Source organism: Hesperophylax consimilis, unplaced genomic scaffold, assembly GCF_061612785.1.
Source record: "Hesperophylax consimilis isolate HC1 unplaced genomic scaffold, BYU_Hcon_1.0 scaffold_39, whole genome shotgun sequence".
In the NCBI taxonomy this organism is placed as follows: Eukaryota; Metazoa; Arthropoda; class Insecta; order Trichoptera; family Limnephilidae; genus Hesperophylax; species Hesperophylax consimilis.
In genome coordinates this window covers 381640-453728 of record NW_028301269.1, presented here as the reverse complement: position 1 = coordinate 453728, position 72089 = coordinate 381640, and the positions used below count along the sequence as shown (strand labels likewise).

At 35.2% G+C, this 72089-nt stretch overlaps 2 protein-coding genes and 2 long non-coding RNA genes across 5 annotated transcripts; 2 read left to right on the top strand and 2 right to left on the bottom strand.

Annotated features, from left to right (window-relative positions):
• The first annotated feature begins 71 nt into the window (after nucleotides 1–71).
• On the top strand, nucleotides 72–3834 carry LOC149408997 (uncharacterized). Its single transcript, XR_016305314.1, has 4 exons — nucleotides 72–545; nucleotides 1288–1485; nucleotides 2616–2768; nucleotides 2858–3834. It is a non-coding gene; the product is annotated as an uncharacterized LOC149408997 (long non-coding RNA).
• Nucleotides 3835–8828: 4994 nt separating this feature from the next.
• Nucleotides 8829–11779, top strand: LOC149408996 (uncharacterized). Its single transcript, XR_016305315.1, has 3 exons — nucleotides 8829–8969; nucleotides 10649–10801; nucleotides 10890–11779. It is a non-coding gene; the product is annotated as an uncharacterized LOC149408996 (long non-coding RNA).
• Nucleotides 11780–13225: 1446 nt separating this feature from the next.
• Nucleotides 13226–22028, bottom strand: LOC149408995 (putative serine protease 42). Its single transcript, XM_089650238.1, has 4 exons — nucleotides 21854–22028; nucleotides 21076–21175; nucleotides 20139–20258; nucleotides 13226–15632 (listed from the first exon to the last, which is right to left on the bottom strand). Exons 1-4 carry the CDS (start codon nucleotides 22003–22005, stop codon nucleotides 15456–15458), a joined length of 549 nt encoding a protein of 182 aa, XP_089506364.1. The 5' UTR covers nucleotides 22006–22028; the 3' UTR covers nucleotides 13226–15455.
• Nucleotides 22029–24659: 2631 nt separating this feature from the next.
• On the bottom strand, nucleotides 24660–69058 carry LOC149408994 (chymotrypsinogen B-like). 2 transcript variants are annotated; one of them, XM_089650255.1, is made up of 10 exons: nucleotides 68969–69058; nucleotides 54150–54320; nucleotides 53487–53608; nucleotides 44914–45093; nucleotides 38088–38244; nucleotides 37704–37919; nucleotides 36028–36122; nucleotides 31942–32107; nucleotides 30056–30210; nucleotides 24660–24795 (listed from the first exon to the last, which is right to left on the bottom strand). In XM_089650255.1, the coding sequence occupies exons 1-10, from the start codon at nucleotides 69033–69035 to the stop codon at nucleotides 24700–24702; spliced, it is 1425 nt and encodes a 474-aa protein (XP_089506381.1). In that variant the 5' UTR covers nucleotides 69036–69058; the 3' UTR covers nucleotides 24660–24699. The 2 variants fall into 2 exon arrangements, with proteins under 2 accessions (XP_089506381.1, XP_089506380.1); XM_089650254.1 differs by lacking the exon at nucleotides 68969–69058 and adding an exon at nucleotides 57145–57256.
• Between the last annotated feature and the right edge of the window lie 3031 nt (nucleotides 69059–72089).

Below are 72089 nucleotides of genomic sequence, written 5' to 3'. Positions count from 1 at the left end.
ATTGGCTGTTGTCTATGGATATGTCAATTTACGACGTCTTCTTTTCTTTCATTCTCTTACCGCGAAAATAATTGTTCCGAAGCCTTCTGTAAAGGATCATCTTAAAAACTAAACAGATTTTGTCAAATGTGTATGACCTGAGGTTATTTTAATAACAATTACACTTTTATACTAAAGTTTTTATTATTCACGTATTCAAGCATTTCTAATTTTCTAGTGACGTTTCTTCAACACTACGGAATTACAAAACTCTAATCTACAAGTAACACCTTAACTCCTTAGTTGGGCATTATTTATTGTAATTATAAAGTATATAAATATTGACGATAACAGTAGATTTTTCAGTTTTAGAGCATCCGCGATATACAAACTGTGCTAACTAACACCAACCAGGTGACAGGCAAGATTATCTGAGTTTGTTCCTTGTTTATTTAGTCAATGTACAGAAAAATAGGACACGGTTAATACACATTAAAAATAAATATAACACATCGTATCAATTAGAGGTTAGATAACAAGGCAAATATACCGAAAATAAGAACACGGTAAATACGTACTTTTAATAGAAAACCATTGTGTATTATTTAGATAAGTAAGTATTTCAGTTTCCGAAAATGGAAAATAATGCATTTTGTGTGGCTATTTCGTAAAAAACTAAATGACCGGAATTTAAAAACTGTGTATTCCAATAGTTATTTCATTAAAATTAAAATCTATTGTTCAGTTATCGGATTTTGTGGTTGATGTTAAATTTTTAAGGTTAGTGCAGAAAACACAACAGTTTTTTTTTACAAAGTAGCTGTCAAAATGCATTATTTTCTATTTTCAGTTACTGAAATAGTTGTTTTTCATTGTTGATTTACAATATAATGTGACTATTCCATCTACCATTTTTGTACATTACAACGATGTTAGTGTGTATTTTATTAGTAATTTTCGAGACTACCCGTTCAATTCACGCAAAACTACATGTACGTTAAATTGATGATTCTGCCTTAAGTGTGGCAAATTAAGAGAATGTAGTAGTAGTAGTAGTAAGCAACTGGTAGTGTACCGTCGAACGATAATTAATAAAAATAAAACATGTATTTGCTATGCAAACATTACGATTTTTCTGTCAAATTCTTAACTGAGCGGTCGCGCTTATGTCATTTTAATGGTTAACGTGCCTTTTATTGCAGAATGGTACAGTATGTTAATAATAAAATGATAATTTCTATGTCTACTATGTTTGTACCTCCTCTATAACGGCTCAGATTGGACTAATTGCTTAATGTTTTGTTACAGTTCTACTTTAGTTGAGCTGAGATCAATTGTAGTTACATAACAGGACGCTTACCATGGATCTTGCCAACCCAGAGAGTGTTTCCATCAAGACTGAGCCAAGGTCCGAGGAAGAGGAAATGCCGTATATAGATGTGGAAGTCTACCTCCCGGCTGTAAAGAAAGAATGTTTGCAGTACGAAGAGATTGTTCAGCCAACTAGTAAGTTACATTGCGTACATTTCGAAGGTGTTTCAGATGCGCGAAGTAAGGACAGCTGTTAGTTTTACTGCCTTTTGTAGTATTTGTTTTACCTTTATAATATTGCTTTACAGCAGGGGCGGGAACCTTTTTACCTTCGCGACCCATTTGTATGTTTGTAGTATCACCTACGGGTTTTCTGGCGGAGAGAGGTGGAGTTTGAGTCGAAATCATCGATATTTTATTAACTAGCATTACGATAACGGGGTGTAATATAGTTGTGAATGATGAATACTTGGAGCAGGTGGATGCGGTTGTGTTTTTATGTTAACGAGAGATGGGAAGGCTGATAAAGATATTGAATGAAGAGTAAATGCAGGTAACTCCATTAATGGAGGGCGGTTTGCGTTAAAAAAAAATTGTCCAAAGAAGCGAAGTTAGCATTCCACAAAAAAATACCGATATGCTTTATGGCAGAGAGTCATGGAACTGGCATAGAAAATATGAAAATAGACTGAATGCTGTAGAAATGAGGTTCCTGAGTCATATGTGTGGTAAAACCATGTATGATCATGTGAGAAATGTAGAGATCCGTAAAGAATGCAAGGCTGATGTAAGCGTAATGAGTAAGATTAAGAAAGAAACGCTCCGATGTTTTAGGCATGGAGGGGGAATGCACGAAGTAAGAAATTTAAGGAGAATATATAACGCAAATGTGAAATGTAGAAGAAGTTGGGGAGGCCCGAGGAAGACATGGCACGACCAAGTGAACCAGACACTTGAGTCGGTCCACGTCAAGAGTTAAAATAATAGAAGAATATTTATGAGACGATGTATGAATATTAATGTGTGTGTGCCAAGACCGAGGTATTTGAAACGGCATGATGGTTAGTTTGTTAGTTTTAGTTTTTGCTTCTTGGTAGTTAAATTGCTTGCATGTTCTGACTATAAACCCAAGAAGTTTGTAGTATGACTGAGTTATCTGCGATATATTGTCAAAGACGACACTGAGATCCTTCATGGATTTTACATGTGATCATATTTTACATTGTAAACTTTGTGCTTATTGAGTCGTGTATTCGCAACATACCGATACTAAAGTAAAAGTAAAGCTACGATCACTTAAAGCAATTTTTGTTTTGTTATTCCAGATCGCATTATTGTAGAGACTGAAGGAATGATCAAGGAAGAAACAGGACCCCAAGGAGATGAAGGGCAAATACCTTCTAAGCAAGTTGACATACATCTACCGGTTGTTAAAAATAAATGCTTAAAGCGCTCTGAAAATATTACCCAGACAGCAGGTAAAATAGATTTTTATTTGAATGAATTCATTTTTTGTTCTTTCGTTTTCATTTTAGATATATGCTTATTAAGTTTTTATGTTTTTCAGACTTAATAACGGATCTGAAGACGCATCCTGAAGATAAACCCTATTCATGTTCCCTTTGTAACTACTCTTGCCCATTCAAGTCAACGTTAGCACTGCACTTGCGCATCCATTCTGGAGATAAACCTTATTCATGTTCCGACTGCAACTATTCATGTTCTCAAAGGGGAACTTTAAATCGTCACGTGCTTAACCATATTGGAAAAAAATATTTTTCATGTTCCAACTGCAACTATTCATGTTCCCGAAAGGGAACTTTAAAAATTCACATGCTTACTCATACTGGAGAAAAACCTTTTTCATGTTCCTACTGCAAGTATTCATGTTCTCAAAGTGGAACATTAAATCGTCACATGCTTAACCATATTGGAGATAAATCTTATTCATGTTTCGACTGCAACTATTCATGTTCTCGAAAAGCAACTTTAAAACTTCACTTGCTTACCCATACTGGAGAAAAACCTTATTCATGTTCCGAATGCGAATATTCATGTTCTCGAAAGGGAAATCTAAAAGTTCACATGTTTACCCATACTGGGGAAAAACCTTACTCATGTTCCGAATGCAGTTATTCATGTTCTCAGAAGGGAAATCTAAAAGATCACATGTTTACCCATACTGGAGAAAAACCTTATTCATGTTCCTACTGCAGCTATTTATCATCTATGAAGGGATCTTTAAAACGTCACATGCTTACCCATACTGCAGAAAAACCGTTTTCCTGTTCTGAATGTACCTATACATGTTCACGAAAGCCATATTTAAAACGTCACGTGCGGACTCATAAAACTAAATAACAATTTATGTGATGCTAAACTCTTTTTTTGAACGTATGAATTTACAACGCAACTATCTCCTCTGCCACTCTAGTTTGTTCTACGTTGGTCCCGCGCGTCTCAGTACCTTCTCACATTACGACTGAGTTCTCGCAGAGGACAGTAGCTCGGTCACATTTAATTTACGAGTTTTATATTGTTTATTTTCTTATTGTAATCTAGTATGTCTGTGAAAAGTCCTCAATTAAATAAACTTGATTTGTTTACCTTGTATGTAATGAATTGTAATGTAATTATTTAACGAATTATAGCTAGTCCAAATAAATAAAAAATGTATATGTGTTTCCGAGACATTATCTAGGTTACAAAACAAGTTTATTAGAAACTTTGTGATCATTAATTCTGATTTTGAAAAATGATATCGAAAAATATTACGTTTAATAACTAAGTCTCAATGGTCGAGTAGTTAAAATGCTGTCTAGGTAAGACAAAAGATTCTGGATTCAATTCCTAGCTGACCCGTTATTTTCTTTTTCTTATCTAATGTGTCTTGTTCTGTTTCATGTTTCGTGTAGATTTATTAGTATTATCTTCTTCTTCAATCATTATTATAATATTGTATATTTTTTTATCACTTAATACGTAATTTAAACAACTGCATTGTATAGAGGACTCTAAATGTATTATAGAAAAGATAAGTAGGAATAATGTGCGTTTTAAATAAATGTTATGTTTACTGTTTGCGATGCTATGGCTCATTCCATCTGAAAAGGTAGAGAAACAATAGCGCGTGTTGCTTTTACATCAAACAGATGGTGCTGTTATAAAAACATGCTTTTACCTGTCTCACGTGACATCTATGTGATAAAGGTATTAAAAAATACACGCGAATTCGAATGCAATGTTGTGTTAAAATTTCAAAACAATGTTGAAGAACTTTCGGAGTTTTAAAATTATGAAGAAATGAAAATTTACATTTTAATTTGTGTCAGCTGTACTCCGCCACGCGTTGCTGTGGCTCAGTATGTCCGTGCACATAGATAAACAATAGCGCGTGTTGCGTTTATGTCCAACAGATGACGGTGTTTTAATAAAAAACATGTATGTCCGATGGCGCTGTTTAAAAAACATGTTTTTATCTGTCACAGGTGACATCTATGTCTTATATGTATATAAAAACCCACCCGTATTCGAATTCAACGTTGTATCAAAATTTCAAAGCAATCGATGAAGAACTTTCAGAGATTTAAGATTTAACATTTTAAATAGATGAAAGATTCACAAATAAATATGTGCATAATATAAGTTTCTATACAAACTAATTTATACATATTAAATAAATCAATAAAAGTTTAAAAAAAATATTAATCTGTTTTATTTTTGTAAAATATTACAATCCAGTAATGTTGTCCTCACTGGGTGGCTTACCCGTGCTTAGGCCTCCAGTTTTCATCGTGACGGATACAGCTGATGTTGACTTCGGGAGAATGGGTCGTGTCTTCGACTCGTTTGTGTAAGTTGGTTTGTATGTGGAATGAGCTACCGGCATCCCTTCCTGCTCACCGCCTCACAATGATGCCCAACTGGTTGGCGACATAGTTCCCTTCTCTTGTGAGATTGAAAAACGTCGGTGAGCTAAATGGTAAATGTCAATTAGTCCAAATGAATTTCTACTCTACGGCAGTGGAAAACATATAAATGTCAATCAAATTCTAAATATTTATGAAAAATCTGCTTGAAAAACAGTGCACATGTTTGTGCACTGTTTTCAGAAATCAGATTAAATAGAAACTGACCGGTGCTTACTTTCTTTGTTACAATATTTTTTAATTGTCTATGGATATGTCAATTTTCAGTGTCTCTCGAGTAGTTTATGTATTGGCGTCTCGTAACCTTAATAATTCTCTCGGCATTCACTGATGCCCCTCCGCGATTCTAAAGGATTATCGTGTTGACCAAGCAATAACTGTGTTAAATTTATAATATTTGAGATTATTTCTATAATTGCATATTTGTATATCAGTTTTTAAAATTCAAGCGTTTCTACTTTTATGGTGACGTTTATTCAACAGTTTGGAATTGACAGCTGCGCTTCGCCTTGCGCGTACATGATAAGTGGGTTCGTGCTATATTGACTATTCGGTGATGGTGCTTGTTTATTTAATAATTGTAACGTACTTTATTTTTGCAGGTGAAAAGAATGATAATCCCGTTCAAAGGGATTGTGGGGAAGTAAATTCATGAATAAGAAAATTACGCACTTGCTCTCAAACAATACAACCTGGGTATTTAATTAATTTACTATTCATGAGTATAATTGACAAATTTGTAACTACAACAAGAGAGAGAGTGCAAATCATTTCGAAAGAATTTTATGTTAACATACGCAAGTTATGACGGAAGTGTTGCGATCATATTCTTGAACCTCCTTGTCTCAATTCTCAGCTTTCTCCGCGTCATTTCCAAAAAACTAACTTGCTGCGTCATTTCCAAGGTCAATAGCGTAGTCCATGTTTCTCAATAAGATGTGAACACAAAAAGGATTAGAATTAAAATTCATTTTTAGATAGTATCTTGATTCATGTCTTCCCCGAGTCACGTCGACTGTCCAGTTCATGAACTGTCTCCTTTTATGGATTCAAGATCAATGATCCTTCGGCCTCGATCCCGAAGGATCTTCCCCGTGTTGCATTTCTCAGTACGCTCGCCTTTTAAAGAACTTTCCTGGATCACTTGGTTCGCTCGTGACAAAATAATATGTAACCTTGCGTTTGTACGTTTGCACGCCTTCGGCAAACTCCGGCTACTGTTGGTATTGCTTTTGTAGGGATCTGCCGTTGTGTGTCGATTGAGTATTAACACACACGTTACAGAGTATATCGCTTAACACTTGATTGATCATTTTTTACAGCATTCGCGATATACATGTAGAGCTACTCAACACCAACACGTGGTTGACGAGAGCACATTAGTTTGTTCATTGTTGATTTACGTTCGCTGTCACTGGTAAAAACCAAGCGAACCTTGCAAGTTCAATTAATCTTTAACCTGAGCGAAAGAGTTAACCCGAAACTTTTTAATAAATATCCCTATTGCAACATATTCTTTCTTGTATTTAGATTTAATGTCAATCACCAATTTGTTTATTTTAAGTACATGTTTACCACGTTAACATGTACCTCAAACGTAATACGTGAAAAAGTTATTTCGTTTCACGCTAAATTACATAAATTTACAGTTCTCTTCTTATTGTAGCACAACTCTAGAAGTGTGTAGCGTTTAAAGATAATTTCTGTTATTTCATTGGTAAAAACGCTCGTTTATTGCAGAGTGATACAGTAATATACTATCAGCAAGGCAAAAAATGTCTGATCACCTTTTAATGTATAAAATTATTAATTCAAAGTTTGACTGCCCTGACGCTAGAAGTTGTCACATGTACCTCTCAAACATTCTAGATGGAAAACTTTATTTTCCAACAATAACTTCGTATTTAATTATATTGTGGGGATGCTACATAGGCAGGGCAATGAGTTTACGGATGTCGCTGATATTTTCGTTCTTATACATTCTTACACATTCAAATCCCAATTAGTTCAGAACTTTTTAGTTCTCGTAAATAACCACTAAGCAATCATATTTTCGACATAATATGCATAATTAACTATTCATAATATTTTTAATTTAAAATTTTCAGAGTTTTTCTTTAAGTTAGTGTTATGTTCAATTTACAAGTTTATTGTATTTTGTGCTTTTTTAAATTTATGTTGGACTGTTGCTTTTAATTTATTTTATGATCTTTATGTACAAGCCTAGTAGGGCGTTGAAGAATAAATATTAAATTAAAACCAAGCGAACCTATTAAGTTCAATTAATCTTTAAACTGAGCGATAGAGTCTAATCGATTCCATTTAATAAATATCATCATTATAATATCTCTTGTCTTATCTATGCTTCCCGCCTTGAGTTCGCAGAATTTTCAAAAGAAAATATAACAAACAAAAATTCGTGTTACTAAGTTAAAAGAAAATGTCAATGAATGTCATGGCTAGGTCAGTAATAATAAAAATTACAACAAAATTATTTCGTTGGCATGTGATATAATTTAACAACAGGACGTTTAAAATATCCAAATCTAGTTTTTGTTTTCACAACACGAACGTTTTTTCAGTTCCGGCATACAAATAGACATTTTGAGAATGTTGCCCTCTCCGACGAGCAAGCGTAATACGGAGGGGACCTTTAAGTATTAACAAATGCATTTGCTTCTACAATGCGATATGAAGGTAAATCTGCCATCTTTGGAGTAGGATGTGACGGATTTGAGCCGAAGCAGCAATTACATTTCCGCACTCTAGCCGAGTTGACCGCCGCGCTGCCTTGAACGTACATAATATCTAGGTTCTTAACGCCTAAGCTCTTTAATGTTGTTGCTTGTTTATTGTTAGAATGTATCGCTTAACGCTTGATTAATCAGTTTTTACGGCATTCGCGATATACAAAACTGAGCTACCCATACATACGACACACGAGAGTACATGAGTTTGTTCATTGGTAATTTATGGCCCCTATGTCTAGTTAAAACCAAGCAAACTTACTAAGTTCAATTATTTTTTTACCTAAACTAAGGAAATAAAACCCGATTTCATTTAATAAATATCGTTAATACAACTTCTTTTGTCTTGCATTTACACTCAATGTCAATAATAGTCGTCAACAATTGTGTTTATTTTTTCGTGTTAAATTCAAAGAATAATATTGTTAATTTTAAGTACATATTTACAGTGTTAATATGTTCTTAGTTCGTTGTATATGAGACAACTGTACCGACCCACGCAAAACTACACACGCCGAATTGACTGGAAATGTGTACCGTTTGAAAGTGTAGTCATCGTTGCGCCCCGACAAATTGAGTATTGTGAAATAAATAAAGTAAATTATGAAATACTAATATTATTCGTTTTTTTTAATATTTCGGGGCGTACCGATGAATAAACATTTACACAGTTTAACGATAATTTGTCTGAAACCGCTAGTTTATTGCAGAATGGTACAGTATGTTAATAATAAATTGAAGCCAAGCATTCTTTTTTCCATTCGTCCAAACATTCGAATTGGACTAATTATCTAATGAATTGTTACTGTTCTATTTTATTTGAGCTGTGACCAATTTTCGGTTTTTTCAGGACGCTATCACAGCAGTTCCATGGAGCTTACCAACCCAGAGAGTGTTTCCATCAAGACGGAGCCAGGGTCCCAGGAAGAAGGTGCTGGTGAAATGCCACATACGGATGTGAAGAAGGAATGTTTGCAGTGTGCCGAAAGTGTTCAGTCAACTAGTAAGTTGCATTGCTTACATTGTAAAGGTTTTTCAGATGTTTGAAGTTTGGTTGTTTTCTACTTTGTCCTCTTCTTGTCCATCGGTACTTTGATTTTATCCTTCAAATATTGCTTAACTGGAAACTGTCAAACTAAAAATCATTATAATAAAAACACATAAATTTGTTTTTGACCACGATAGTTTTATTTTCACTCTACCGGTTTCGGAAGATCCCTTCCTTCGTCAGGAGAATATTTAAAACTGATTATGAAAAATCATTATGCCATCAAACACTTCCTATTTCATCAAGCTGTTGCCGCACCGTATTATTATTGTATCACTTAAATAAAAACATCTCACTTTCTCTGCTCTAAAAATTGTTGTGGATTATATGATAATACATAATATACCTAGATTTTCGTAATTATCGTTCCGATGCTAATCACCAAGAGTCAGCCGCGCTCTTTAATGTTTTTTTGCAAACATTTCTAGCTCTCACCCTTGAAAGGTGTTATAGGCTATATTTTCAGTTAAGGGAGAGACGGAAGGAGAATTTATAAACCTATTAATTTTATTGAAATGGGAAAATTTCACGGTTAGTGTCAAGTTCAGAATTAGAAGAGACGAGATCTTGAACGGAGGGGGAGCAATTTTAGATAAGGCTTGATAGAAGACAGGTTATTTGTTTAGAGAAGAACAAACAAAGTGATCTTAAGTTCCCACTGCCATTGTAAGATTGGAGTATCTAAGCTGATGTACTCTTTCTACATCAAATTCCTCGGTCCACAGTAGATTGCCCGGAACTCTTATATCATATTTATCTCTGCTAACGAACAATCGCTTGTCTCGTACCTTCCATATTTAATAACATGCCAATGGATGTCAAAAGTTAATCAACCTGCACAACTGAACTAAAGAAAAAGCAAAACAAATATTAATATTGATATTGTTTATAAATACATTAGTATCCATTGATTCCCTGCATGTAATTGTATTCATATGCCTATGAGTGTGTAAGTATGTTGTGTGCCTTTGAGTACCTACCTTTATTGTGTTATATCTATCTATATGTTTTATCCCTTTTTCATAGTCACTAGAAATGTTATTCTTCTTCATCTATTTTCTATATTGTGGCTTCACGTTATCTGTGCGCTTTAGTGTTATGATTAAAATTAACCTGCTGATATACTACTCTGGCAGTTTAGCGGGTGCTTGTGATGAATAGTAAACAACTACAAGACGACATTATTTGAAATATCCTTCTGTCTTCTTTTTTTAAATTGAACATTCGTTTTCATGCGACTAGTTCTGTTCTTTTTAGAGAGTTTTCGAGCTTTTCGCCAACAATTATGGAGCACCCTACAATAATGATTTGTAACCGCTAAGGCTAACTTACTAGCCAGTAGTTTGTCAGCAGAAGCTTGTTAAAATATGTTTTTCACCGCATTCCACGCTGCTCATACCGCCGAATTTTGAGTGGTGATTATGCACAACAAACTCGTGCTACTTTCATTAGTGCCAACATCAATTTTGAATTTGCACTCTTTTTTTTGTTTTTCTCTTAGACGATTATTGGAACAAGTTTCCAAGTAAAAAAACACTGTTACTAGGCACGTAGCTAACGTTTGACGGATGGTGTCTATCTCTTAAAAGTAAAGCTACGATCACTTAAGACACTTTTTGGTTTTGTTATTCCAGATCGAATTATTGTAGAGACTGTTCCCTTCAAGTCAGAACCAGGATCACGAAAGGACGATGGTGGGGAAATTCCTTATTCGATAATACCCATAGACCTGATGGATGTTAAAAAGGAATGCTTAGAGAGCTCTGAAAGTATTTCCCAGACTGCAGGTAAATTAGATATTTATTACTCTGAAATCGTTGTTCGGTTATCATTTTAAATATATGCATTTTAAACTTAACCCGCCATCTTTTTCAGACTTAATAACGGATCTGAAGACGCTACAAGGAGAAAACTCGTTTTCATGTTCCTACTGCAGCTATTCATCTTCTCTTAAAGGACATCTAACAGATCACATGTTTATCCATACTGGAGATAAACCTTATTCATGTTCATACTGCTGCTATTCAAGTTCTCAAAAGGGATCTTTAAAACTTCACATGCATATCCATAATAGAGAAAAACCTTATTATTGTTCTGATTGCGGATACTCATGTTCTCAAAAGGGACATCTAAAAGATCACATGTTTACACATACTGTAGAAAAACCTTATTCTTGTTCCGAATGCAGATATTCATGTTCTCAGAAGAGTCATTTAAAAAGTCATATTCGTATCCATACCGGAGAAAAACCTTATTCATGTTCCTACTGCAACTATTCATTTTCTCAACAAGGATCTTTAAAAATTCACTTGCTTACCCATACTGGAGAAAAACCTTATTCATGTTTGGACTGCAACTATTCATGTTCTCAAAAGGGAAATTTAAAACTTCATATGCTCACCCATACCGGAGAAAAACCATATTCATGTTCTAAATGCGATTATTCATGTTCTCGAAAAGGACATTTAAAATTTCACATGTTTACCCATACTGGAGAAAAACCTTATGCATGTTCCTACTGCAGTTTTTCCTGTAATATTAACGGAAATTTAAAACGTCACATGCTTTCCCATACTAGACAAAAACCCTTCTCGTGTTCCGAATGCGGGTATTCATGTTCTCAAAAAGGACACCTAAAATATCACATGTTGACCCATACTGGAGAAAAACCTTATTCATGTTCCAAATGCGGATATTGTTTTTCTCAAAAGGGTTCTTTAAAACTTCATATGCTTACCCATTCTCGAGAAAAATCTTTTTCCTGTTCCTACTGCAGCTATTCATGTTCTCAAAAGGGAAATTTAAAACGGCACACACGAAGGCATACTAAAGATAAACCTTCATGTTTTGACTGAAACTATTCATGTTCTCAAAACAGAACTTTCAAATTTAACATGCTTACCCATATAGGAGAAAAACTTTATTCTTCTTCCCATTTAAGATACTCATGTTCTTAAAGGGGACAGCTTAAAGTCATAATTTTATAAGTTTATTAGGGGTTATAAAAATATTTTATTAATCACATAATTTTACCAAATACCGATTTTTTTATCCTAAATAATGTAGTGTGAAACTAGAATTTAAAGTCCACTCGGAACATGTAAACGGTTTCCGAAATTAACCCGTAACTGGAATTTTAACACATCAAGATTGATTTTTTGTGCGAGTACATGAAAATGGTTTCCTCCGATTTTCGCAGTACACAGTCTGCATCTTGTATTTAGTAATCCACAAATGGAATTTTATCGTTACATTCTGAACACAAAACTGGTTTTGAACTTAAAATTTAATCCTTGTGTCAGTTCCCAATTTTAATTGAAACTACACCCGGAATACGAAAATGATTTCCTCCTATTTTTTCTGCACATAATCTTCAACTAGAATTTTATAACTGCATTTCAAACGCGAGAATGGTTTTCTTCGAAATGCGTCTGCAAATGGAACCACAGCTGTAAGTTTATTTGTAAGCAAAACACAAAAATTGTTTTTCTCAGAGTTTTGCCTTACATAACCTCCTGAGAGCCGAGGCTTAACCAAACACCAGATTTTTTGTTGTTGTTCTTTATAAGTGTAAAAGATTTTTGTTTTTCATAAATAGTTTATTGATTATTGAAGGTACACTGAAGTGCACTTCAGGTGTGACCTGAAGTAGGAAAAAAAATATTGTTTTCCCAGTAAGCAATTCCATATAAAAAAATGTAAAATTACAATTAAAAAAAAAAATTAACTAATATTAGGCATTTAAGACATTTAAAAAAAACATATTATAAAATAATAAAAAAGGTAACTTAAAAAAACTTGTGACAAAATTAGTGAAAATCTTATAATCTAACAGTATGTTACATTTCAAAAAAGTTACTTACATAAAAACATATTACATTTCATACAAATATATTTATATTTAGATTTACATCCAGAAATCTACATTTTGAGGCATTCGCTTCATCTTGAAAACGTGGAAGATGTCCTACGTTATCAAGACGTACCTGGAGTTACAAATAGATTTACATCCAGAAATCTACATTTTGAGGCATTCGCTTCATCTTGAAAACGTGGAAGATGTCCTACGTTATCAAGACGTACCTGGAGTTACAAATAGATTTATATCCAGAAATCTACATTTTGAGGCATTCGCTTCATCTTGAAAACGTGGAAGATGTCCTACGTTATCAAGACGTACCTGGAGTTACAAATAGAAATAAAACTACAAATAAATAAAATAAATTTATTTTATAATATGTCGGAAACACTGAAATGTGAATCAAAAATAGAAACACTATAAATGAACTTTACAAAATATACATCCTCCCATAGTAGTAACTTTACAAAATAAAGTGTGCAAAGATGAAATTATCTACCATAAGAGGAAATCCGTATTTAACATACAAAAGATATAATTATCTACCAACAGGGGAAACACGGTATTTAACATACAAACAAACAAAAGATTTTCCCGAAGACACTAACAATATTATATATTTATACGAACAACTCGCACAACAATTTAAACATCTGTAATACACCTGGCGAAATCGTCAGGGCTTGGCTACAACTTCTAAATGCTGGGCTGAAATAAAGGATCACAAAACCACCCAGCATCTATGAACTTCAAATCACAACAGAGACATCTTAAAATATCAAGTATAACGCTAGAAGTCTTATAAAAACAACACAAAAAATATATGTACAAATGAAATTACACTCTCTGATATTCCAGTACTCTGTTTTAGTACAGTTTTACTCTGGATATTTCAGGCGAGTAATTATTGCTTATAATAATTTGGGTAACCGGATAAATCATCACAATGATAATTCATCACATCTTTAAAAAGTTATATAAAGTCATGGAAAATGATGAAAAAAAAACTTTATTAACTGGGTTATTTAGGTTAGGTTAGGTTAAAAAAAAGTTTTCATCGTTTCTAATGACTATATATCACTTTTTAAAAGTGTGTTGAATTGTCACTGTGTTGAGTTATCATGGAACCAATAATTTGTTATCCTTTGTGCCATGCATAAAAAATCTTGTCTTATAAATATTAGTTTATCATTTAAAAATAACACAATAATAGTTAAAAAAATATACAATTGCAGTAAATTATAATCACTTCTTTTCAAATAGGTAGAAGGTTCCACGATAACTCCTCAAAACTCCTTTAAAAGTGATGAAATGAATAGTTACATATGTAATCAAGTTTTTGTTTCATCACTTTTTATAACTTCATAACTCCTTTTATAAGTGGGTCGAATTGTCATTTTGATGAGTTATCCGGAGGTACTGGATTCATCAAGTATAAATGAAAATAATGCTTGCACAGAAATACATCCTTGCAATTAATTCAAATAACGATTCAATTAAATCTGTAGAGTAATTAATAAAATTGAAAAACTCAGTAAAATCATCTAATTCTATAGTGAAACTGATGATCTGTCTTGTAATACATTAAAAATATAAAACAGGATCTCTTAATTCCTCTGCAACATATGTTTAATAAATTCCTTAAGGTGAACCTCTGTACACCTTTCAGGACAATTTAAAAACTCCACAAAAATACCAATTTATAGATCTGATGAAATACGTAAAATAGACCAATTTTGCTTGTTTCAAATCCATCTAAAATATTTGAAAAATGCATACAAAATAGAGTTATTGAACATTAAGAAAAATATAAAATCTTTTCGTATAATCAATATGTTTTTCGAAAAGAAATCAGCAATGTATGTAGATGCAATAACATATGAATTGACAAAACTTATATACACATCTATCGATAAGAAAAAGGTACGACTAGAGGCTGTACTTAGATTTTAAAAAAGCTTTACATACCATAAATCATAATTTACTCATTAAAAAAATAACTCAACTAGGTTTCAAAAAAGTTACACTTAAAATACTCACCAACTATCTCAAAGACAGAATACCAAAAATAAAAAAAAAAGTTTAAATTTTTAATATAGAAGCAAATATAAAACAAGGAGTACCACAGGGAACTGAGTTTGGTCGATTTTATATTTAATATATATGAATAATTTATAAAATTTTGAAATCCCGGGACAAATTGTTTCTTACTCCGACGACACGGCAAACAGTCAATGGAAATTCTTGGTGCGGGTTAAATGAACTCAAATTTATTTAGAATTTTTAGTTTCTTATTCATTCTACTTCAACAGTTAAACAAGATTAAAATGCAACTATACAGTTTTTTAAAATTGGGACTGATTGACTTATAATTTAAAAGAAATATTTTGATTATTGTCAAGAATTCAGATATCCCGTGATTGTTCACGGGTGTACGCTAGCACATAACTAAATATGATGAAATTTATGGTTATTAAAAAAATAAAACAGTTCTGACTCTAATTAATATTAATGTGATGAAAATAGATAAATACATAAAAAAAGAAAAGGAACATTTCGAAGGATGTTTTTTGAGAGGATGGTTACTGAACCTGTGGCCACACTACACTCTCCACCCAGGAGACATAGGGGGCTACGAGGAGGTACAGTTGCTGGCAGGTGTCGCGCTCTAGCTCGCTGTCCAAGGAGAGCCCCACCAGCAGTTGGGTGCAAGCCACCCTGTCACCATTCCTGGCTGTGAGGTGGTCCGCATAGAATTCCTGCAATGCGCACATTCGAGTCAGTCAATGTGGGATATAAGTAAGCCTTTGTGTAGTGCAAGGCTGCCCAACCTTTTTAACATTTGGACGAAATTGAAATTTAAAAATCACTGGCGGGCCACTGACTACTGACGGTTCCTGTTTTTGACACCTAAGCTTTTTAAAGTCTTGTTTTATGCAACAAACAAACAAACATATTGAAATTTTACTGTCGTTTATTAAAATAATAAAATAAATAGCATCTACTGCCAAATAACGAAACAAAATTTTATGCAACAAAAATCTGAATCCAAGTAATTGATACAATCAATGTGATGTTGGTACATTCAAATTGGACAAACATATTAAAAAAACCTGTAAAAGACTCAGATCAATTACTGGCAGAATGTACATATTAAATTGAAACACTTAAAATAATTTATATATCAATGGCAGAATCTATTATAAGATATGGATTAACCATATGGGGAAATACTACTGCAACCAATCTGAAACAAGTCCAAGTTGTACAAAACGCAATTGTAAAATTACTAGTCGTCCCTAATATTTTTAAACAGAGACATAATACACCGTTGCTGTTTCAGAGTGCCAAAATTTAACCTGTTAAGGCTATTCTATGGCAAAAAATCATAATTCAGTATATATTTACCCCGCAGCATAAAGAAAATTATAACATAAATACAGTACTAGATTCACGCGAAATGACGGGTTAATAGTACCAAAATTTAATAATAAATACGGACAGAGAACGTTTGAATACAACATACCAAAGATATTTAATTTATTACCTGACACTATAAAGCAATGTAAGTCTATGAATAAGGTTAAATATATGGTGAAAAATTGGCTATCGGAAAAAAAATATTTACTTTAATATGTATGAAAAATTGTATGAAAAAATTGTTGATTCTGTAGATATAAGATGTAAATTATAACTTATAAAAATGTTTAGTTACATATAACTAAACTTTAAGCACCTGTTGACAAGCCAATTCAATTGGCTTAGCAGGACTTGTTTGTTGATATGTATTAACTATTTATTCAATAAAAAAAATAATAAGAATATGTGACATTGTTTTTGTTTAAATAATTCTCCTATGTTAGGAGTCAGTTCAGATGTTGACAGTAGCAACAAATCAGACATATGTTAGAGATGTGCGGTATTTATTTTTTACAAAATTAAGATTAGAAAAAAACTTTTCACAAACATACGTTGATCCACAACTACTTAAAAGTTGAAAAGCCGGGTCAGCTATAGCAGGAAATTCTTCCTTTGGCACCAATTTACAAATTCTTCTGAAGAAGTTTGTGACTTTTTTCTGCAAAAAAGTTTTTTTGTGCAGAATGATTTTTCATTTCAGTAAGTTCCAACTGAATATTGGCAGGATAACTAATTATTTCACTCAAACTGATTGTGAAAGGATTAATGAAAATTTGTAAATTTTGTTTTGTTCTTTCAAAGTGAAAGTACAAAATTTCCTGGAATCTGCTTTCAAACGACTGTAATAAGCATTTAATTTTAGATTCGTACTTAGTACAGTTTATGGTGGCAATATTGAGCTCTTTCAAATCTTTCAGTATGGGAAAAAGGTCAATATAGTTGGCTCAATTAGTTAAGAGTAGGAGATGAGGAAGAGAAGAGTGGGGGAGTACCTGGTTATTCGGATCTGGTCACAAAATATAGCTTAAGCCATTCCAAGCTATTTCTCAATTCTTAATGGAAATCTTCAGAGTTGCTTAATCAATCAGTCAATCTAAGCCAATATTTGTGACATTGTCATACAACATGAAAAATATTCGTAATACACGGTATCCGTAAACAAGAAGTACAACTCTAGTAAAAGCTGGAAACACGTAAATCTACATTTTTTAAAACTATTTTTACAATTTTTTTCGGCAACTAAAGGGTTATAAAACTTTTAGAGCGGGCTCTACGCTGAAATGCATTTTGAAACAGCTGACGTTAATCCCCAAATATTCCACCCTTGGACTCGATCTACTCAAAAAAAATCCCAAATCAAAAATTTTTATACCACAAAATGATTTCCAAATGTATTGTAGATTCCTTAATTTCCTGCTTGTGTTACAATTTTCCAGACACCGAGTACGAAAAAAGTAGGTACCTACCTGTGAAAACATTTAATTTAAAATCATCCTAATTTTTATTAGTAAAATTGCTTCATAATAAGTAATTTTACATCTGAACCAATACATCAAGAAATTGTTGAATTATTTATGTTATTATAAAGCTAATGCGAAATAACATTCTTTTAGTGTCAATTATTTAATTTAATGAGAAATTGGAACTAAAGGGATATGGTGATGATCTGGCTTGTAAGTCACACAGACCATCAGGGAATAATTAATTCCCTATGAAAAAATGGGTTGATTACAAAATTCACTCTGCAGGAAAAGTAATAAATTATAATCCAGCCACCAAATACATAAAAACAGAAGACTCACCGAAAATATCACTCGCATTGAGTTTACAGCGATTCCTTAAATCTCCAAATTCGGCAGCGGACGGTAATCGGCACAATACACTTGCATTCGCACCATGAATTAATAATCTATCACGACCAGCTCTCAAGAGAGTAGAATTTAGAATAATATTGAATTAGCACATTTTAATTAAAAAAGTACTGTCACTCACTTGTGACAAAAATATTTTAATCCTTTAGTCTTAAATTGACCAAACAGGAATAGTGGTGCCCTCTTTAGTCAAATAATATAATTCGGATGAATCCAGCTGATTAATGCATAGATGACTGTAATTCATTATCACTTTACCTGCAGAGCAAAATCTATGCGAGAATTGCTATTTTTAATTTTAAGTTTAAAATTTTATGTTATCTAAGTTTTAGTTTACTGCTTCTCCAGGATATTAAAATAATAAATGAATGTATTTATTGTTATTAAGTTTAATTTGTAGAACTCCATTTTATTTTTTATTTTTTATATATTCAATAATATTATTATTGGGTTTATAAAAACAGTTTATTTTTAAACAAGTTCTGCTGTGTAATTATTATTACGCGTGAAAAACAATTTTTAAATTCAATCTTTAACAAACACATCATTTATTATGTTCGTTATGTTGACGACATTTTGGTCTGTTGGAAAGGTACCAACAGACAATTAGATCTTTTTGTCACATTTGCTAACTCCATCAACCGTAAAATCTGCTTTACGGTTGAAAGAGAGTGTAATAATAAAATCAATTTTTTAGACCTAACAATCGGTAGAGAAAATAATAAACATACGTTTGAAATTTTCCGTAAGCCTACGTTTACAGATACGACCATTAATTATAAATCCTTACACCCATGGTCACATAAATTATCTGCCTACCACTCAATGGTACATAGGCTTAATAACATCCCACTCGACAAGAAAGCATACGAGAAGGAAAAAAATACAATCCTAACTATTGCTAAAAATAATGGCTTCAAGGGTAGAGACATTGAAAAAATAATTAATAATAACAAACAAAAAAATAACCTTAAATTAATTTATCCAGTGACTAATAATAAGACGAATAATAAATTCGGGTGTTTAGAATTCATCGGACAGACATCTAATAAAATTGCAAAAGTCCTCAAAAAGTGTGGCTTAGATATTGCCTTCCGCACAAATAACAACTTAGGATCATCTCTTAAAAACTCAAATAGTAAGGTACTCAAATTACAAAATAGTGGCATTTATAAACTCCAGTGTGACGAATGCAACGCTGTTTATGTTGGACAAACGGGCCGGTCCTTTAACACTAGGTTCAAAGAACATATAAGATCTTTTAAAAATAATAATAAAATGCAATCTCAATTTGCCAAACATCTCCTAGATGAAAATCACTCACTTAATGATAATAATAAACCAACTCCGTTACACGTACAAAATAAAGGCCGTAAACTGAACCTTTTAGAACAGTTAGAAATTAACAAAAACTCTAATAATCCGAAAGCTATTCTAATTAATGAACAAACAAATATAATTCGTTCACCCCTACTAGATATCTTCAAACCTAGTTCAAATATGAGTGCACTATGAAGTACTTAATTATGCTATTAAAATAACCCTATGAGTCATCGTTTGGGAATAACTAACATTAAGACATTCAGTCAAATTTTTAACATTACACTAATTGGGGAAACTTTGCTGGGGTAATAACCATTAATAATTTCTAATATCTTACTCAAAAATCAATTAAGAAATCAGTAATTGAAATTAAAATACCTACCTAGAAATAATATAAATGTATCGTCTGTAAGTGGGCTACCCACAGTTTGATAATGCCTTCAGAGGGCGAAACAACTGTCACGCGTAATAATAATTACACAGCAGAACTTGTTTAAAAATAAACTGTTTTTATAAACCCAATAATAATATTATTGAATATATAAAAAAAAAAAAAAAAAAAATGAATGGTTTAACAAAATCACAGAATAGCCCGCAAGGCCCATCGAGCAGTGCATTGAATTAATGAATAGTTGCGTCATCGCTACTTACACACTCCTTCGTACTGCTGCTGGTGCACACGTGTCCGTCTGTAACTCCATCAGGTGCTCCATAACTTCCTCGAGGGAACACTCTGCTGCAATCGTCTTCGGACAGGAGGGCCACTGGGTACTGTTAATATACACAGAAACAATAACATCAAATTGATGTAACATTTCCTGGAAACCCTCCCAATCTCTGGTCATTACCTTTGAAGGACAATCTCTTTCTTCTCATATATACTCATTATTTAACTAATTACCGGTTGAAATGTATAATATCCCACCACTCAATGTTTCATTCAAAGCTGCATGCAAATCTCATCCCAGATGTTTTATATGTGAAAAAACCAACCAGCTGACCTGACTGATGTTATTCTTTCCCCTCACCTATATATTTAAACTGCTCGGGCTCTCATTTCGCCATCAACTCTTCTTACCCAAAACAATCTCACCAAAAAATTTTACATTTTCTACAGCCTTTCAGAACGTATCGTTTCTGCTTGCTTCTAAACTATTATCGCGAGTCAAATAATCATTTGCTGAGGCTTTATACAGCAACTCTTTATCCAATTCTCTCTCCTTCTCAACGACAACTTCTTTTCGTTCAACTAAGTTCACTTGCAAAAATCCGAGCTCAAAACCGGCTATTAATAAGATCAGCGATAACACAACTCCCTGCTCTTAGACCCCAATGGTTCGTCTCTGTAAATTCCACAATTGGATGCGCAAACAATTATAATCCGTCCACAGCGAACTCTCAAGTTTTCTGAAAAACTCTCCCAAGACAATTCTGCATTTATCCAAACCCTTATTATTTTTCTAACTGACCTCACTCACATGGGAGAAGAGTGGTACTTTAAACTTATCGCAAGCTTCATTTTTCTTTCAACAAATTGCACGAAGTGACCAGGAAATATTATAATATTGGACCTCATTGTTAAACTCACCTTATCACCTTTATAGTTCCTTCTAGATAGTGTGAGTCCTTCGACAGGTTCCTGGGGCGTGTGTAGACAAACCGGCCGATACTTCGTGTTGAAGAGGACCCTGAAACACCATCAGAGAGTTGAATTAAGAATTAGAATTTCGGACATGTTATGAGACTGAAGAAATTAGGGGAGGGAAAGAGATGAGAAAGAGGTTTGTGGAAGTACCTGTCTATTCACATCTGATCATCAAACACGGCTAAAGATATTTCTAATAATGTTTCGATTCTGCATAACGTTCTTTCACCAGGGCGCTACTGAGAGTATATTTTGCTCTGGAACGAGTCGCTAATTTAATATGCTTCGAAAAAATATAAGAAGATATACACAATATGTATCAAGATATATTATATAAAGACAAACACAATATGTATCAAGATATATTATATAAAGACAAACACAATATGTATCAAGATATATTATATAAAGACAAACACTATGTGTATCAAGATATATTATATAAAGACATACACAATATGTATCAAGATATATTATATAAAGACAAACACTATATGTATCAAGATATATTATATAAAGACAAACACAAAATGTATCAAGATATATTAAATAAAAAACATACACAATATGTATAAAGATATATATTTTATAAAGACATACGCAGTATGCATATGAATAAGATTCAAATCCGCGAGCTCTATCACATAGGCATCAGTATTAATGTGTAAACGTAATTTGAAAATGGATACAAAGGCATTTATTGGTAATGTTTGATGCTTACGGTTTGTCCATTTCCAGCAAAACTAGATTATTAATTCCTCTTTTCCCGGCTGTGTACTGGGGATGGTGCACGCTTCTGGAGACGGAGAACACCACCTCCGGAGGAGGGGTGATATCCTGAGAATCCTCCCTGCAACCAATCAACATATTCATTTACATTTTGTTAGAAATTAATAATAACCACAGACATATGAATATATAGACTAGAAATTAAAGATAAGGGGTAAAATCAACTGTTGAAGAACAAAGGGGGTAAAGCTGACTGTGATTCGTCAATAAATCAATCTGACAGTAAATAGGCATCTCGCATTATAATATCACCATTTAGTTCTTAAAAGTAAAATCTGCTTTTGAATGAATAGACATTTTTACATGGGAGCGCAAATTACTCGCCACGTTATGAACTAATTTGCGAAGTCCAAATTCGGCAAAATAAATTTCTTCTATTTTAAGAGTCGAATATTTCGTTTACGTATTTAGTTAAGACACTTTTATAAATGTTCATAATTTACTTCCCAGCAACCAACCAGCTTTGTGTTTCGCGTCCAGACGTATCTCGATGTGATAGTATATGTTTCTACAACTGATCCATATTATACGATGTGAATATGCTTAAAATAAAGTAAAATAATGCTTACATATGGAATGTAATACGACAATTGGGTGTATTCTCTTTTTCACATCTATTTTTACAAGTTTTCATATCACAAGTCACCATTTTGCCGTGTTATTTCGTAAAATGGACCGATGATGCCTCGACCATAGTTCGCACAAGAATGATGACGTCACGTTTTCTAAATTCACTTGAGGCCATACGCGAGCACAGCCGGCTCCAATGGAACCGGTATGGGGAGTGGGGAATAATACGCTTTTAATCACTTAGGGCAGGTCTACTAATATTCATATGTCTATGATAATAACCGACCACGGTTTATACAAAAACTAACTATATTTGTAGTCTGCGAAAACATTGTAAAAGTTTCACAAAATGTATCAATTCCTCGTTGTTCTGTCATGATTTGTATAGTCATCGACCTTAACAACTCTTCTGCTCCGTCCCGAAGTTTCAATAGTTTCTGCCGGCCGTTGCAAATAATATTAGACATTTTGTAAGATTCATTAAATATTACATACAAATATAAACTTATATTAAAAAAGTGAATATTACAGAATAACTTACTTAAACAACAAACATTAACGGAAATGTCAAACAAATACTATTTAATTATTTAGTTATTTGGTTCATCTCTTCTGAATTAAATCGCAATTAACAAGGGTCTAGAATTTATTTAACAATGTACCTACACCCATTATAAAAAATGTAAGTAACAAGTGTTCGTGGGTAGATTTTAAGGTAATACCAAATATAAGTAACACGTGTTCGTGGGTACATTGTAAGGTAATACCAAATATAAGTAACAGGTGTTCGTAGGTACATTGTAAGGTAATACCAGATATAAGTAACAACTGTTCGTGGGTACATTGTAACGTAATACCAAAACATATTTAGCTGTGGGAACTGGGCGGTGAATACTACGTGATACAAACGTGCTAGCAAAATTTTATTTGAAAAAATGTCACGCAAGACCAAATAAGATCAGGAATTCCCAGTAAAAGTCTTTCGGTCTGCCCTTATACCTACATACTCGGCTCGGCTCGTTACCGAGTTCATTCCGGCCTCTGTGTTTCCTCCCTCATACAACGTGGGGCTCGTCAAGACACATTGTCACTCTTTTCTCTCATCAAAAAGACCCTCCAAACAGCATCTCCAAAGATGACACAGGCCCCGAAGGAAATTATTTTCTTCAAAGTCTCCTGTGTGGAGTTAACGATTAAAAACAACATGGATTGGATAACACTGACATCTATTTTTGATACAACAAGAATAACGATTTAATTAAATTTTTAACCTTACTAATAAATGTGTTTTAAATTTTCACAACTATAAACAAATGTAAGATTAACGTTTGTTTATCATTAAAATTTAAAGAAAAGGTTTATTACCCACCAAAGGCTGTTAAAGTGTGAATAATTTATTTATGTATTTATTTGTAAGAAACAAACAGCTTTTACATTATTTACAATGATAAATATGCAAGTTAACTGAAGTCAAGGCACAGAAGTTTCTTATGCTACAGTTCTTTGGAAATTAAGTTTAAATATTATCTTAAAATTAATTTTACAGGAAGGGGAGAGAACAGGAAAATAGGAAGAGGATAGGAGATGCTCCCGATACATTCCATGCTCTCATATTAATAATCGATCGTACGCATTACTTCATATCGATATTTCTTTAGGTTATTACCAAAAATGTCAATGTTGTAAAATTTTGTTTTATATTGTGCACATATTCTAGGAATTGGTGATTTTTTTCGAATGTTTGTTCTACACGAGGGTAGATAAAATAAATGAGATTGTCGGGTTGATCTAGACGGAATATGAAGATATATTAAATTGGTAAGTTTTGGTGAGTCCAGACCATTATTTAGGATTTTAAACAATAAGATTTGATCAAAAATTAGACGTCGTGTTTGGAGGCAGTTGAAATTATGAAATTTAATGGATTCTGTATAATTTGAGAAGTGTAAGTTTAGTTTATAATTTATGTGTTCTTTCTATTCTTTCGATATAGGCTTGGTATAAAGGAGTCCAGATCGGTGTACAGTGTTCCAAGTGCTAGCGAGTATATGAGGTGTAAAGGAAATATAGAGTGTTTATGTTGTGGAAGAATAATATTAGCTGTGCAGTACTTGTGGTATTAGCCAGAGGAATATAAGTTCCTTTACTAAGAATAATCAATCCGTCCTACAAGTAAGTAAGTAAGGGCGCTGTAACTTACTCTGGAACTTACCTTGGCAGACTGTCCCAGCCATCCGCCCTGGTAAGGAGCCAGCGCTCACTTACCAGGTACACTGGTAATCCCCTCCGTAAGGATAACAATCCCTGGAAAAACACAATATCTGTGTTATAATAATAATACAATTCACATTATATTTAAGAAATATATTTTTATACTTTTATGTCAACCCCTCAGGCCTCTGGCATATTAAGAGATATATTTACTAAAGACGCTGGTGTTGAAATAATCTTTCAAATTCTTTTGTTAGAAATAAACGTGTTATTTTTGAAATATTCAGATTTTTATTCCAAACATAAACTCTGAACAAAAATTATTGATTAAAATAATTTTGTTTAGTAATTCATAGTGGGGAAAAAGTAATGTCACAATGTGAATGTGCCATAGTTTTCGCAAATGGCGTCAAATGTGGTTGTGTTTTGACATTTATGTTGCAGACAGATAGAGAATTAGTTGGCTATAAGCAATGAAGAATGAGGAATTATTGTTAATGCTTATTTGACCAATTTCCAGTCTGGTTTTAACGCAGCGAAAATTTCGTCGTCGTATTCGCCACGGCAACCGTAACTAGTGAGCACTACAGACAGATGTTAATTTTATTTATTTATTTATTGGATGATTTATATAGCGCCGCTTTTGTGAGATATCACCTCAGGGGCGCTTAACAGTTAATGCAGATATTACAAAAAAAATATAAATATTACAAATTGAAATTGAAATTAAGTTAAATAAAATGAAGTACAGAAACAGGTGACACGAAGATGGAGAATCTGCTGCAAGAATCCTATGTGGTGAGGAAACTGGACCAGCTGCTGCAGCAAGAAAGTGCACCGCGTCCACCAACAGTGCCAGCACGAGGTTCGTCATCCGTCCAGGCATGTGTCTGCTGCTAATAGAGCGCTGACACAATGTCCTCTCATGGATTCCAGACCTTGGCAGCACCGCTGTGACATTCGACGAAGGTAGAGGATGGAGACTCTGCAGCAAGAATCCTTGGTGGTGAGGAAACTGGACCAGCTGCTGCAGCGAAAGAGTACACCGTGCCCACCAACAGTGCCAGCACGAGGTTCGTCATCCGTCCAGGTATGTGTCTGCTGCTAATAGAGCGCTGACACAATGTCCTCTCATGGATTCCAGACCTTGGAAGCACCGCTGTGACATTCGACGAAGGTAGAGGATGGAGACTCTGCAGCAAGAATCCTTGGTGGTGAGGAAACTGGACCAGCTGCTGCAGCGAAAGAGTACACCGTGCCCACCAACAGTGCCAGCACGAGGTTCGTCATCCGTCCAGGTATGTGTCTGCTGCTAATAGAGCGCTGACACAATGTCCTCTCATGGATTCCAGACCTTGGCAGCACCGCTGTGACATTCGACGAAGGTAGAGGATGGAGACTCTGCAGCAAGAATCCTTGGTGGTGAGGAAACTGGACCAGCTGCTGCAGCGAAAGAGTACACCGTGCCCACCAACAGTGCCAGCACGAGGTTCGTCATCCGTCCAGGTATGTGTCTGCTGCTAATAGAGCGCTGACACAATGTCCTCTCATGGATTCCAGACCTTGGAAGCACCGCTGTGACATTCGACGAAGGTAGAGGATGGAGACTCTGCAGCAAGAATCCTTGGTGGTGAGGAAACTGGACCAGCTGCTGCAGCGAAAGAGTACACCGTGCCCACCAACAGTGCCAGCACGAGGTTCGTCATCCGTCCAGGTATGTGTCTGCTGCTAATAGAGCGCTGACACAATGTCCTCTCATGGATTCCAGACCTTGGAAGCACCGCTGTGACATTCGACGAAGGTAGAGGATGGAGACTCTGCAGCAAGAATCCTTGGTGGTGAGGAAACTGGACCAGCTGCTGCAGCGAAAGAGTACACCGTGCCCACCAACAGTGCCAGCACGAGGTTCGTCATCCGTCCAGGTATGTGTCTGCTGCTAATAGAGCGCTGACACAATGTCCTCTCATGGATTCCAGACCTTGGAAGCACCGCTGTGACATTCGACGAAGGTAGAGGATGGAGACTCTGCAGCAAGAATCCTTGGTGGTGAGGAAACTGGACCAGCTGCTGCAGCGAAAGAGTACACCGTGCCCACCAACAGTGCCAGCACGAGGTTCGTCATCCGTCCAGGTATGTGTCTGCTGCTAATAGAGCGCTGACACAATGTCCTCTCATGGATTCCAGACCTTGGAAGCACCGCTGTGACATTCGACGAAGGTAGAGGATGGAGACTCTGCAGCAAGAATCCTTGGTGGTGAGGAAACTGGACCAGCTGCTGCAGCGAAAGAGTACACCGTGCCCACCAACAGTGCCAGCACGAGGTTCGTCATCCGTCCAGGTATGTGTCTGCTGCTAATAGAGCGCTGACACAATGTCCTATCATGGATTCCAGACCTTGGCAGCACCGCTGTGACATTCGACGAAGGTAGAGGATGGAGACTTTGCAGCAGCAACCACTGGAGCAACCACTCATGGCACTTCAGGCAACGATGGAGATTTTGAAACACCAATTTCCGGACTGTGTATCTCCCGTTTAGGCCATTTGAACTACCCGGCCAGATTTCCAGATCAAACGGATTTCTTCCTTTGTGGCTTTTTGAAATCTCGCTTTTACAACAACAAAGCACAAACCTTGCATGTCTTGAAAGCCAACATTGCAAAAGAAATCACAAATTTGGAGCCAGATGTTTTGCGAGCAACAATTCAAAGAAACCAAATCAGGAGGTGGTCATTTGACCGATATCATTTTTTCAACTTATTGTCATCAATTTTACACCTTCAAATAAACTTTTCGTGAAAACAGAGTCAAATTTTTTCCTTTAAAATGGCAGCCAATTCACTTTATGGTATTACTTTTGATCCACGTGTATTGTAAACATTACTGTCCTCTCATTTTTTGTCATTTCCATACACAAGCAAATGCTTTCAATGGAAGAGTAGTAAAAACACCCAAGATGTAAAATGAATTATGTACCATGTAAACATATTATTAAAAATAAAAAATAATTACAAAAAAAAAAAAAAAATTCATATAAAAATAATTCATAAAAAATAATTCATAAATTTTTCTCAAATTACGATCGGAACGAAGTTGACTGACTTTCAGATTTGAATATAAAGCGTAGTGTTTTCTAAGTAAGAGAGACACAATGATTTCTATAAGACTTCGTTCTTGGTTAGATTTGAATATAAAGCGTAGTGTTTTCTAAGTAAGGGACATGCAATGATTTCTATAAGACCATATGAGCAGTTCCAAAAAACGAACAAAATATTATTAATATTACAAATTCAAAAACATTTTTGCTTAATATTAGCGCAGACCTATGAAAAATATGTTTTTACTTAGTTGTAATTTTTTAACATTTTTAAGTCTAGTATAACCTTTAAACTTATTTCTATGACATTAAGGACACTTTACAATACATCTAAAACTTATTCTTTATAGTATTTAGGCATTACCTAAGGCTTTTAGCTTCTTTAACATCTGTCGGTAGTTCATTCATCTTAAATCCTCTAAAACAGAGATTATTTTTGGTTCCCGACAAAATTGTTTTTGGAAGTCTAAAATCTCCACAGTTTCTCGTGAGGTAGCCAAGTATTGCGATAAAATTTACATTCTTAAACATGTGTTTCGGGAGCATCTTATTTAGCTAAAATATAAATATTAGGGTATTGTAAATTATTCGCTGTCTCACACTTAAAATACCTACAGAGATGTGCAAAATGGGTACCCAAAACCATTTGAAATGCAAAATGGAAATGGGTCAAAACTTTTAAATTTGAAAATGCAAAATGGTTTTTAGAAAAGCATTTCAAATGCAAAATACCTATTTTCAAAATGCATTGAAAATGCAAAATGGTTTCTCAGGTCAAACAATTAGAATAATTGTAGAATTTTTAAACAAATTTGTCATTTAATAATGGACATCAATGTAGAACAAACGTTATACATGATGGTAAATCCAAAAACACCACGACTACAGATTATGAAACCACAAAAAATTTGCGCGGGACTAATGTTGCCAACGTTAAAACATAGAAACTGCTATCCAACATTTAATATTACAGCGTCATGGCCCCATGTTCAGTATTTTTACAGGGGAGCAACTTGACAAATGTAAATTATCTCTCATAGCGAGGTTGAGGACCGACTGATATATATATTTTTTTTATACTAACTCCACACCCTGAAGAAAATAATTTCCCTCAGGGCCTATGTCATCTTTGGGGATGCTGTGTGGAGGGTCTTTTTGTGGAGAGGAAGGAGTGAACATGGGTCTTGAAGAGTCCCATGTTGTAGGAGGGAGGAAACACAGAGGCCGGCAGTTCGTTCCACAGCCGAGCTGTTGAACTTAAGAACGAATCGTAGAAGCGACCCGTTCTCATGTGACAAATGTCAACCGTGTACAAATGTTGGGCGCGCGTTTGGCGTGTATCCCGACTACGCACCGGTGCCGAAGGGCTAAATGATGCTAGTTCCTCAGAGCATCTTCCATTGTAATACCGATAGAACAAGGACAGCATACCTACCTGACGCCTGTGCTCTAAAGATTGCAGTCCGCTTGTTAAGATTGGGGAATCTATCAAACGGACCGCCCGTTTCTGCACAGAGTCAAGGGTTTTTTCCAGGTATTTAGGGGCTCCGGACCAGAGATGGCTGCCAAATTCGAGAGTAGGGCGCACTTGCGATTTGTACAGGGTCAGCAGTTGTGTACTATTAAAGTATCTGCGGGCCCTGTACAGTACGCCCAGCTAAATTATGGTATGATATTTGGGGCTTATGAAAAACAGATGAGTGGAGACAGTAGGAAGAATGTTGCAAAAAAGCATTTAAAATGGAAAATGCATTGAGAAAAGCATTTAAAATGCAAAATTGAAAATACCCATTTTGCATTTCCATTTGAAATGGATTTATTTGAAATAAAGCACATCTCTGCATACCTAGTTGTTTCTGCATATTAATTAGCTTAGAATACCTACTACAATTCAATTCTGCTCGCATACCTATATTTTTTTTTCTCATTAAACTTGTAATCACAATTTTACAAGTGTGTATTTTGTACCTTCTTTAAAATGGATTTCATCTATTTACTGTCAATATCTCCTGTGTAATACATATTCTCCTATGCACACTGCATCATGTATCACTTCTATGTAAAAGCCTTTTTAGGCGTATATATATATAAATAAATAAATATTCAGTGCTAGTTATAAACGTATTTTTTAAACGTTCACTTTTTTGTTCATCAATTTGACTAAGGGAAGGGGTGGGGGGCAGCTGTCCCCCCCCCTCCTCCTGACAACATTCATGTGTTCTACTATTATATTGTTATTTCACAAGTATATAACTCACGTATTGCTGGATTCCCTCGGGACTAGCTTTTTCAAGACGGACCATGCTGTGCTGTGACATGTATTCGTTTGGCTTGGGTCCGCACAAGTCCTCCCTGCTCCATCTGGACCCGTTCCGCTGGCATGGGTGCAGCCTCTCCCCCAGATCAACGCAGTCTGCAAGCAACGACGCAACATTCTTTTTATATAATCATATTATAAAGGACTTACCTTATTTAATGGAAATTTTCTTTGCATGAATAACTTATTTTAATTTTTAATATAGTTATTTGTAAAAATAGTGTGTGGGAGATGCTGTAATGATTAGAGAAGATATGCATTATGCCCCCTTGATCTACACAAGTATCATTACATGAATCTCTAGCTGCTGATTATACAAAACTCAGCATTATTTAATTTTACATAAAATAAACCAAAACTTAGTACGAAAAATTAGTCAACTTGCCAACCGTGGCACTCTGCGCTTTTAAAATTAACTGGCTTAAAATAATATCATAACCAAAAAAAAACGATTAAATCACTCTGTTTTAAAAAGCAGTTAAATCGTTGTTTTGCATCTGATTCATTATATAATTCATATTATAATGGTGTGCAAATGTTCATCGGATTTTGCAGTTAACAAAAGACTGAAAATAAGACACCCTTTGCCAGTCAACTAAACAAACGCATTGTCTCTGGCTTTCGCAACGTTCAAATTGATCGTGAAGATAGAGAAATACTTGAAATTGGTGAAGAAATTTATTTAATGTGTACAAATCAGACGTTGAAAGCTAAAGGACCATGTATGTATAATATAACATTAGTGCTATGTATGAAGATGTAACTAGACGGCCATGTATGTAGATATAACTAGAGGGCCATGTATGTAGATAAAACTAGACGGCCATGTATGTATATTTAACGCGATTACTCGATGAGCTTCTACAATAATAGTAATATTTAATGACATGGTATTTTTATATCTGTGTGTGTGTGTCTTCCAGGGCGAATTCCTGGAGCTAGACTTTAGACAATGCCCTCGGGATGGGCGAATGGAATACGTATGTATCAGTGTGTGAGTCTTCCAGGGTGAATTCCTGGAACTAGACTTTAGACAATGCCCTCGGGATGGGCGAATGGAATACGTATGTATCTGTGTGTGAGTCTTCCAGGGTGAATTCCTGGAACTAGACTTTAGACAATGCCCTCGGGATGGGCGAATGGAATACGTATGTATCTGTGTGTGAGTCTTCCAGGGTGAATTCCTGGAACTAGACTTTAGACAATGCCCTCGGGATGGGCGAATGGAATACGTATGTATCTGTGTGTGAGTCTTCCAGGGTGAATTCCTGGAACTAGACTTTAGACAATGCCCTCGGGATGGGCGAATGGAATACGTATGTATCTGTGTGTGAGTCTTCCAGGGTGAATTCCTGGAACTAGACTTTAGACAATGCACTCAGGATGGGCGAAAGGAATACGTTTCAGTCTTCCCGAGCTAAAACCTGGAACAAAAATTTGTTTAATTTGTAATGATTTCTTCTTTGTGAGCCTTTTGGCGTCCAGCTTTGTGCATAGTTATCCCTCAAATATGATCATATTTGTTGACATATAGCGGTCCTCTTACGTATGTAGCATGCAGTTCTCTTCAAATCGTCAGCCCATCTCGTCTGTGAGTGACTTCTGCTTCTCTTTCCTAACCACGGACACCACTCGATGAAACTGAGATTCCAGCGGTCATCTGTCACATGTCAGCTCCACTAGAGGAGGGAGATGGTGATGATAATGTTGGCCAGCTTGGACTTGCTTTTGTGACACGATACATAATAATATGATGGAGGCAATAAGTCATCTCAAGTGTGTGCATTATTATTAGAGCCAGAATGAATGCAGAGCAATGCAACTTACAGTCGTTGGCCTTTGAACCAGTCTTCCGCTGGCTGACAGTAGAAAGGGGCAGAGGCGGGCAGGTCTCCACAGGCTCCACAGACTCCACAGGCTCCACAGACTCCCCAGGCTCCACAGACTCCACAGACTCCACACAGCAGATCTTTGGACTGGAGGGCGAGCAGAGCTGGGAAAAGGGACACTTTTGTATACATGTTTATTTTCCACATCAAAGATTTCTACAACTTTAATTTTAAAATCTTTAAACGTTTGGTTTTAACTTCGTTACTTTAAATTAGGTTTGGTAAGTAGGATTCTTTTCTTTCGAGAGAAATGTGTTCGGGGCTAAAGTTGATATTAATTTTAATTAAATGATTTCAAAAAATGTGGAATAGATTGGTACTCGACGGATGGACTGTAATTTTTAACGAGAAAATACGACTAAACAATGGTGTTTATCAAAAGAAAACTAGGAGTGGGAAAGGAGGCCTTTACCTTGTTAATATTGTTGCTACAATTGGAATTTCTGATGTTGGTTTTGAATGTTATGTGGGCACTTTAGTTTATAAATGTACATCTAGTATTGTTTTTCAACACGAACGGTTTTTTGATCACTCTCGAGAATATACAATATTTATTTACTGTATGATTATTTGGGCTGATAATTCATACGGTTTTCTGATAATTATTATGAGAGGGCGACAAATATGCAACGATATGCAACAACGATAAAAATTACATAAACAAATGACAATTGATTTTGCTTCTATTTTCAAAAATCTTCTTGCTTTTTTTTCAGAGGTAAAACCTTATGGAAATGGAATAATAAAAAGAAGATGGCAATTTAGGTGGGTACTGGATTGTCGGAATAGCCATAAAAGTGTTATTTTGTCTTATTCTAATTATTTTATATATTATTTCAAAATCTGGAATGTATTGCATTGCTCTATCGCTGCATAAATTCTGGAATAAACTTATATTATTATATCACTATGGGCCAGTTGTTACTTCACAGAACTGAAATAATAACAGAACATGAATGTAACTTTCACAGAACTTGACTTACCGTTCAAATTTCATGAAATGTTCAAATTTGTTAAACAACCCGTCCTTAGTATTTGGTGATGATCTGGCTTGTAATCACACAGACCATCAGGGAATATTTTAATTCCCTATGAAAAAAATGGATTGATTATTAAATTCACTCTGCAGGAGAAGTAACACCTTATAAACCAGCCACCAAAATACATAAAAACAGAAGACTCACCAAAAAATATCACTCGCATTGAGTTTAGTTTCGGCAGCAGACGGCAAATTGGCACAATAATATTTGAATTCGCACTATGAGATTATATTATGACAACCAGCTCTCAAGAGAGTAGAATTTTTAATAAAGATGAATTAGCACATTGTAATTCCAAACGTACTGCCACATTATTGTGACAAAAATATTTTAATCCTTTTATCTTAAATCCACCAAACAGAGTGGTGCCCTCTTTTGTCAAATGATATAATTCGGAAGAATCCATCTGATTAATGCAAAGATGACTGTAATTATTATTTTTATAAGCAATAATTATTAGCCTGAAACACTCATCCACATTGAAAAATCTCCTGATAAAAGATACATGACGCCAACCGTCATGATGCATTACGTCCCGTTGGCGTCATGTATCTTTTATCAGGAGATTTTTCAATGTGGATGAGTGTTTCAGGCTAATAATTATTGCTTATAAAAATAATTGTTACCCTTTGTGCTATGCATAAAAATCTTGTCTTAAACAGTAGTTTACCAAAAAAAAAATAATGACTGTAATTCATTATCACATACCTGCAGAGCAAAATCTATCCAAAACTGACCAGAGATGTCTCTTCTGTCCATTTTTTTTTTATTTTAAAATTTAATTCAAACTAATTTTAAGTCGATTGCTTCTCCAGTATTTTTCAAAGTTTGCCAGGAGGGAATTATACCTTTCGTCATTAGATGTGTTTGAACATCGAAAAAAATCTCTTAAAATCTGCTGATATAACAGAAGCAATTATGTTTTGTTTCGTAATCTGGCACTATCACGTTACTTTCTAGTAACATGATAGTGTGAAAAAATCAAAACCCTTTTATTTGCTTTCACAGGGTTAAATTTGTTTAAACAACTAACCAATTACTCAAACATTTTTCGGTTTTCATTTTTTTAACTACCGACCACCAAAGAAACAGACGTACTTTAGCACTAAGGTGTACCGTGTTCCGTATTCCGTGGTATTCCGTGATTCTAAGATATCACGGAAATCTTATATATTTCTTTAAAAATCTAATTAATGTGGCAAATAAAAAATACACGAAAAAAATTACGCTTTATGTCATTCTCGTATTGAAAATGGATTTATAGGATGGGGATCTGCTGCATATAAGTATATACATAACTTGAACACCATTCAAAAAGGAATCATAAAGACCATACTGAAAGTTCCCCATAAGAACGCCTTCAATTGAAATTTTCAATAGTTTTGATGTACCAAATGTACAGCAAATATATGATCAAAATATACTAAATCCTCTACATCAGACAAGGTCAAATCACAATGACAGAAACAATATATCAGGTCATAAAACCACATTCAACGACAAAGAAATAATATTTATTTTTCAACGAAACTCCACAACATCCTTCCCCCTGATATAAAACGAGTAGAAAATTTGATTGATTACAAATTAAGAATAAAAATCTGGCTAAAAGAAATGAATGAAAAAACTCTAAAAACTAAAACTAATAAAATAAAAATGAATAACTTAAGTCCGCCTCAGCACAGGTTACCCTAGTGAGGAAAACTAAGAAATACAATTTACTATAAATATATTTAACATCATATTTTTAATTTACAATTTTTAAATAGTCGCTACAATAAAAAATAACTTTCTAACCTTAATATTATTTTAAATAAAATATTTATATTAAAGGTTTCATTAGCTATGAGTTTTTTTAAAATATCGACCGGCGAAGAGAGAGTCGGGCAGATCGTCAATTACGCTATTAATATCTTTCAAGTGTGATTATATATTATCTAAGTAGTATTTGAAAGAGGTAATACCGTGCTTTGTATTTGCATCCAAAAGTTTACTATACACTTAAAATTGTAATATATTCCAAAAAGCTCCCCTCTTATATGAATTTTTATAATGTTTTTCGGGGTGTTAAATGGTCTAATAAAAATGGTAATCAAAACTGTTTTTTCATGTTATTGTGCACATTTAGATAATCTTTGTCTAAAAAAAAATGGAAAATCCTAACTAGGAGGTGAAAAATCAAATAAATAAAAAAATAATATGTGTTAGGGAGAAAAAATAAATAAAATACAATTTGAAACTTACAGAAAACTGAGGGAACCTAAGTCAAGTGTAAGTTTAGTAAATTTGCTTTTCATACGAACATTTTATCTGTTTTTTAAGTTAATTCTCCCGAGGTATCTAACATGTGCCAAATATTACTTATTTTTGAAGTTGTCGTTAAAAGAAACACTATTTTAGAAACTAGGTAAAATTGTCTTTAAATATTTGCATTTGATAAAACATTGATCTTTCTAAAAAATATGTTTTTATTATTAAACATAAAAATGTTAACAAAAAAACTTACCAGGACTTGACTCGGAAAGTTCATAATTTTGAAAGAAGTCGATATTTATAAAACATATTCCTTTTGTGTGGGTAATAAGTAATAAAACTGTTACCTCGCTATTTATACCATTTATACAATAAAAATATATTTAAAATTTTTTAGCTTTCAACTGTCAATGAAAAAATGACGAAATTCATAAACATGCAGTTTGACAAGTTTTAAAAATTTTATCCATGTAATAACGTATAAATATTTGATACAATCTATGAAGAATCATTATTTATCTTTCCAGTGAAGAACATATCACATATCTACGCATTATAGAAAAAAATAACTTTAATAATGTATGTACCTGGTCAGATCTGTCCTTCAGAGGGTATAATGGAATATGATGTTTGTGGCCAGTAATGTCCTTCCGAGGTTTGAAGGGTTATTGCATGAATTAATTGACGCTTAGTTCCGATCTGGTGGTCGCTAATATCTGCTAATATGGTACCTGTGGCAGAATTCCAAGGGAAGCATCTTTCTTTGCTGCCGGGCACTCGGAGAACTCGCGGCAGACACCGGTAGACCCCTTCAGCGTGCAGCCTTCTGCAACATCCAAAACATACAACTGTCAATCGGGGGAAGGTAAACAATCACCGAAATATCACTCCAAACTCCGACTTACCCAGTTTCGTATTACATACTACCAGAGAAGCATAAGTAGGAGAACCAAGAGTTAGATTGGCATCCAGGCATCGCCAGTCGGAAGCCTCTGCAAGCCAAATCCTTCATCACCACCATACATCAAATAATGGTTTAAATTGGTCATCCCTGCTGATATTTAAAGCAAATACTAGTCCCACTGTCATTCCACCCATACGTCTCGGCGGAGCCAACCTGACAATTTGCAGCGAAATAAAATATTTGGGGCATGTCATCACCGATGACCTAAATGATAAAAAATACATAGAACGTCAAAGAAGAGTACTGAGTGTGCGAGCTAACATGCTTGCCAAGAGATTCAACAAATGCAGTCCTCCGATGAAGAAGTAACTTTTCCAAACATATTGTATGAGCTTCTACACTAGCGAGCTATGGACGACATACACACAAGGCGTCATGAACACACTCCGAGTACAGTACAACCACGCATACAGAGCCCTATTTGGCCTCCCCTGGCGATGCAGCGCCTCACAGATGTTCACCGAAGGAAGGGTGCATGGGTTCGCTGCTTTGATGCGCCACAGAATAGCCGGGACGAGTCAGCGCTACCAGAGATCGGACAACACTCTTGTCCAGGCCGTTGCCCAGTGGCAGGGAGCGCCTCTACACCGGAGATGGAGAATTTCACTCAAGCCATTATAAAGTCCTAATGTGCACATCAATGTATTGAATTTTTATTTATTATTTTTATTTTTATTTATTTCTTTATTCATTTTTATGTATTAACTTAAATGTAAACTTTTATGGCAGGCAGAGCATTGCACACACCGCTCTGTCCAGCTGAAATAAACATCTTACAACTTCCGATTTAGTTGTCCGGGTTAAATCTTCCCCAAAGGAAAAACTTAACCCTTCCACTCACTTTTCCACAAATGATCATCTAGTCAATCAACATTATGTAATTGCATTATATAAGCAAAATAAATACAAAACAATACAAGAACAACACGTCAACTCACCAGAGATCAAATGGGAAAATAATTCACCGACTCCAGATATTTTCATATCAGAGGGTTCGGCTCGGTAGAACTTCTAACAGGGCCTATAAATCCTACTGATCCCTCAACATAAATATTTAAAAAGTCTTTTGTTATCCTACATGTATTCAAAATGACCGACTTTTGCATCTTTATATATAATTTTTTTGAAAGATCTAATACGCCTAAATTTATTATTATTATTATTATTATTAAAGGAAATATGATGTTTTCATTTAATAAATTAGCGTGGTAATTGAAAACGGTGTGAGAAAGAAAAAAAATGTGGATCAAAGTTGTTTTAAATTGGTTTCAACTAATTTTTGTCATTTTAAAATGTTTAATTCAGAAAAAACGGCAAATTCAAGTTGAAAAAAAAATACGTTAAAATAGCGGAAAACGTAAATTTCATCATAAAATGTCAATAAGTTACAGTCTCTGAGACTCGATTGATATTTATTTATTAGAATTTACAAAATGGAATTACCTCGTGGCTGAAGATCGTCCAAATTTTTGGAGAGCCAAACTTGGTGCCGGAATAAATTTGTGTACAGGGCTACTACGTTTATTTTGCAGCGTTCAGTCAGGTCTCTGGAAGACGGTGCGTTACTAATTACGGCGCGGAGGTACCAGCGCTGGGGACTTGTGTTCTCCAGTGGGAACACCAGTCCGCCCCCACTATCTCCCGGGCACACGGCTGATCCTGGAAGGGAATTGAAAGTGCTGGTTATGCAGGGTTTAATGGTGTGGTGACTTGCAACTGCAGGGGAACTAGTAAGTTGAGCAGAGTGTCAAGATGTGTAGATTTCGTGGGAGGGTGACGGGGGGTTTTATTATAATTAATTGACAGTGTGGGTATTAGTGAACTTACCGTTTTTGAGTCCGGCGCATATCTTGTCTTGGGTTAGGTACGACGTGTATGAGGATGGCAGTTGCTGGATGCAGTCCACACGCCCCACCACTGGGATGTTCAGGAATTTTAGGCTTTCTGACGCGTTACCCGCTTCAGTGAGCCCCCAACCCGCCACCTGCAGAAGAAATTGATAATGAAAAATAGAACATTTCTTCAACATAGGTTCAGAAGCATCTATAGCCCCCAGTAACGCCAGGTAGGCACGAAACCTACTTTTTTATAAGTGCGATAAATGGATATTTTTTATAAAAGTTAAGAAACGTATTAATGAGAGGTTAGGTTGGGTGGATAATGGCTAGGTTGTCTTTCTAGGTTCGGACAAGACCTCAGTCCAGGTAACACCAGCTGCACCACTATTAAAAAATATGCTTTGCCATACACTGCCTGAACTAGTCTGCACCGTGTACATTCAAAATAACAGTTAACTACTTCTTATATACAAGTCTTTATACGGCAACTTGTTATGTTATTTCTGTTCCTTAATTAAACATTTGTGCGTCTTGATTGAAGACTTACTAATTATTATTTAATTATTGAAGACAATATTAGCGATTTCTAAACGAAAATCTAAAACAGAAAAATCAGAAAAGGATACGGTCACATCTAGAACCTAGGACCCTTGCCTTGCCGGGGCACCGCTCTACCACTGAGCTAATGGGACCCTATCCCCTTCGGTCACTTTTAACTGTATCATACTTCGAATAAGAACTACCAACATTGTCTTCATTTTTTCACCATTTTTATTGGCAAACTATCTTTTTGTATGATCGCAAGATTCAACCCGAACTAAATGCAATCTAGACAGCGTCTTTTTAGATAAACCTGTCTTTTTTATTTTTTTTTAATTTTTTTAATGTGCGACATCTATTGACTTTTTTGCAAGTCTAGGATGAATGTTTATTTTTTGGAATAACTTTATTGAGTTAAACCTCAAATTGTAATATTAAATTATTGAAGACAATATACCTCCATGCCTAACTGTACACTGCCTCCAGGCCTAACTGTTGACTGCCTCCCGGCCTAACTGTAAACTACCTCCATGCCTAACTGTACACTGCCTCCGGGCCTAACTGTAAACTACCTCCATGCCTAACTGTACACTGCCTCCAGGCCTAACTGTCCACTGCCTCTGGGCCTAACTGTACACTGCCTCCAGGCCTAACTGTACACTGCCTCCATGCCTAACTGTACACTGCCTCTATGCCTAACTGTAAACTACCTCCATGCCTAACTGTAGTCTGCCTCCGGGCGTAACTGTAAACTACCTCCATGCCTAACTGTACACTGCCTCCAGACCTAACTGTAAACTACCTCCATGCCTAACTGTAGTCTGCCTCCGGGCGTAACTGTAAACTACCTCCATGCCTAACTGTACACTGCCTCCAGACCTAACTGTAAACTGCCTCCATGCCTAACTGTAGTCTGCCTCCGGGCGTAACTGTAAACTACCTCCATGCCTAACTGTACACTGCCTCTAGGCCTAACTGTACACTGCCTCCAGACCTAACTGTAAACTACCTCCATGCCTAACTGTAGTCTGCCTCCGGGCGTAACTGTAAGCTACCCCCATGCCTAACTGTACACTGCCTCCAGGCCTAACTGTACACTGCCTCCATGCCTAACTGTACACTGCCTCCAGGCCTAACTGTTGACTGCCTCCCGGCCTAACTGTAAACTACCTCCATGCCTAACTGTACACTGCCTCCGGGCCTAACTGTAAACTACCTCCATGCCTAACTGTACAATGCCTCCAGGCCTAACTGTCCACTGCCTCTGGGCCTAACTGTACACTGCCTCCAGGCCTAACTGTACACTGCCTCCATGCCTAACTGTACACTGCCTCTATGCCTAACTGTAAACTACCTCCATGCCTAACTGTAGTCTGCCTCCGGGCGTAACTGTAAACTACCTCCATGCCTAACTGTACACTGCCTCCAGACCTAACTGTAAACTACCTCCATGCCTAACTGTAGTCTGCCTCCGGGCGTAACTGTAAACTACCTCCATGCCTAACTGTACACTGCCTCCAGACCTAACTGTAAACTGCCTCCATGCCTAACTGTAGTCTGCCTCCGGGCGTAACTGTAAACTACCTCCATGCCTAACTGTACACTGCCTCCAGACCTAACTGTAAACTGCCTCCATGCCTAACTGTAGTCTGCCTCCGGGCGTAACTGTAAACTACCTCCATGCCTAACTGTACACTGCCTCCAGACCTAACTGTAAACTGCCTCCATGCCTAACTGTAGTCTGCCTCCGGGCGTAACTGTAAACTACCTCCATGCCTAACTGTACACTGCCTCCAGGCCTAACTGTTGACTGCCTCCCGGCCTAACTGTAAACTACCTCCATGCCTAACTGTACACTGCCTCCGGGCCTAACTGTAAACTACCTCCATGCCTAACTGTACACTGCCTCCAGGCCTAACTGTCCACTGCCTCTGGGCCTAACTGTACACTGCCTCCAGGTCTAACTGTACACTGCCTCCATGCCTAACTGTACACTGCCTCTATGCCTAACTGTAAACTACCTCCATGCCTAACTGTAGTCTGCCTCCGGGCGTAACTGTAAACTACCTCCATGCCTAACTGTACACTGCCTCCAGACCTAACTGTAAACTACCTCCATGCCTAACTGTAGTCTGCCTCCGGGCGTAACTGTAAACTACCTCCATGCCTAACTGTACACTGCCTCCAGACCTAACTGTAAACTGCCTCCATGCCTAACTGTAGTCTGCCTCCGGGCGTAACTGTAAACTACCTCCATGCCTAACTGTACACTGCCTCTAGGCCTAACTGTACACTGCCTCCAGACCTAACTGTAAACTGCCTCCATGCCTAACTGTAGTCTGCCTCCGGACGTAACTGTAAACTACCTCCATGCCTAACTGTACACTGCCTCCAGGCCTAACTGTACACTGCCTCCATGCCTAACTGTACACTGCCTCCAGGCCTAACTGTTGACTGCCTCCCGGCCTAACTGTAAACTACCTCCATGCCTAACTGTACACTGCCTCCGGGCCTAACTGTAAACTACCTCCATGCCTAACTGTACAATGCCTCCAGGCCTAACTGTCCACTGCCTCTGGGCCTAACTGTACACTGCCTCCAGGCCTAACTGTACACTGCCTCCATGCCTAACTGTACACTGCCTCTATGCCTAACTGTAAACTACCTCCATGCCTAACTGTAGTCTGCCTCCGGGCGTAACTGTAAACTACCTCCATGCCTAACTGTACACTGCCTCCAGACCTAACTGTAAACTACCTCCATGCCTAACTGTAGTCTGCCTCCGGGCGTAACTGTAAACTACCTCCATGCCTAACTGTACACTGCCTCCAGACCTAACTGTAAACTGCCTCCATGCCTAACTGTAGTCTGCCTCCGGGCGTAACTGTAAACTACCTCCATGCCTAACTGTACACTGCCTACAGACCTAACTGTAAACTGCCTCCATGCCTAACTGTAGTCTGCCTCCGGGCGTAACTGTAAACTACCTCCATGCCTAACTGTACACTGCCTCCAGACCTAACTGTAAACTGCCTCCATGCCTAACTGTAGTCTGCCTCCGGGCGTAACTGTAAACTACCTCCATGCCTAACTGTACACTGCCTCCAGGCCTAACTGTTGACTGCCTCCCGGCCTAACTGTAAACTACCTCCATGCCTAACTGTACACTGCCTCCGGGCCTAACTGTAAACTACCTCCATGCCTAACTGTACACTGCCTCCAGGCCTAACTGTCCACTGCCTCTGGGCCTAACTGTACACTGCCTCCAGGTCTAACTGTACACTGCCTCCATGCCTAACTGTACACTGCCTCTATGCCTAACTGTAAACTACCTCCATGCCTAACTGTAGTCTGCCTCCGGGCGTAACTGTAAACTACCTCCATGCCTAACTGTACACTGCCTCCAGACCTAACTGTAAACTACCTCCATGCCTAACTGTAGTCTGCCTCCGGGCGTAACTGTAAACTACCTCCATGCCTAACTGTACACTGCCTCCAGACCTAACTGTAAACTGCCTCCATGCCTAACTGTAGTCTGCCTCCGGGCGTAACTGTAAACTACCTCCATGCCTAACTGTACACTGCCTCTAGGCCTAACTGTACACTGCCTCCAGACCTAACTGTAAACTACCTCCATGCCTAACTGTAGTCTGCCTCCGGGCGTAACTGTAAACTACCTCCATGCCTAACTGTACACTGCCTCCAGGCCTAACTGTACACTGCCTCTGGGCCTAACTGTACACTGCCTCCAGGCCTAACTGTACACTGCCTCCATGCCTAACTGTACACTGCCTCTATGCCTAACTGTAAACTACCTCCATGCCTAACTGTAGTCTGCCTCCGGGCGTAACTGTAAACTACCTCCATGCCTAACTGTACACTGCCTCCAGACCTAACTGTAAACTACCTCCATGCCTAACTGTAGTCTGCCTCCGGGCGTAACTGTAAACTTCCTCCATGCCTAACTGTACACTGCCTCCAGACCTAACTGTAAACTGCCTCCATGCCTAACTGTAGTCTGCCTCCGGACGTAACTGTAAACTACCTCCATGCCTAACTGTACACTGCCTCTAGGCCTAACTGTACACTGCCTCCAGACCTAACTGTAAACTACCTCCATGCCTAACTGTAGACTGCCTCCGGGCGTAACTGTAAACTACCTCCATGCCTAACTGTACACTGCCTCCAGACCTAACTGTAAACTACCTCCATGCCTAACTGTAGTCTGCCTCTGGGCGTAACTGTAAACTACCTCCATGCCTAACTGTACACTGCCTCCAGACCTAACTGTAAACTACCTCCATGTCTAACTGTACACTGCCTCCAGACCTAACTGTAAACTACCTCCATGCCTAACTGTAGTCTGCCTCCGGGCGTAACTGTAAACTACCTCCATGCCTAACTGTACACTGCCTCTAGGCCTAACTGTACACTGCCTCCAGACCTAACTGTAAACTACCTCCATGCCTAACTGTACACTGCCTCTAGGCCTAACTGTACACTGCCTCCAGACCTAACTGTAAACTACCTCCATGCCTAACTGTAGTCTGCCTCCGGGCGTAACTGTAAACTACCTCCATGCCTAACTGTACACTGCCTCTAGGCCTAACTGTACACTGCCTCCAGACCTAACTGTAAACTACCTCCATGCCTAACTGTACACTGCCTCCAGGCCTAACTGTACACTGCCTCCAGGCCTAACTGTACACTGCCTCCATGCCTAACTGTACACTGCCTCTATGCCTAACTGTAAACTACCTCCATGCCTAACTGTAGTCTGCCTCCGGGCGTAACTGTAAACTACCTCCATGCCTAACTGTACACTGCCTCCAAACCTAACTGTAAACTACCTCCATGCCTAACTGTAGTCTGCCTCCGGGCGTAACTGTAAACTACCTCCATGCCTAACTGTACACTGCCTCCAGACCTAACTGTAAACTGCCTCCATGCCTAACTGTAGTCTGCCTCCGGGCGTAACTGTAAACTACCTCCATGCCTAACTGTACTCTGCCTCTAGGCCTAACTGTACACTGCCTCCAGACCTAACTGTAAACTACCTCCATGCCTAACTGTAGTCTGCCTCCGGGCGTAACTGTAAACTACCTCCATGCCTAACTGTACACTGCCTCCAGACCTAACTGTAAACTGCCTCCATGCCTAACTGTAGTCTGCCTCCGGACGTAACTGTAAACTACCTCCATGCCTAACTGTACACTGCCTCTAGGCCTAACTGTACACTGCCTCCAGACCTAACTGTAAACTACCTCCATGCCTAACTGTAGTCTGCCTCCGGGCGTAACTGTAAACTACCTCCATGCCTAACTGTACACTGCCTCTAGGCCTAACTGTACACTGCCTCCAGACCTAACTGTAAACTACCTCCATGCCTAACTGTACACTGCCTCCAGGCCTAACTGTACACTGCCTCCAGACCTAACTGTAAACTACCTCCATGCCTAACTGTAGTCTGCCTCCGGGCGTAACTGTAAACTACCTCCATGCCTAACTGTACACTGCCTCTAGGCCTAACTGTACACTGCCTCCAGGCCTAACTGTAAACTACCTCCATGCCTAACTGTACACTGTGCATATGATTCCTGCGCATTTTTTACCAATTCATTGCACATTTCAACTACGAGGGTGGAAATTAATTCTGTATCCTTATTAATTACCTTTATTAAAATAATCTGCCATGAGTTGTCACAGTTAATGATCAAACGTCACAATAGAATATAATTGGTTGTGTTTTCACCTCACATTCCTACCAGATAATATATTATATTTATTGTTTTTGTGTTTAATTCGTAGAACTCCATTTAATTTTTTTTATTTTCCAATTGTATAATTTGGCCAATATTGGCCATTTTCCATTTAGGCCATTTTCGGCCTCGAAAGCCGAAACAGCTGTAACAATAACAAAAACCAAAAAATACTTGCAGAACTTGATAATTATATTATTAAATTTGACTTCAATTAAATTTAAAAAAAAATACTAGATAATAATTTTAGAAAATTTCAAAACAAAAAAAAAACATTTTCTAATATCTCTCACACCAGAGAAGGTATCTTTAATCTTGTCTATGTTATTTGTATCATACCAATACTGTCCTCTTATGAAGAGGAAGAAATGTCTGCCATCAGGCACCTTGTCAGTAAAAGTGAACGATGTCACTTACTAGTTGGACAATTGCTACGTCGCGTCGTCTTGTCAGTTTTGGATAAGTCCACAATACAGTTGATACTAAGACTGCCCCACTATTAAATAAGACAATTACCTTGCCCACACTGCCTGGACTGGTCTGCCTGGTGTACATGTCCATGTCTGCCAGGTCCAGGCAGACGGTGTGCACCGTATCAGTAAAATTGAAGGCAGTCATTAGCTGCACTATGGCGACGTCATCTTGCCAGTGTAAAGCATCCCCTCCGTATTCCTCCGGTAGCCGAATTGCTCGCACCTGCAACATTAAACAAATATATAAATTATAGGAAAGTCTGCAAATTAGTAAACATACATAATTCAAAAGTACATTTTTAACCCTATTTTAAACTCTAGACGTAATGTCAATAAGACAACTTTACGCCAAAACTGCTCTCCTACATCTAATCCATAATAATCTTCATATTACAAATCAAGCAGTAAATGTAGTAACCAGAGAAGCTGTATCAAATGGACAAATTACTCGCACGTGTATTGACCATATATTTGCCAAATTTAGAGGCAAGAAAATAACAGCTTGCGTCTGTGAAAATAATATTGCCGATCATTTTATCACTGCTATTAATATAAAATGTCATAAACGTCAGGTAGACTTTGCAAATAAATATATTCAAAACATCTCACAAAGGGATATTGATAGACATATCAGAGATTATAACTGGAGTAAACTTATAGAGGATAAGGATTGTATTTCATTATATGAAAAAATAAAATCTTTATTTAATAAATTTTACAAGAGCAGTTCTAAAACGATAGTGCAAAAACCGAAAACACGACCTTATGCAATAAATGAATGGGTAAGCAGTGAATTATTATGTCAAATAAATAAAAGGGATAAACAATATAAAAAATGGAAAAGTACACCAACAAACAAAACATATGAAACAGAATACAAAAAATCACGAAACCTTGTCAATAAACTTATAAATAAAGATAAAACTAACTACTATAATAATAAATTTAAAAACTGTTTTAATGATACAAAAAAAAACCTGGGATGTGATAAATAATATTTTAGGACGTAAACCCAAAAACGATTGTGATGAAACAATAACACGATATATGTTAAAAGATAGAACTGAGGATTCTGTGTCAAATGATTTTGTGAATTACTTCTCGGATAGCATCAGCAACATGTTACATAAATGCAATCACAAAGCTACTAATATTGTACTGGAAGAACTGCCTCACAGTTTATTTATACCAAGAGCTACTATAACTGATATTGAAAACATTGTTAAAAAAATGAAAAACTCTAAAAGCACAGGTATTGACAATATAAGAATGTTTGATTTAAAAAGAAATATAAAAACTCTTGGGCCAATAATTACTCATTTAATCAATACGATAATAAAGCAAGCAAAAATTCCACAAGAATTTAAATGTAGCATTACTAGACCAATATTTAAAGGTGGAAAACACATTGAACTGGGAAATTATAGGCCTATTAGTATACTACCTGCGTTAGAAAAAATTCTCGAAAAATTTTTATCAAATAAATTAAATAATTATATTGAAAAATTCGCTATCATAGATCCAAATCAATATGGCTTTCAAGAAAAAAAAATACTGAAAAATTACTGCAAGATTTTTCCAATTACATAAATAATCAATTAAATAATAAATTACATGTTATTGTGTTATTTATCGATAACTCTAAAGCTTTTGACACAATTAACTCTAAAAAACTGCTAGAAACCTTAGAAAAAATTGGAATAAGAGGAAATGTGTTAAATTTATTTAAAGATTATCTTAGAAATAGAAAAATATGTACCAAAATAAATAATACTTTTAGTAAAACAAAGAATGTATCTGCAGGAGTTCCACAAGGTTCCATATTGGGACCTACACTATATATAATTTATGTAACTATAATGAAAAAACTTTTCTCTTTTGTTAAATATTTTGTATTTGCAGATGATACGGCATTGGTCATATCACATAAAGATCTAAAAATTGCAATTGAACTCATGCAAATTGACTTTAATCAACTTTGTAAATGGTCACATGATGCAGGACTATTGATAAATGCTAAAAAAACTAAAAAGCTAAAAGTTATGCATATAAGATCACCTAATGCCCGATTTCAATTTAATCCTAATATTATTTCTCATAGTTTTAATTGCATCCATAAAAATATCCCGACTAATTGTAAATGTGAAAGCTTAGAATTAGTTACAGAATATGTCTATCTTCGTGTTACAGTAGATTGCTTTTTCAAATGGGACAAACATATTAAAAAAACCTGTAAAAGACTCAGATCAATTGCTGGCAGAATGTACACAATAAATTTTTTCCTATCAATTGAAACACTTAAAATAATTTATATGTCAATGGCAGAATCTATTATAAGATATGGATTAACCATATGGGGAAATACTAGTATAACCAATCTGAAACAAGTCCAAGTTGTACAAAACGCAATTGTAAAATTACTAGTCGTCCCTAATATTTTTAAACAGAGACATAATACACCGTTGCTGTTTCAGAGTGCCAAAATTTTACCTGTTAAGGCTATACTATGGCAAAAAATCATAATTCAGTATATATTTACCCCGCAGCATAAAGAAAAATTAGAAAATAAATACAGTACTAGATTCACGCGCAATGACGGGTTAATAGTTCCGAAATTTAATAATAAATACGGACAGAGAACGTTTAAATACAACATACCGAAGATATTTAATTTATTACCTGACACTATAAAGCAATGTAAATCTATGAATAAGGTTAAATATATGGTGAAAAATTGGCTATACGAAAAAAAATATTTATTTTAATATGTATGAAAAATTGTTAATTCTGTAGATATAAGATGTAATTTATAACTTTAAAAAATGTATTTGAAACTAACTTTAAGCACCTGTTGACAAGCAAATTCAATCGGCTTAGCAGGACTTGTTTGTTGATATTATGTATTAACTATTTATTCAATAAAAAAAATAAAAAAGCAAAAGCCATATAAAATTCCGATAACACACACCACACACGGACAAAGACACTTTCAATACTACGCAACCAAACTTTTTAACAGTATGCCCATTACTTTGAAACAACTAATGACTACAAATACAATATCTACAAACTTTGTCAAAAAACATATCGTAGCCTGGATAAAAAATCAAGATATTCACTTTATTCAAAAGATTATAATTCCAAACCAAACATAACCAAAATATGATAAGTAAAATTAAATATTATACACGTTCTTCAAGAATTATCCAAAAATACACACACGTACATATAAATGTGTGTTTTCATGTTTCAATATATGTGTGTGAAAAAAAAAATAATAACTTTCTACTACAACACATAAATACCTGTCACACCTCAGCACAGGTTCTCCTAGTGAGGTGTTCACGTAACATAAAATATCACCCACACACAGTTTTACCTATATCAACCTATGTTCTTTATTTTTTATACCTTTTTCTGTACTTTTTTCTCTGTACTACAATATAAACCACTGTAATCATTTGTAAAATGTGTATTCAAGAATAGACATAAATTAATAAATAAAATAAATAAACCGTATCTCACCTACTTTAAGTAAAGGCCCTACTATCTTAATAACTAACGAAGTAGTAACTTAACTAACCAGCTGAATTAACTCTCTCTGTGAAGCCCACGAGTCTCTTATTATCCATCCTTGTAAACTGTTCTTATGTTTGCTGTTTCTTTGAATGCAGAAGGGTTGGTGGTTCTGTTCCGACCATTTGTTACGAAATAAAATAAAAAAGATTTAACTAAAACTTTTGCCAATAATACATGTCCGTGCTTAGACGAAAAATTGTCAAGCGACCCATTTTTAAAACTTGTTTATGTTTTATTTAATATTTAGAAAAAAATATGTTTATTTCTAATAAAATTTGATAGCGTATTCATCACCTTTCAAAAACAGTTGTTAGTTTTTGGATACTTTCAGAAATATTCCATTTATTTGGATTTTATTGAGAAGCGGAAATACACAAGAATTATCCGACTTTCTTACATAATATGCCAGAGTCGTAAAGATTTCATTGTTATAATCTTTTAAAGCTTTCTCCAATTATTTTATAGTTTGAATTTAAACAAATATCGTTAAAGTAAGGTGTTTCCAAGTTAACAATTCGGAAAACTCGGGGGGTATTCATGCATTTGTGTTCTATAATAATTGGGTTAGATATATCTAGGAGTGGCGAGCGAAACAAGCTTTGGGATTATTAGAAATTGTATTAATTTCCAACGGCTCTGAAAGAAAAGATTGAGTTTCCAGTATTAATTTGTATTTATTTCCAACGGCTCTGAAAGACAATATTGAGTTTCCAGTATTTATTTGTATCTGTAGCGGAGTTGGTTATTTGTTATCATTGATTGAATGATTTTTAGCAAATAGTGATTGTGTTTTCATTTAACTTTTACATATGTTTTTTAATCTAGTTTTATAGGACCGGCCAATCTGTATACACACCGGACTTTATAAATGCCGTTATTTAAAAAAAAAAAAAAAAATGGTGGCATATATTAACTCCAGCGTGATAAATGCAACGCTGTATATATGAATAGGATAGGCAGTGCTTATTTGTTCCTATAGGGAATGTACGCCTCTGAAAGATAACCAACAACTTAATACTATTTTTTTAAATGATTATTAAAAAATAGTTTTAAAAATTAAAAGTACATAGTGTACAAAAAATATAGTATGAAATAATTAAAAAAAAATTAAGTATGAGTACAAAAGTATAAATAACATGCGTTGAAAGTATAGGAATAATAATTATTAAAATAACTAACTAACTAACTAACCATCACGCCGTTTCAGGCAGAGAGGACGGACCGCCAAACAACACACACACTCCTTGCCTCATTCACATTCATACATCGTCTCATACATACTCTTCTATTATTCTGACTCTTGACATGGCCCGACTCGAGTATCTGATTCACTTGATCGTGCCATGTCTTCCTCAGGCGTCCCCGACTTCTGCTACCATTCGCATTTGCATCATATATCCTCCTTACACTCCTATCTTCGCTCATTCGATCTACATGCCCAAACCATCTAAGCGTCCCTTTCTTAATCTTACTCATTACGCTTACATCAGTCTTGCACTCTTTGCGGATCTCCACATTCCTCACACGATCATACATGGTTTTACCACATACTCCCCTCAGGGATTTCATTACTTTCATCCTTCCTCTGCCAGTTCCATGCCTCACTTCCATACATCAGGGTAGGTATCAGCACTCCATTGTGGACTGCTGCATATAATGCTGACACCAACCGCGTTCAGTCCTCCATGAATGGAGTTCCCTGCATTTCCCCTTGTTTCAATATCTCTGTCAGCCTTCCCATCTCTCTAGAACATACTTCCTAAATACACAAACTCATCCACCTGCTCCAAGTATTCCTCATTCACAACTATATTGCACACTGTTTTCGTACTCTCTCTTTCAAACACCATCACTTTAGACTTACTTAGATTCATCATTAACTCATTCTTCATACATACTTGGTTCATCCTAGACACGAGAGACTGTAGATCCTCTATACCAGTGTTCCGCAAACTGTTTATGTTCACGGTACACCTAACTAATCAAGAAATTTTAACGGTACACCAAAGAAAAAAAAACAAGGTAAATTTTGGATAGGATTGGCTAGGCTTATTACGAATAACGGCGAACTTTGAGGTTAAACTACGAAAGCTGCATGTCATCATAATTTAAAAAAAACATCCCAGGTTTTGAATGGTTTGTTTGGCAAAGCAGGGTTTGTCTAGCCGGGTTTGTGTAATTATGATTGATATTTATCACATAACAGTGACAGAATGACCGCGAACTGTCACCGAATCGGTTCGAGAAGTGAATTTTAATTTTACGCAATTGATAATTAAAATGCCTCTTTTTCCGCCGCCACCAAGCCAAAAAGTTTCCTTTTATAGTAATTACGGCATATCTAAAGTTTTTTTTCTAAAAAATATTCGTAATAAGCGTGGCCACTCCGAACCAAAATTTACCGAAAACAATATTTTATTAATATTTATTATTAAAATCAATATAACATGAAAAGATGTTTAATGCGAAATGTGAGCCTGTTTAACTGAACACAGACGATCAAAATTTGGAACAATCGTTGATAACGCTGCTCGCATCTCTTCGTCGATCGTCCTCAGGCGTTCTCTTTTTTTTGACTTTATCGTTGTGAGAGTTGAAAACCCCAATTCGCATAAATAGGTCGTGGCAAATGGTAATAGAATTGCAATAGCTCGCTTTGACAGCAGTGGATACTCATTTTTTACGTGGAGCCAAAAATGTGCTAACTCTGTTTCAGAAAATTTTAATTTTAGTGTCCGATCAGTTTTAAGCTCCATGAATTCTTCCTGCTCGTTTATTGGTAAATGTCCAAGGGAAATGCTTTCCGAAAATGGATTTCTTACCCAGTCCATAGGTTGCAGGTCACACTTAGGAAAATATGAGTTCATTTTTTCTGCTAACAGCTCCAAGTGTTTCACTATCAAAGCCTGCACTTTTTTTTCTGAATCGGCAGCCATGACATTTGGAAACATTTCGTTACTACCATTGGTAGCGTGGCTGATCCATAGCACCAACTTAGCGCGAAAGCTTTCAATCTTGTCCGAAGACGTTAAAATGTTACAATTTCTTCCTTGCATTTTTTTGTTCAGCTCATTTAATTGAGCGAATATGTCCGCCAGATATGCAAGTTTTGCTACCCATTCTTCTTTTTTAAATAGAGAAGCAAAGTCTAAACCCTGGGTTTCTATAAATGTCTGGGTCTCATTTTTCAGCTTGTAAATCCGAGAAAGCACTTTTCCGCGAGAAAGCCATCGTACTTCTGTATGAAACAGAAGTGACTGATGATCTGCTCCCATTTCCTGACACAATGCATTAAACAGACGAGAGTTCAGCGGTCGCGACTTGATGTAATTGACAATTTTGACGACTTCTTGTAAGACAGACAACAATTCATCAGGCAGAGACTTCGTCATCAGTGCCTCTCTGTGTAAAAAGCAATGTAAATTTTTAATATTAGGATTTTTTTCAGAAGCCCTGGTTATAAATCCCCTAATTTTTCCTGTCATAGCTGCTGCTCCGTCTGTACAAATGCTTAAGCAGTTACGCCATTCCAAATTATGTTCACTGAAGTACTGGTTTGTTACTCTGAATATTTCTTTTCCGGTGGTATAACCAGGTAGTGGCAGACAAAATAAAAACTCCTCTTTTATTTCATATCCATCCGTGTACCTCACATTTGTGATGAGATGCGCGTGACCACTGATATCAGTAGACTCGTCGACTTGTAGCGCGAAAACTCCACTTAGCCTTAATTTTTCAATTAACGTTGATTGAATGTCGGTGGATATTTCATTAATGCGACGTGAGACCGTATCTGCTGACGCAGGTATTTTTTCGATTTCCTTAGCGGCTTCTTGGCTAATCATAATTTTGACAATTTCTTTGCAGACATGTAATTAAAGTTTCATCGAGAGAATGAGGTTTTTGAGAGAAGATCGATTTAACCAGCATATTAGCGATCACGTAGCTTGCTTTTTGCGCTTTGCTTGATGTATTGAAAGACGAACTCATGAGAGTTACCTGTTTCTTAGACTGGTCTTTCATACGTTCAAAGAAGGCTTTATCTTTGTGAGCCACCGATGGGTGTTTAGTTGTTAAATGTCGTGAAAGTTTACTGGGCACCATCGAATTACTAGCCAAAGTTTCTCCACAAACAAGACATTTTGGGATTGGGCACGATTCGTCACCGCAATATATAAAGCCATAACGCACATAGCTCTCATCGTATTTCCGATCAAAAAGCTTAGGTTTTTTCTTTGTTGACTCTGCTTCTTCTTGGGAATCATTAGTTTCACTTGACAAACTTGCGGTACGTTTAACGAATTTATCCATTATATACACGTAATATGGGGTATTTTTTTGCAATTAAAAAAGTCAATTAAGTTCGCGACAACACAACCAAACACTAGCATTAACGAATGACTACTAAACAAGCGGGCGCAAAGTCGCCGTCGTAATTCGTAATGTTATGTTGTCACGCGCATGCACCCCGATAGCTCGTGCGCAATCACGTGATAATGTAGCAATAGCACCCCACTTATGTAGTGTAGCACACGTGATAATGTAGCGTAGCGGCGTAGCACACGGCCACTTCGCAGCGATCGAGTCCCACCCACGCCACCTCCGGCCGCTGCGCCGCACAGAAAAGTAAAGACCGATTTACAGAGCACTTTGTGAGAAGTGACGCGGGACTCGCGGCACACTTACAAATGGCCACGGCACACTAGTGTGCCGCGGAGCACACTTTGCGGAACACTGCTCTATACTATTAGCAATCAGCACCGCATCATCAGCATACATCAGGCAACATACTTTCAAATTATTAATATTATTTACGTTAAGATGATTGACATGGTAATTTAATTAACATTAACGTAAAAAGACAGAGATTGAATGTAGGTTTGCTCATCTATTGATAACTAACGGAGAAATTACGGAAAATACAAGGGATAGAAAATATTTATGCTGGATGGAAATAGGAATAACTTTTACCGGATTTTCAACAAAAGTATATACAAAATTTTGTCTTTGTGAAACTGTGGATAAATAAAAACAAACCTCTGCTTGCTGTCTGCCTATGTCTGTAGAAGTCCAGGAAGAGGAGAGGGTTCCTGCAACCACTCGATAGTCAACCACGTCAACCTGGTGGTCGTGAGATCTGTCGGAGAAGCAGTGCGCCGCTAGAAACCAATAACGATAATTTTAATTGTGACCCCTGATAAGGTTCCCCTGTCCAAACTGTGTAGAATCTTCTAAACCCAGAAAGGATAGTCGTGCCATTGAGCCTATTGAGGTTTTGTTCCTAAATACTAGACAAGTTGAACCTACCTAACAAGTAGGAGGATGATATTGTAGATAAAAAGAAATATCGCCTCATGAACCTTAAAGAGAGATCCTTAAGCGAACTCCACGTGTTCATTCCGAGAATAACTCTTCACTGTCTTATTGCTTGCAAAGATTTATAACTTCTGTTTAAAACTGTTCTCATATAAAAGGTATTCATGTTTGTCAAAAGTACATTTGAAAATACACAATATTTTGTAAATGAAAAAGAAAGAATAAAGGTTAACATACAGAAAACAAGGACAATGAAATAACAACTGAAATATTTACTTCTCACTACTACAAAGTGGTTAAGCATGTCCCTATTGTCTGTCTGTAAACCAGAATATATTATCTAAACTCCTGAGAGATTAAGGGCGTTTCTGCCTCAGAACTCACCGGTTACCACCAGTTGACTTCTAACCAGACTGCCACCGCATATCTGTTGGTACTGGCCTTCGAGTCCTTGTTGCTTGCGGAAGATGGCCACGTGCCACGGGAACTCATTTGTACTCACAAGTTGTCCCCCCCACACGCGTTGCGATAAAGACTCGTATTCCAACCCGCAATCTGAAATTATAAAGTCATCAACATAATCACAACACTGCAAATGTAACAATAGTAACAGCATCTGCTCTGTAGATGCCTGGTCTAACGTCAAAGATATACCATTCTCATCTTACTTCTGGGACTGCGGCAATTTATATTTATAAACTTCATACTTTTTACAAAATCATGGCCAGGTAATGTTACTTCATGTACAAGTTTCGGGGATATTTGCTTTGTTTGGCATAGATTTCCAACATTTTCTTGGTTAAAAAATAAAACAATTTTTCTTTCAGAAAGAAAACAACTCGTATCGCGTACATTCACAAAAAACCGAATTGTGATTCATTTTGGAGGTAAAAGAATTCGTATATCTTTTGTGGGTATTTTAGACATGCATTGGTAACCTTCTCCCAGCCATTCGAATGTCGAAAATTTACTACATCGTAAAAATAGATGACACTCGTAGAATCAAGTATTTCATGTCTCATTCAATAATAACCAGAAAGCAGTATAAAAAAAAGATAAATTGAACATGACGTCAAGGACAAACATTTGCCAAAGAACATGAATTTCAAAGTTATAAAATAAAACGTATTATGATACTATGCGGCGTTGAATAAATTAATGAGCTTGGGTACGTGCTTACTTACAGAATATATTATTTTCGTTCAGAAGAATTGGTCATCAAAAGATCACTGAAGATAAAAAAAGTCAGAATTGTCCTGTGTGCGGGTCTTGTGAGCGGGTCTGTGTTCTGGGTCTTATATCGGGTGAAATTTACAGGACAAACAAAGCAAATTGTTCAGGAAACACTAAATGAGGCTTTTGAATAATAAAGTATAATTTATTTATTTAATGAATACAACAAGGTTTTCATATGATGCCGATACTTCTATAGCTTTGATATGATATTATAATCTATTTGTATAAAGAACAGTGCCTGTGGCGGACGGACCCGGCCAACATAGGGGATTTCAACTGCTTTTAAATAATGTAAAAAGTTATTGTTTGTATGTAATACTAGCTGAAGCCCGGCGTTGCCCGGGCTATTCTTTCATGTAGGCAGTCACCTCCCTCTTATTTTGAAAGAATCTCTGAAGAAAACCGTAGATTTGTATTAAAATCAAATACATGCGGCCAAGGGCATCTGCTAAACAAGTCATTATTATAACTTTGGCAAGGAACTTGGACGAAACATGAAAAGTTTGCTATATGGACGATGAGTTGCAGACAAATTTACACAATCTTTTAGGTAAATTTGTCCGCTATTATATATCGGTAGGGCATCTGCTAAACAAGTCACTTATAATAACTTATACTAATTTTCCTTTTTTAAGATTTTTCCGAAAAAAAAATCAATGTTAACTTTATCAAGAAAATAATGCATTTTTTACAAACCATGTGTAATTTTCTGAGATTACGGTTTTTCAAGAAATGGATTTTGCGTTATGATTGTTTAGTTAAAAAAAATAAGTTATGATTTTTTTAAAGATTTTTAAAGTTTCTACTAAGATTTTTGATCTTGATATTCCATTTTTCTCTTTATTTTCTGAAGGTAAAATAGGATGTAATGAGAACATATAGCATAACTAATTCAAAATTATGTTTTTAAATACGTTTTAATAATTTAACACACCTTGACCTTAGAGTAACAATATGCATGTTATTCTTAGGGAGGTACCAACCTAATAATATTAAAAATAAAATAAAAGATTTAAAAAACGAGATAATCTCTTGTATCATTTCTCGGGTACTATGCCGGTTTGCCCTTCCTCGTTCTTTAACCAAAATTTCAACTCCTGCTCTGATAAATAAAGTATATAAACATAAAGTGTATAAACCGGCATATAGATAAATAAGGAGAAAGTGCAACACGGCATAATAACAGAAAAATAAATCACGGTTTTGCCCGTGAAAATCTCAAATCATATATCTAATAATATGAAAATCTCAAATCATATCTCTAATACTATGATTAAATCTCAAATCATATCTCTAATACTATTATTAAATCTCAAATCATATCTCTAATACTATGATTAAATCTCAAATCATATATCTAATACTATTATTAAATCTCAAATCATATCTCTAATACTATCATTAAATCTCAAATCATATCTCTAATACTATTATTAAATCTCAAATCATATCTCTAATACTATTATTAAATCTCAAATCATATCTCTAATACTATTATTAAATCTCAAATCATATCGCTAATACTATTATTAAATCTCAAATCATATATCTAATACTATCATTAAATCTCAAATCATATCTCTAATACTATTATTAAATCTCAAATCATATCTCTAATACTATTTTTAAATCTCAAATCATATCTCTAATACTATTATGAAATCTCAAATCATATCTCTAATACTATTATTAAATCTCAAATCATATCTCTAATACTATTATTAAATCTCAAATCATATCTCTAATACTATTATTAAATCTCAAATCATATCTCTAATACTATTATTAAATCTCAAATCATATCTCTTATACTATTTTTAAATCTCAAATCATATCTTTAATACTATTATTAAATCTCAAATCATATCTCTAATACTATTTTTAAATCTCAAATCATATCTCTAATACTATTATTAAATCTCAAATCATATCTCTAATACTATTTTTAAATCTCAAATCATATATCTAATACTATTATTAAATCTCAAATCATATCTCTAATACTATTATTAAATGTCAAATCATATCTCTAATAAAATGAAAACAAACAAATACTTATACAAAATCAATATTCATTTTATGACACTGAATAAATTTAGTTGTGGCTTATTCGATGGAAAAAAGTGATTAATATAGCACGTACCGTTCTTAAACTGATCTCCTGCCACTATTGCACAACTGAATAAAAATAAAAATTGGCTAAGGATCATTTTAGCTCAGAAGAGGTTTAGTAAACGTCTTGTCGACTACTGACTTCAGTGAATAACTATATCCCAGATCAGTGATTTCCTTACATGTATACAGTGTGGCAAAAACAAATATTCCCTAGATTATTTCAGAGTGGCTTCCTATGAGGTATTCTCGATTGCTCAGTACTGTATTCCCCACAATATGGAGTTTCGAGAAGAACTTGCTCGATGGAACGACTCCGAATTCAATATAATGACGCCTGTAGAATCATATTTGGATACCGAAGATACAGCAGCGCATCGACAATGTTCACGGAACTAGGACTGAATGGATTTGCCGGCCTGATGAGACTCCGGAGCACAGGTCACTGGAGCCAGGATGCGGCTAATGGCCTCCGCCAACACGTTGGTGACCGCAGCCTACCAGCACCAAGCGCCACTCCTGAGTGAGCGCTGGGCCCAAGCGCACTCAAGACCACACCCTGCATAGTTGTATGTTAGTTATTTGTTAATTTATTATATCTATTATACAAAAAAATGTATATCTATATGCGACGTGTGGGATGGCACTAACCTCCCCACATTCTGGAATAAAATATATATATTTTTTTTAATTTTTCCGATTTTATTTCCGGGTTAAATCTTCCCCATAGGAAAAACTAAACACTTCCACACACTTTTCCACAAATAATCATCTAGTCAATCCACATTATGCAAGTTCATTATACAGGTTGTATCGGCACTAACCCGACAAACTTTAACCAGCTACTCCTTAGCACATTTGGAGTAAAAATGTTATGGGCACTTTGCTGTCCGGTAGCATTTTTTTTTCAATTAAAAACATTAAAATTTAAAATTTCCACACTACATCACTGTCATTGGCATTGCGTTTCGTGTTCAACAGCTGTTATAAGCAAGTATGTCAAAAATAGGTACACACGTGCATTATTCAACGGAATTCGAATAAAATATTTGCCAGATGGGTTTTCAAACTTTGACAAAGGATAAAACAGTGGTGACATGTGGTGAAAATATGAATAATAAATTTTTTATTAAAAAAAAACGTTACCGGACAGTAAAATGCACATAAGATTTTTTATTCCAAATATGCTAAGAAATAGCTGGTTAAAGTTTGTCGGGTACGTGCCGATACACCCTGTATAAGCAAAATAAATACAAAACAATACAAGAACAACACATCAACTCATCAGAGATCAAATGGGAAAATAATTCACCGACTCCAGATATTTTCATATCAGAGGGTTCGGCTCGGTAGAATTCCTAACAGGGTCTATAAATCCTACTAATCCCTCAACATTAATATGAAAAAATATATTTAAAAAAATATTTATTATTATTATTAGGTGCGTCATGTCTGGGAAATGTAAAAAAATTAAAAAAATTTGAATATTTTGATTTTTTCTCATAATATATGAAAAGATTATGCTCTTATTTCGTCTATGTATCAGAATTTCCGTAGATTTTTGTCATTTTTTCCTTTTTCCCAAAAAATCTTTATTTTCCCTAGATCTAGGGAAATTTCCCTAGACGTAACATCACTGTCCCACATACAACAACGCTGAGTTTTACAACCAATCGGCCATTTTGTATTTTGACTGTCTAAAATAAGACGTGACGAGCACAAACTGGTTTTGCAACAAAAATGTCTACAATAACACAGGTGGGTACTTTTAAAATCGTCGAAACGTAAAATATAATTTCCGCTAATTTTTAGACAATAGAAAGAGCTGGAAAAAGTTTGTAACATCAGTGAATCAGTTGCACGTAAACCTAAACGAAAAGCGCCATCACGGAACAATGGAAGCGGGTTGTGGGCGTGTTTCTGTGCCCGAAATAATCTCAACTTTTCTATACCAACTTGAAAACGTGAAATCGAAAAAACGTTTTATGTAAATATGGTTTTTTTTTTCTTCATCCGATGAAATGTACAAAAAGAGAGATTGTCGTGTTAACAGCTTCTCTTCCTTTACAGGATATGGACATTTACATTTAGAAATGTTTTGTCTGCCCAACTAGGAGGAATTCCCGTTTTATAACAAGAAAAAGTTAGGATAATTAGCAAACGTATTTTGTAAACATAAGATTTAAAAAATAAAATTTAAAAAAAACGTATTTTAAAACATAATACTTGGTTGATGTTTATTTACCAAAGCTATTAAAATAATGAGAGAAACGTAAAGGATTTTAAACATAAATATCGGAAACTGTAGATTTCATCTCATATTATAGTCGTAAATACATATTTTTTTCGGACAAAAGAACAACATTTTGTTCTAAATACATATTTTGTAAAAATAATAAAATTTGACTTGTTTTTTTGTGATTTTTTTATCCAATGGAGGGATTGGATTCATATATATATTTACCGCAAACATAAATTAATGCCATTTCTCAAAATATTAATATGAAAACATATAAACCTGCTTACTGCGGTTAATGAATCCAGCTATATCTCACCGTTTATCCCATATTACGACAAGCGATCTCTCTAAAAGTTTTTGGAAAATTGGAAAATATGTCAAGAAATCACTCCAGCGGATTTAAAGGTTGCATATATATGTATACATATTTTCTATCCAAATAACAACAAAGGGAAACGATTCGAACTGCTGTTTGTTCAGCATACTTCTTTAGAATTCATTATTATTTTGGATCGATAAAAACAACAGAATTGGTCCTTTTCGAGCCGGATTTTGCGTTCGCGTTCAGGTAGAAATTGTACGCTCTGGATAGATTCAATAGTTTTGAATAGTTTCAATAATCATTTCAGTACCTTTTCTACCGCGCAACCGACCACAGGTTACGTGCAATTTGACGTGGAGTTTTTGTGCTGCCAGAGAGAAGAAACACTGAGGACACCAAATACAAGGTAGAACTTTCAGTATTCTGGTGGAATCCTCTCCGAGTTCTATTCCGTTCCCTTCGTACACAAGAAACTCGCCAGAAATATTCCAAGAGAACACCAGAATTGGCATTAAATTTAGATAATTCAGTTTTAAGTGCAATCATATTTTCAGTTTTATAAAATTCCAAAAGACATCGTGACAAATTTTAGTTTGCAACAAAATTTTTGATCCGTCTGATTGACAATCTGTTGTTAACAGACCGATTGCCTTCTCTAATGCATAGACGCAATGTAGGCATGCTGTGTCTGTTCTTCAGGTATTTCAATGGAGCCTGCTCCAAGGAGCTAGCAGCATTGATTCCTGATGCACCTGTGCACGTGCGCAAAACTCGACGGACACGAACTGAACACCCGTTCACGGTTGACGTTGGCTTCATGAGAACGGGCCGTTTTTACGACTCGTTTTTGTGTAAGTCGGCTCGTATGTGGAACGAGCTACCGGCATCTGTTTTTCCTCCCTCCTATAATCCGAGCCTCTTCAAGGCCCGCATTAACAAATCCCTTCCTACTGCCCCTACCTTACTCCGCCTCACAACGCCGCCCAACCGGGTGGTGACATAGTTCCCATGTCTGTGCACTCCACAGGCAGGGACACTCTTGTGAGGTGTCACATAAAAAATAAAAAAAGACAATTTTGGTCAACATCGCTTTTCTGTGCGCCTTATGATTAAATAAATAAATAAATTGCCGACGACCCGGTTTATAAAATATGATAATGCTCTGTGAACGACGTCTGTTCTGAGACGGGTTTGATCGATTGGTTGTTTCTCAAAACTTGACTGTATATTTGTGAGAAAAAGAGTGCCCTACTGTTTGGTGTCACCCCGGGGCCCCCATGCTTCTGGTTACGGCCCTGGACCCTGACTGAGTAGCGGAGGATCGAGACAAGTTTAGTACGTAACTAGTTAGTACGGAATGTGTGAGTTATAAACAGCCAATACTTGAACATTTACAGAAAGGTATTTATTCATTTATTTGCTACTAAAATCAGTTCTTTATGCATCGTATTGGAGATACACCGAGTAACTGATCCGCGTGACGAACATTCATAAAAAGATACAAAACGAATATATCAATCGCAATTTGCTACATTTACACAAGTCAAAGTTCGATCAGCTCTGACTCATTGTGGTTGATGGTGAAGGACAGGTCATGTGCGGCCGCAATAGGATATAATCACAATATTTCTGAGCTGTTGACGTACATTGAGTTGGCAGCGCTGATGCTGTTCGAGTCAAAGTTCGTTCTGCTCTGTCTCTTGGCATTTGATGGTGAAGGGCGGTTTAGGCTTGAGACGTCACTGTGCCCGTAATGACTTCTTTCATCCGCCTACACTACGTAAGTGCGTAAACTTTTACATACAACTACCGTTCTTAACGCCTTTTTAAATGAAAATAATATGCGACTCCTTAAATTTTCGATTACTGAAAATAGTGCTCTTTATTATTATTTTCGTTAATACACGCGTCAAACCTTATATTTGACAAAACATTGTGAAAGCTGATCGATTTGAGGTTCGATAGGTAGGTATTGCCAATCTAAAAATAGCTTAATCAATAATAATAATACTTGGATGACTTGTATAGCGCCGTTTTTGTGCAAAAACACCTAAAGGGCGCTGTATGCCAATAAAAATAAAAATAAAAATCAATAAACGCGGGGTTCGAAATAAGGATAATAAAAATGGATTGGAAAAATTACAAAAAAATCTCAAATCATGGAAATAAAATAACCGTTTGATAAAAATGCATTAAACACATTATTAATTATTATAAAAAACCCTGGCCTTTTAAAGGGTATCCCTCAACCAGTCTCTTCTCCTCATCCGACCCGCTACACAGTAAAGTAGGTGGGCAGAAGTATCTGTTGCCAAGACCTATGCAAACCTCATCCCTTGAAATACCTCTCACTCTCAAGCATAGATATTATAAAAAGGACCAGGAAATGACAACTACCCAGATTTTCTATACGCAACTGCAGGAAATATTCAATATAGTCTTTCGGTTTGCACCATCTATGCCAAATAACTAACAGAAGGAGCGCTTCCTCTCAAGTTGAAATCAGCCGTTATCACGCCTATCTATAAAACCAGTGATAAGCATGACGTTAAAAACTTCTGTCCAATTTCCCGACATCTTTTTTTAAGCAAATTTCTGAAAAACTTGTCTTTGATCAATTATGCTTTGGTACTTCCACAATAATTCCACTGAATCAGCCACGGATTCATGAGAGGTCAGTCTTCTTGATCTAACCTGGCCCTTTTCATTAACTTCTTGCATAGCAAGATTGACACCAAGGAGCAAGTTGATTCTATGTGTATAGACTTCTCTAAGGCTTTCGACCGCGTAATATACTCAATCCTTTTGAAAAAGCTCGTCCTACTTGGTGTGCATGGTGACCTGTTTAGATTGAAACACAATATTTTCAAATCTGTGGGTTGTGTGGGTTGAATGAGCTCTATACTCTGTTTAAGGAGCTAAACGTCACAAAATTCATGTCACTGGGAAGACTTCGGTGGCTAGGTCATGTGGAGAGAATGAGCGAGCATCAAGAACCAAAGTCCCTGCTGAGCTCAAGACCGATAGGGAGAAGGAGCCTGGGAAGGCCAAGGTTAAGATGGAGCGACAACGTCCTCAAAGATTTGTCTGCCTTGGAGCTTCGAAACTGGAGAGAGCTGGCGCGGGACCGAGATGAGTGGAGGAAGACTCTTGAGGAGGCCAAGCAAGACCCACCAGGGGTTGTAGAGCCAAAAGTGATGATGATGATGATGGGTTGTGTGGGTGGCTGGAAAACAAGACACTTATTTTCAGACAAGACACTTATTTTCCAATCCCCCACAGTATTTTCTAATCCATTAATTCCCCACAAAATATTTTCAAATCTGTGGGGCGTGTGGGTGGCTGGAAAATTTCAGAGAAGACACTTATTCCCCAATCGGGCGGTCCGTTTGATAGATTCCCCAATCTTAACAAGCGGAATGCAATCTTTAGAGCACAGGCGTCAGGTAGGTATGCTGTCCTTGTTCTATTGGTATTACAATGGAAGATGCTCTGAGGAACTAGCGCGTTGATCCCTTCGGCACCGGTGCGTAGTCGGGATACACGCCAAACGCGCGCCCAACATTTGTACACAGTTGACATTTGTCACATGAGAACGGGTCGCTTCTACGATTCGTTCTTAAGTTCAATAGCTCGGATGTGGAACGAACTGCCGGCCTCTGTGTTTCCTCCCTCCTACAACATGGGACTCTTCAAGACCTTTGTTCACTCCTTCCTCTCCACAAAAAAACCCTCCACACAGCATCCCCAAAGATGACATAGGCCCTGAGGGAAATTATTTTCTTCAGGGCCTCCTGTGTGGAGTTAATATAAAAAAAAAAAAATATATCCCCCACAATATTTTCTAATCCATTAATTCCCCTAACAAAATTTTTATAATCCATTATAATTCCCCACACAATATTTTCACATCCGTGGGTGGTGGGGGTGGCTGAAAAATTTCAGAGAAGACACTTATTCCCCAATCCCCCACAATATTTTATAATCCATTATAATTCCCCACAATAGCTCCCTACAAGACCACTTTGGTGATGACTGATTTAAAGAAATGTTTTGGTTCTGAACGGTGGTATTCGACTAGAGTGATTCTGAAAGAATTTACCAATCTGGAACTTGCCGCATATAATGAATAAATTGTGAATTAGTACAAATTAGTTTAATAAAATGTACTTGCTCGCTTCAAGATTTTAATCCGTCACCTCCTGATTCGTATTCAAGGATTGTTCCACGTCCTTCCAGTCAACCACGGTAGCCGTCATTCTGTCATCAACTCGTGTTTGTATAATGTTATCAATTTCTTTGTTATTTATAAATATGAAGATAAGTATTGTCGGACACTGCTGTTGTTTATTTATTGGTTTGAAGATTACTAAAAGGAAAATGAACCTTTACTGAGACGCCATGTTCGGCAGATAAAGTTCTATTACATCTATATAAATAGAAATGTAAATGTTCGTTTGTTCAAGAAAGTTCTTCTCCGATTGCTTTGAAATTTTAACACAATGTTGCATTCGAGTTACAGGTATACCTGTGTTAGGTAAAAACAGTTTTTTTTTAAAATATCGTAATCTGTTGGTCGTAAAAACACAGGGGAACACCTGTCAAAATATCTCCCGATGTTTAAGTGAAATTGAAGAAAAAAAACTTTAGTAGTGAATAATCACAGTTAGATACAAAAAAGAGTAATTGTCAAATAAAAAATAGAATAAATTCAAAAACTTTACACAACAAAACCTGACGGTCTTCTGAAATCTTATTTGTCAACAACATTTTCAGTTTAAAATAGTGCAAAAACAAAATTAAAAAAACAATAGTAAAAGAGAACAAAAAGAGTGTGAAAGTGTTTATGTTTAAAAATCTGTAAAATAAATTTAAAAAAAATTAAATGAGGTAGATCTCGTACCAATAAAATATAAAAGTTTAGTTAATATGCCAATGAAAACATAGAAACAATGTAACATTACTACAATAATTAATAAGGGAAATATTTTTTTAATATATTATTTGTGTTCTAATATCTTATTTTAGTATTTATCTAATATTTAAAATTTTGTAAATATTTTAGCCCACGGGTACTAGACACTTAGTTTTTTGTTATAATTTGATGTCTATATGTTATTAGTTTTTATTTGTATATTTTATTATTTATAGATGTGAAAACATCTGTTGGTTTTTCTAAATAAATAAATCAAAAAATTAAATATAAAACACGAGAGCGAAAACTTATTATATTTATCTGAAATGCTGATGTCGACACTAGACTGTAGTGACCTCCTAAAAAATAACTCATTGGTGAATTACTATAACAACCCGGTGAAACAAATTATTACTATTCAATTTGATACAAAGGAAACGAAGGATAAGGTCATCAAACAAAAAAAAAATAAAGGAATCTTCACTCCCAAGGACATCAGGTACTCAGAATCAACTGAAAAAATATTCATAAATGATAAACTTACCCCAAAGAATAAACAACTTCTTTGGTTAACAAAATCTACCAAATCTTTGGGATATAAATACGTTTGGACGAAGGATGGAAATGTATTACTGAGAAAGAACGAAGAATCCCCTATAATAAGAATAAATGATGTTAACGACATTCCAACCCAATAATCATGTACCTGCTAGAGTAAGAAATTTATATAATTAAATTTGAAAATGGATTACTATGACGATTTTTCGGTCCCAGACACTAAGGTTTATGAAAATATGACAGAACTAAATAACTACATAATTGAGGGAAATACAGATTTCAATTTAATAAATTTAAATATAAGAAGCATACGCAAACATTTTGATGATTTCTGTATTTTCCTCAATTCTCTAGATTTTCGTCCAAATGTAATCATACTTACCGAAACGCAAATGCGTGACTCAATACCCTACCACATCTCCGATTATGAGACTTACTCACTACCCTGTAAACATACTTCTCACGATGGTCTCTCAATATTTTACAGTTCAAATAAAATAACTAACGTAATAATTAATATCCCCAAATTTAAGTATTCTAATGCCATACATTTATCCTTCACACATAACAGTAAAACATACTCTATACTTGCTGTATATCGCTCCCCTTCCTTAGACTCTAAATCCTTTATTACAGAACTTAAATATTTTATAAATGAAAATAATTGCAATCAATCCGATTTCTCATTTATTGTAGGTGATATAAACATCAACATTGATAATTCGATCCTAAACCCTATTGCAAACGAATATCTAAATGTAATATATAGCGAGGGTTATCTGTCTTACATAAATAAACCCACTAGATATGGCCATCACGCTGATTCTTGCCTCGATCATATATTACTCAAAACTAATAAAAATTTTATACCCAGATCAGCTGTCCTAAAATTCGATATCACAGACCACTATCCAACCTTTTTCGGTCACAGTAAATTAAATTTTCATCATACAACTAAAGAACAACAAGTGGAAAAAAATAAAATTAACTACCAAACACTAAACAATTCTCTAAAAAAAGAAACTTGGAACCAAGTTTTATCCAATGATGACCCAAATCAATCACTGAATACATTCTATTCGATATTAAATAATAATATCAAAAATAGTCTAGAATTAACACGAACACCTAAAAGAAAACATAAAAAAAATTAAACCATGGATCACGCGTGGACTGATAATTGCAAGTCAACACAGGAACAAACTGTACAAAATTTACAAAAACCATGAGAATTACTGTATGGTAAAAGGTGTACCATCTAATGGAAATTTACGTCAGCAATACATAATCTATAGAAATTTTTTTAATATTCTTATGAAGAAATGTAAACAAGAATACTATGCAAACCAATTGCAAAAAGCTGATAATGATTCTAAAAAAACATGGCAAGTCATAAATGAAATAACGAATAGAACACACAAAATAAAAAGATTTCCCGAAAAAATTGTAACAGACGATAAAATAGTCATAACGGATGTAGGAAAAATCGCAAATAAATTCAATGATTTCTTTACAAACGTTGCCGCAGATTTAATAAATAATAATCCCTCATTTCAAAACAGTATACATAAATCAACCCAAATAGACATACCCACCCCCGAATATACTCCTAATTTATCTCAATTTAAACGGATAACTGAATCTGAAATTATAAAACACATTGACAATCTTAAAACAAATACAGCCAATGGTCCAGATGAATTAAGCTGTATCACAATCAAGTCTATTAAACAACACATTTCTATGCCCTTACAACACATTTTTAATTCCTGCCTTGAAAAAAACATTTTCCCAAATGCATTTAAACTCTCAATTATTGTACCCATACATAAATCTGGATCGATCTCTAAACTTGACAACTACAGACCAATATCGCTGATATCCCAACTTGCAAAGATATTAGAAAAAATCATAAAGATACAAGTACTAGAGTTTCTAGAATCTAATGCACTCTTGTCACCACACCAATATGGTTTCAGATCAGGTCTTAGTACTGATGATGCTTTATTTAATCTAACAAAAAAATTATACACCAATCTAGATTCGAATATGAAAAGTTTAACAATATTCTTAGACCTAAAAAAGGCTTTTGATACCGTCAATCATAATAAACTGCTTGGAAAACTTAATAATATGGGAATCAAAAACAATTGTCTGTCACTTTTAACAAATTATTTACTTGATCGCAGACAATCCACAAAAATTGGCGTAAATATTAGTAAACCAGCATCTATGAGACATGGGGTTCCACAAGGAACAGTTATAGGTCCGCTTTTGTTTCTAATTTATATTAATGACCTATGTAATATTAGTATTCCGGGAAAACTTTTCTCGTATGCTGATGATACTGCAATCACAGTTCATGGTAAATCCTGGGACGAGGTCTCTAAAAATGCAAATAAGTGCACAATTATTGTCAAAGAATGGCTCAATCAAAACCTTCTAACTCTGAACTGTGAAAAAACTATATATATTCCTTTTTATAATACCAAAAAAGCGGCACCCTTAACTCATCTAAGTATAAGGTTTCACAAAAATACTTGCAATCCTGTCTTATGCACTAACTGTACAGAAATGAAATCGGGGAATACAGTTAAATATTTAGGAATTATAATAGACAGCCAACTCAAATGGACAAATCATGTAGAAAAGCTTGTAAATAAACTTAGATATTTAACTTATATTTTTAAACGTTTAAATAACATAGTAGATATCAAAAGAATCAAATTGGTGTATCATGCATTGGTGCAATCATCAGTATCTTATGGAATAATTGCATGGGGGGGGATTTATAACACCCATATTAAGCAACTAGAAATAACACAAAAACTAATACTAAAAATAATGTTGCATAAAGATATGACCTACCCCTCCTTGCAATTATTCGAAGAGGCTAAATTGTTAGAGATAAGAAAAATTTACTGTACACAATGTTTAAAATATATATTTGCTCGAAATTTTCTTTTTATAAAAAATGAAAATCGGTCTAGTAATAGGGTAAATAATGTATTTAAAGTTCCACTGTGCAAAACAAGGCTTGCGCAAAGACATGCTTATTTTATTACACCAAAAATTTATAATGCACTCTATACCAATACAGAAATCAAATGTGAAAATATATCATCCTACAGGAAACATAAAAATGTAATAAAGTCTTGGATAAATACCATAGATATTAATATTTACCTGCTGTAACATCTGATCTTAATCTCTATTAACTTTTAACAAATCCTTATTAACTTTTATTTTTCATATTTAATCCCGTAAATACAGTAAATAATGATTTTACTATAAATATTTTCATTCTTTTCTTTTCAATTTTCTACAAAGATAAAATATGTATATTTAGAGTAATTTTAACTGAACTGCCTTAAAGAAACACAAGTATACCCACGAACTGGCGATGCCTATGTGGGATTTTTTGCTATCATACATTTATGCATATTATTATTTTTATGTATATGCTGTTTATGAACTCGTGTGTGTGTACGTGTATTGTGTGTGTATGTTATGTACGGTGTGTAATACACTATATATGTATACATATGTGCATGTGTACATATACTTTTCTGTAATTCGCATTGTTTCTTTCTTTTTTTAATATGTATGTAAAAAACATAATTTGTATTTTAAAACCATGTATGTAACAAAAAAAAAAAAAAAAAAAAAAATAAAAATAAAAAAAAAAATAATAAGATTAAGGTAATTTTTCACAAAAACAGCGCTATACAATTATTATTATTATGAGGTGCGTTCTGGCCTTGTACAGGATTCAAAATATCTGCACAAATTGAACAGGATAAATTTTGTAATAAACATACCATCTTCAAATTGTTTACTCCCGATGATTGTGAAGCACAAAAACAGAACTATTTTTGAAAAAATCATTATTGCGTTGGTAAGAACGTCTCTGCACCGCGACGTGTTGCGTGCTACTAAATAGAATCACTGAACTCACATGAAAGATAAACAAGAGCAGTTTTTTTTTATTTTTATTTATTAACCAATATACATATAATGCATAATTAAACAATATATATAATATATAATATTAGTGGTAACAATACCTCCCTAATTGAGAAATTCTCGTGTTTAGGGAGGGAGCACTATCAAATTGACAGTACTATACATACTTATCAGTTGTTACAATTTGGATGCATGAAGAATTACTTTTTTATATATAATCAAAATATACGTAGCAATTGTTTTTTTTTTGTACATAATGAAAAATTATTTTTATACATAATGAAAATTATAAGATGGCATTTATTTTGTACATAATGGAAATATAGGTTGGCACATCGTAACACATACTTAAAAATTATTTAATAGTACAATGTTTTTTGAGTTTTTGTTTAAAAATTTCATAATTCCTCTCGGATTGTATTTCTATAGGGAGTTCGTTAAAGCATTTTATTGCTGAGTATGTGTAATGATGTTGGGCTGTTGTAGTATTAAGTTTAGGGATTATTATTTGTCCTAAGGTTCTCGGTCTGGTGCTAAATGACTTTATTGTTAGTTTGTCTTTATGGATTTGTAGTAATGCGTTTTTTTGATAAATTTTATTTATTGTTAATACTTTGAATTCATCGAATAATTTTTGGGTTGAATAGTCTAATTGTTTCTTAAGAATAATTTTGATGAGTCTTCTATGTACTATTTCAAGTGGGGTTAAGTTGGTTTTATACGCTCCTCCCCATCCTATTATTCCGTATTGCAGAACTGATTGGGCTAATGCATAGTAAACCTTTAGTAGCAAAGATTTATGTAATATATTTCTTAGTTTGAGGAATACGTAATAAAGTTTACGTATTCTATTTACAGTTTGCGCAATATGTTCAGTCCATTTAATATGTTGGTCTATAATTATGCCTAAATATTTAATATTACTTTTTTTTGAGATTTTTGAGCATTTAGGTGAATAGCAGTTGTCAGTATAATTATTACAAGAGTTATGGATAGTTATATTGGAATTTATTGTTGGGTGTATTTTATCTGATAATGTGAAAGTCATGTAATAGGTTTTGTCAGAGTTTAAGGAGAGGTAGTTGTCATCCAACCATTGTTTTAAGTTGTTTATTTCTACGTTCGCAGTTTGATAGGCTTCTTCCCAAGTTTTTTTTTCTATGATTAAAACTGTGTCGTCGGCGAAAGATATGATTTTTCCATTTTTTGGTACTGTAAGCATTTCATTCACGTAAATGATAAACAATATTGGGCCTAGAACTGTCCCTTGAGGAATTCCAAATTCGGAATAGGTGGGTTCACTCAATATATTGTTAATTTTTACGTGTTGGTGTCTTTTATGAAGATAACTTTTAAACCATTCTTTAACTGTTCCTTGAATTCCAATATTTTCTAATTTTTTTATTAGCTTCTTGTGGCTTATACTGTCAAAAGCTTTTCTTAGATCGATGAATATACTTAAACATTTATTTCCCGAGTCAAGAGCATTATATATTATAGAGGTTATTTTTGCGATTGCATCTTGCGTACCTAAATTTTCTCTGAAGCCGAATTGGTTATCATTAATGATTTTATTTGAAGTGATATGTTTAGTTAATTGTGACTTTACGACTTTTTCAAATATTTTTGCTACGTTAGATACAATAGATATGGGACGGTAGTTCGAGACGTCAGATGTAATTCCTGATTTGAAGATCGGGGTGATTATTGTATTTTTATATACTTTTGGGTAAATTCCTTGCTGTATGCTGTTATTAATGATATGTGCAATTGGTTTGGATATTAATTGTCTCATTTGTTTTAATACATTTACTGTGATATTATCAAAACCAGGGCTCGCGGACACTCGTAGGTTCATTATAATTTTTTCTATTTCTATTTGGGTGCATTTTTCAAATTTTTCAAAAATATTTTGGCAAGTTTGTGTGGATGTATTGGTAGTATTTTTAGGTTGGAACGAGTCGATTTTTTTGGCAAGTTTCTCTCCGACTTTAGCGAAGTAGTTGTTGAAAATATTTGCAATTTTAGTTGGTTCTTTTATTGAGTCTATTGTTTCGTTGTCATAAGTTATTTTATTTATTTGTTTATTTTTATTACCGTTGCCGATAATGTTGTTAATTGTAGCCCAGACTTTTTTGTTATCTTTACCACTATCTTCAATTTTTACCTTGAAGTAATTTTCTTTTGTTTTTTTAATTAAATTTGTAAGATTGTTTCTGTATTTTTTATATAATTGTAATAAAGTTAAGTCATTAGGTTGTTTTCGGGTTTGATAAAATAGTTTTTCTTTATTCCTAATTGAGGTAACTATTCCATGGGTGATCCAGGGCTTAATTTTTCTATGTTTTGATTTAGGTTTAACGTTTTTATGTATAGTTGCATTTATTATGTGTTCGCGAAGTGTTTTTTCGAATATAATTGAAGATTTTTCGGCATCTTCGGTGTTTAATGTTTCTTCCCATTTTTCCGATTTCAATTTTTGTTCAAGAAGTTGTATGTTTAAGGTTTTTATGTTATACTGTTTTAATGCAGTTTTGGAAAAGGACATATTTTTTTTTAAATGAAGAATTAAAAAACACGTGTAGTGATCGGTAATGTTTGTTTTCCAAATGACAGGTGTTAATTGTGTAGTTGTGTCAGCCTTAGTCCAGATATGATCAATACATGATGGGTTTTGTAGGGGCACAACTCTAGTGTAATCGTTTATACATGAAATGAAGTTAAGCTCAGCCATCGTATTAAGTAAATCATTTTTTTCGACGCTGTTTGAATTTAGACCTATATTTATATTGAAGTCACCCGTCACTATAGTATTTTGACATTTTGTTTTGTTTATTACATCTTTGAGGTTCTCTATAAATTGTTGAGTTTTTGATCCGTGGGTTCGGTAAACAGCAATAACTTGATAAATCTGATTATTTACTTTAAATTGTAATGCTACACAGTTCGTGAGTGTCATGTTTATTTCTTTATAAG

Coding starts and splice junctions, on each gene's coding strand:
- LOC149408994 (XM_089650255.1), bottom strand. CDS start 69,035: ATGATTTTTTCAAAAATAGTTCTGTTTTTGTGCTTCACAATCATCGGG. Junction 54,321..68,968: donor GAGTAAACAATTTGAAGATG/GTATGTTTATTA, acceptor TTATAATTTCAG/ATTGCGGGTTGGAATACGAG. Junction 38,245..44,913: donor GTCCAGGCAGTGTGGGCAAG/GTAATTGTCTTA, acceptor TTTCTTCTGCAG/GTGGCGGGTTGGGGGCTCAC.
- LOC149408995 (XM_089650238.1), bottom strand. CDS start 22,005: ATGAATATGTTGATTGGTTGCAGGGAGGATTCTCAGGATATCACCCCT. Junction 20,259..21,075: donor GGAACTATAAAGGTGATAAG/GTGAGTTTAACA, acceptor GTATATTAACAG/TACCCAGTGGCCCTCCTGTC. Junction 15,633..20,138: donor GCAGCAGTACGAAGGAGTGT/GTAAGTAGCGAT, acceptor TGCGCATTGCAG/GAATTCTATGCGGACCACCT.